This window comes from Mercenaria mercenaria, chromosome 4 (genome assembly GCF_021730395.1).
Source record: "Mercenaria mercenaria strain notata chromosome 4, MADL_Memer_1, whole genome shotgun sequence".
In the NCBI taxonomy this organism is placed as follows: domain Eukaryota; kingdom Metazoa; phylum Mollusca; class Bivalvia; order Venerida; family Veneridae; genus Mercenaria; species Mercenaria mercenaria.
In genome coordinates, this window is record NC_069364.1 from 75,646,882 (window position 1) to 75,718,970 (window position 72,089).

Below are 72,089 nucleotides of genomic sequence, written 5' to 3' on the forward strand. Positions count from 1 at the left end.
TGCATTTCTGGTGTCTCTTGAATTAACAGGAATGAGGTGGAAGTGATCAGAGCACCCATGTACCCGGGGTCGGTCTATTTCAAACAGTACCCGGTTTAAAAGTCGACACCCATTACTCCAAATATTATATGATTTTTTTAAGTAGAAACGCATTTCTTTCTAATAAGGGAATCTTATCATATGTTGTATGACAGGTGTGATGTAGAGTGTTTGCTAACATTGATGATCTTTCCTTTAATCACTGAAGTGCATATATTCAATAATAATAAATGATAATAATAATACTACTACTGATAATAATAATGATAATAAACAATAATAAACTCTCGAGTTTTGAAAGCAATGTCATCGTCTTTTTACAAGAAGAAGATAATCGCGGCAGGTAAATGGAGACAGAATCTCGACATCTACGAGCACCACATGCCACAAGTTGACAAAATTTACCCGGTCCATTACTCCAAATATTATATGATTTTTTAAGTAGAAAAGCATTTCTTGCTAATAAGGGAATCTTATCATATGTTGTATGACAGATGTGATGTAGAGTGTTTGCTAATATTGATGATCTTTCCTTTAATCACTGAAGTGCATATTTTCAATAATAATAAATGATAATAATAATACTAATACTACTACTGATAATAATAATGATAATAAACAATAATAAACTCTCTCGAGTTTTGAAAGCAATGTCATCGTCTTTTAACAAGAAGATAATCGCGGCAGGTAAATGGAGACGGAATCTGGACATATACGAGCACCACATGCCACAAGTTGACAAAATGCAAAGACAACACTGTATGGTGGTCTAGTGGTAACACGCTTGACTGTCAATCCAGAGGTCCGGGGTTCGAATCCCTGTCCAGGCACTGGAAATTTTTGAGATGCTCTTGAGTGTCTCCCACCTAACTAAGAGGTCTATATTGATAAGGAAAGACGGCTTCGCGTGTATCGGTGCTATACACGAGGCACGTTAATGAACCAGACTGTCTATTCGCAAAGAGCTAGGCTAAGTTAGCCGGACAAGCTTGTATCTAAAACGATTTCTCTCTATCTGTTCTGGGGGCTTTATCTCACTCTGTCCCTTTGGTCAGATCGCTTTGTGTCTGTACTAGTAAAGGATGAATTTGCGTTTGCTATATGTAAAGCGCCTTTGAACGTGTTTATCATGAAAAGGGCGCTATATAAATCTGGTATAATAATAATAATAACACAGCAGCATACACAATTCAAAATGTAATTGAAACTCGATATTTCGAACTCGCTTATTTCAAAATTCTGGTTATCTCAAAGACATTTTCAAGTTTTAAAAACACGTACACAAATGAGCCGTATCATGAGAAAACCAACATAGTGGGTTTGCGACCAGCATGGATCCAGACCAGACTGCGCATCCGCCGCGCAGTCTGGTCAGGATCCATGCTGTTCGCCAACAGTTTGTCTAATTGCAATAGGTTTTGAAAGCAAACAGCATGGATCCTGACCAGACTGCGCGGATGCGCAGGCTGGTCTGGATCCATGCTGGTCGCAAACCCACTATGTTGGTTTTCTCATGGCACGGCTCAAATATCCTTTTAAGTCGAATTTCGATTATCTCGAAGTAAAACACTCGATCCCTTTGAATTCGAGAAAACGAGTTTCAGCTCTTATCTGTTTTTAATCAGAGCATTCAGGTACAGAATATGCGTTCTTTTGCATTTTTTTTTTTGTTCTTTTTCAAAAAGAAAAAAGAAAACACAAGACATTATTTTACCATGATACCAGTTGTTAAAATCAAGCAACATGTACAAGAACATATCAAAATGTACATCGATTAATATATCTTAGCTGTTTAAAAATCTTTGTAACATTTAATTGTGTAAAATGAGACAGATTTAATACGATGTAAAATTAAATAAACAAAACATTTTACGATAAATCACGATATCAGAAAACAAAACAAAACATCGGAATATAACTGTTGTATTTAATGAAAGACACAATTACTTCCAACCAGACAGTTATATTGCGGCACAAAACAATTATGTTTTTGATATTACACCAGTTTTGGCTGATTATCAATCAGACGACGACTTATTCATCATAATAGTATATAACACTATTTATTCAAACTAGTGCATTTATAATCAAAATAACAATAAACTGCAAGACGAACATCATCTCTTTCTTGAACAATTTGTCCGCTAGATTTGTCTTCATCTGTAAGCCGCCGCGAATTTGATTTTAATTCTGAAATAGAAATGTTTAGAGGAACTCAGATACACGCATAGTTTTTTGACTGTTCTAATAGGAAGGTACTGATTTAGTAATTAGACACAAAAACATTAATGATTAATGTTATTACGTGAGACTGAAAAGCAACCGTAACTATTGTTTATTCTGCTTTGCTAAGTTAGTTACACAAAAAAAAATGGTGATAATTATGTAGGGTGGCACATTTCTGCCACAAGATAGCTGGGTAGCTATCGCGATACTTAAAAATGTTATGATAACACGAAATTTTCTGAAAAGATTATCTCAATAGTCGAAAGTTTCCTGGAAATATTACTGCGATAATTTACATTGGTATCTCGATATTGTTTGTGTAAGTGCTTTTTATTGCCATTTATTAGCAAGACAGCTATTTCAGTACTTTCAGCAAATATCTTGATATTTGGAACTTTTCTGAAAACTTTATTTTAATAGCCTAAAGTTTCGTGAAAATAAAAAAGAATCTCTTGAAAACAATGATTTATTGCGATAATGTTTTCAAAAACATGCACAACTTTTCTGGAAAGTTTAGAATATTATCGGGATAGCTACCAAGTATCTCGTGGCAGTTTCAAGCACTTACGCGAAAATTTGCGTTTAAATATTTTCAGGAAACAAATAAAATATCTAGAAAATATTATGTTTTGTTGAAATGTTTTCAGATGCATAAATTTCTTGGAAAGTTTACAATATTACTGCCATAGCTACCAAGCTATCTCGTGGCAGAAATATGCCACCATAATTATGCCACCAGTCATACAGTATCAGACTACGTCCAACATTAGATAATATAATTGTTAATACCATGGTTATGTATGGTAAGATCAAATGATAGCACTGGCAGATAATGTTATTATGTATGATATCAACATGATATTTTAAACGTTTGTTAACATTGGCCACTGACTAGTCGGTAGGTGTCACCTATCATACAAACAGGAAATTCTTTTAATCAAAAAAAAAGGGAAGTTACGCACATATTACAAGTAATAAACAACACCGAATTGCGGAAACATGTGTCAAATTAGACACTTGCCGTAGAATGAGATATTTCAAAATTATTTTATGGCATTATATGTCATTTAATATGCTTTAAACAAAATTTAAAAAATAACCATTTGTCAAACAAGAGTGTCGTTACTGCAGGCATGTGTCACATTAGACAGCCTTCGGAGTTATTAAGATCCATGCACTGAAATATCCTAATAATCCCATGAAACAAACATATAAATTATTCTATGTAATATCAAATCAAGTTTAAATATTTTGCTAAGACAGGGGTAAAACAATCAAACACTATATATTGAGCGGTTGAATTCAAGGCTTACAATGATTTTAATGGCAACACACTAACTTACATTTAGTTCTTAATGAGGAAAAAGAAATTAAAATTGTCAAATGACAGGGAACTACTGAATAAATAAAATTTTATAGATGATTAATTCAGTCATAAAAACAAAAGAATTAAAGTCATATGCAGTATGAATATGAAATAAAGGTCAAAATCCTATGAAATATTAAGTTTTAACTGTTAAGACAAACCCTTTTCATTAACAGTAATACCTAATCGACCTATTCCTGCGGATTGTCACATATTTTCGCGGTATAGCAAACTGTCGTATTACAGCTTTAAAGTGTAAGTATCTTTTTAGTGTTCCAGAATAAAACTGCCTTTTTCTCGTAGTTTTCAATGGGTGATTTAACAGGAGAGTAAACGTATGTAAACAGACAAGTTCTCGTGCTCACGCGCTGTTAACACTTTTTATATACGCGTTCCGTGACAAAGCGTAAACGTATTACTGCCTCGTAATAAATATTTCAAACGGAAATGACGCCAACGGGATCAACCAACGCTGACTTTACCGCACATTTCATGGAAATTTCATGACGTTATCAATTCATTCATTTTTTCCTTTTGTACACGTTTTATGCCTGAACAGCGTTAACGCATGTTTGGTTCGTATTATAACTTCTGTAGAATTCCTTGGGATTTGTAGGTACCGTCTCCCTACCATCTGCCAATCCCTCGGTATTCTGCAAATATTATAACTAATAACTAAAACACTTGCGTTATCACTACAACATACATGTTTTATTGTAAAGTACGCTTGTGACAGTCGGTTACTTGGTTAAAAGAGGGTTTTTTGATAACAGAAATTATGCATTACTGCAAGATTCATTTCATATTAATCTAGTTTAAAAAGGAACTTGGCAAAAATGAGAAGCTTAAGATGTCCTTTGGCTTCTTGAGCATGAATGTAAGGACTTTTGTCCAGGAGGGGGCTTATATTTGTCTGTAATTCTGACTGCACATTTTTTTCTAAAATATTACCCTGAAGGAAAAGTATTCCTTTTAATCAGTTTGGATAGGCAGTATGTTGTACACTTCCAATTTTAATTTAATTTGTATTCCTATAGGACCTCTGAAAACTTTGGAGTTAAAATTATTACTTTGCCACCCATTTCTTTGCTTGAAAGCATGAAGTGTAATGAGTGAAAAAAATCTACAAATGTAAAATATATAATTTTACTTTTTCAAAACAAATGGATTTTAATATCAATAACATTGAAGTAATTTAACTGGACTTATGTCTGAATAAAGTTATTGTGATGTGCCTCTAGAGAGATTTTAATTAAAACACATACAAAAAAATGAAGAGCGAAAATTAAGTTATTTCGTTATGTGAGGGGCGAAAAAAGAAAAGATTTTTCGCCTGACAGAATCATTTAAATTTAAGATGAATAAACAATGTATGAGAAGCTAACTAGTCGGCAGATCTGTTTTCTATCTCTTAAAAGTCACGAAACTTCAAACAACAATTTATCTTACTTGACAAAGTTGTGTTGGCATTATACTTCCTTTTATTATGCATGCAGCTTAAATTTGCTGACTTGCATTTGGGCAGAACAAAACCAACTAAAAACACAAAATTAAATGAAAACTTATTTAAATATTTCTAAAATAAAAATGTATATGTCACTTAAAGTCAGTTACATTTTCAAGAAACAGATTTAGCGCAAAGCCTTAAATTTTTGAGGAAAAAAAAATCAACGACATCAATTAAATCATAGAAAGAAAGGGTTGTTTCACACGAAAATTACGTAGCAAATAAGGTTATAACACACTAAATAGTTGTTGTTCTTTATTCTATATAAAATTGACCTATTTCCAATGACCGCAGCACACATCAGGACCCATTTTAAATTTCTGTAACTTACATTTTCTTGAAGAATATTGTCAGTGCTAACTAAAAATCAAAAGAAAAGTGGGGGTCATGTTTGATGCAAGAAAAATAATTTCAGTCAAACACACAAACTGCAAAATCAGCTAAAAAATGAGACCCCAAATTATACTGGTGGTGTATGATCTAAGTTTCCATGAAAAATTTTGTCATGGTGTTATTTCATGATCAAAATGCTATCTTCATGTCAAGCATAGATCTGTCATGTGATTCTACCAAAAAAAATGCAAAGAAAATAAGGAAAATAGCTCTACACAGCGAAAAAACTGAGGACTATTTGTATCCGCCATTATGCGACTACCATTTTTTTTTCGCGCCATTTTTCTATTTAGTGTCTGTATGCCTATAAGAAAAACTTTTTTCTCTGACAGTGTGCCAATTTCATTTGAAATGTACAAGAAACCCAAATGCATGAAGAAATCCAAGGTTTTAGCTTGATATCAACAGTTTCCAGGTTTTTATGGCATTTTCAGTACCATAAGACAAAGCGTCAGATTTTGTCAAAAATAGCTGTCGCGACATAATGTTGAAGCAGTTACCCTAAATTCAGCCTTGTTTTGCCCTGTTTTGACATTTTCTACTCTGATCTGCATGCAAATTACACATTTAAACTGTTATATATCTTCACTTTTACCTCTGATGGACAGAAAATAGCAATCAGTAGCCTATAAATACGCAGTTTATGAAAAAAATACACCCAAAACAGTGGAAATGTGATATTTTTGGGTTTTATCCTCATTTTCAACAAAATTGCCATTAATTTGTCATTTTCTATCAAATTCTAATCAAACTAGCCCCTTTCCACCATTATCTGGCCAGATTTCATTTTTTACCAATGTCATCTTATAGGTTATAACACACTAAATAGTTGTTGTTCTTTATTCTATATAAAATTGACCTATTTCCAATGACCGCAGCACACATCAGGACCCATTTTAAATTTCTGTAACTTACATTTTCTTGAAGAATATTGTCAGTGCTAACTAAAAATCAAAAGAAAAGTGGGTGTCATGTTTGATGCAAGAAAAATAATTTCAGTCAAACACACAAACTGCAAAATCAGCTAAAAAATGAGACCCCAAATTATACTGGTGGTGTATGATCTAAGTTTCCATGAAAAATTTTGTCATGGTGTTATTTCATGATCAAAATGCTATCTTCATGTCAAACATAGATCTGTCATGTGATTTTACCAAAAAAATTGCAAAGAAAATAAGGAAAATAGCTCTACACAGCGAAAAAACTGAGGACTATTTGTATCCGCCATTATGCGACTACCATTTTTTTTCGCGCCATTTTTCTATTTAGTGTCTGTATGCCATAAGACATGAATATTTATCTACGGAACAAGTATCAGTATACTGATTTATTATATACTTACATAAATTCTGTCAAGAATACGGCTTGTATTCCTCAAGTAAATATGAACAGGCCGAAAAAAATCCGTATTGTACCTTTTGTATTGTATGTTGCCGGCCTACTTTCATTTAATAGGCATGTCCTATCACAGTTCTATAAACAACGCACATAAAAACTCACCTTATCAATTTTACAATAGACAAACATTGATAACAAAAGAACAAACAAAAAGGCGGAGATATATAATAAAAGCGTACAACAATCACTGAAAACTACGTTCAACCTAGTTATGTGAAATTTCAGCACTGGGGCATTATTGCAAATGCATCGAAACGTAGATATGTAACAGTTCTTTGAAAATGGCGAGCTTTTAAAGGCGCTGAAATGTCCGAAAGTGTGGCCCCTTTATGCAGCCAATTTCCAGAATTCAATGTATATTTCAGTAAATTGACAGTTGTGTAGAGTAAAATACATGTTTTATATGTGTTCAATTATTATGTGAAACAACCTTTTCTTTCAATGATTTGGTGTTGTTGGATTTTTTTTTCTCAAAATGTAAGGCTAATTATTAAAGCTTTTTTAATTTATTTTAAACATTTCTTTACCTATTTCATTACCTAGCTTTTGTGCTTACTCAGAGTGTCCAGACATTTGATGAAGATCTGACAGGAGGTATAGCAAAAAAAAATAAAATAAAAAAAATAAAAATTAAACGCGTTCATATTACAATTAATATAGTTTGATGACTGATACAACTTTCATCGAAATCTTAGGATGGAGCATCATTATTATGTAATACGCCAATCAAGCATTTGGTTATAATCAATTAAACAGTTACATCGTTTAATTAAGAAATAATTTATAGCAAAACCGTGTTTTAACAATATTTATGCACGATGGGTGGTTATACATCGGGCGTAATAATTTATTATTTCGTACGACGTATAATCACCCGAGTTTTGCTATAAATGTTGTTGAGTCTAACATATCATATATTTTATTGTAAAATTTAGATAAGATATGATAGAACTGTTTATTAGCGCATGTATGGCGCCAAATGGTAGGTCGTCACTTTTTTTTTGTTTATACACGCCAGGACCGGAATAGTTCCATTAGGGCGCAAATGATGGCGAATTATTCTACACAGCTAATAACCAACTCCGTGTGTGAGTGTAGATAAACTATGTGACATTTCTTTTTAAACATGTTTAATTAAAATATTTGATCGAACCTGAAAGCGCTATTTCTCGATGCTTACATGGCGCCAAATATTACGTCGAAGTGACGTCATCATATTATCGTTGTGATGATGAAAGCATTGTTAGCCATGTTAGATTTTTTGTCAATTTTATAACGGTAAAACAGACATTCAAACTGTTTCTACAGTACGTATATAATATAAAATACTGCATATAAAACATTTACTTGATATTTATGGATCTTGAACACAACTCCGATCATTTTGTTATCTTACTTATTTCAGGGGAGGGCCGTCATTAATGTTGGTAAAACTTGTGCTCCAACCCATTTGCTTTTTTACAGTTTCATATTTAATATAATCACGGATGCTGTAAAGGTATCTTTTTTCGTTTATTTCCAAAATAAGACTAAATTTTGGCAGTACGGAAAATGTAATGTTGTTGTTGTCGCTCGTTCTAAATGTAAACAAACGACGTTTTCAATCATTTATGTACATAATAAACAGGACAATCTTTATTTTTTTGCATGGATATGTTTTTTATTTTCATGTCATGGTATGAAAAATAACACATATTTCGCTCGTAGCTAAGCCACACGTGAAATCTTTTATTTTCATGCCATTCGATGAAAGTCACCGGGCTAGACCATATTCACGCATAAATCTTGAATATCCTCATATATGTGCATATACATATATTCATTATATACCAATATAAATTCTATAAAGAAATCGGCTTGTATTTCACAATTAAATATGAATAGGCCGTATTGCATCTTTTAAATTCCGTATTGTACCTTTTGTATTTATGCTGCCGGACTACTTTCATAATTATGCATGACCTGACACAGTTCTATAAATAGCGCACATAAAAACTTCACTTAGTTCCATTTTACATTGAAGATTTCGTTCAATAACAAAACAAAAAACAAAAAGGTAGAGGTATTTGATAACAGAGTCATTATAACAGTAGCTTGATCTGGAATTTTGTATTCGACTCTTGTTGATTTTGCAAGGTCGGATCACACTCGGTGCTTGTGCGCCTCGTGAGATCCGATCTGGCAAAAATCCACTCGAGCCGGATACAGCATCCCAAATCGAGCTACTGTTATAATAACCCTATATATAGTGATTTATACTAGTGTATGATAAGATAATTTGATTGAGACAGTTATACTACAGTTAAAAAAGTACACAACCGCAATCTAAATTTATGAATCTTTTATCACTCTTCGTTCATTTGCAGTAGATGATCTTTCATATATCTGTGCACGTGTATGCTCAATCAGCATTAATTGATACTGTGCTTTCTGTTTGGTGTTTTCTGAGTTTTACTAAAAAAGCGTGCGTGTGAAGCAAAATAAACTCAGCAGTTAGGCAGTGCAATTTAAATGGACACTGAAGTGTAATTAAAAAGATCTATAATTCCAACAATATGATTTTTTATATCGCAATTTGCCTTTAACGTTTCATACAAGATTTTACACAAATTGTTGTCATTATCCTAAAATCCTAAAAAGTATGATACCTCAGCAATGTATCAGTAGATGTGTCCTGTGTTAACCCTTACCCTTTTAAATTTCTATAATGAACTTGTCCATCTTTCAAATTGGACAGTACCATTAACTGTTAAAAGGGGTGCTTAATAAAAAGATACTTGCTGAATGGTGAACAGTGCAGATCAAGATCTACACTGGTCGCAAAGGGAGAATAAATTTTAAGAGACAGCTGATCCTTCGCAGAGCGACAGTTTATAATAGCTTAAACCTATCGGGGGGTCAAATATCTAAACAGTTTTCAAGATATATGACTATATATTTTACACAAAAAAACATAACTAATATGACAAAATAGTCTTTCGGTTATTTAGAATTGAAATATTTTGAATCAACAAAGTGACGTCCCTCATTAATTCCGGGACGCTTAAATCACAAGTTTTTATGTTGCATATGTCACTATGAAAAATATCTTTGAAAAAAAAAATCATGCAAAAAGAGAGTGCAGTTCAAATAAAACAAAAGCATTATCAAATATTCTTGCAGTAACTATTATTTTAAAAGTTCTGATAATTTTAGATATAATCACTACCACAGGTGTTTATCCATTGGCGGAAAGGATAGTAGAAATACAGTTATATAACCCAGGACTGTCAAGTATTAAAAAGTGTCAATTTCGGTGCATTCAAGACGTGTTGACAGCAAAGCGCAGCAAGGAGGTGCTTTATATCTATCCGTATTTTGAACAAACAAACAAACACACAAAGAAACAGTTTTAAAAACATATTTTTGTACCCATTTTCGTCACGGATATAATCTCCGTAATTGCCTTAACTTCCTTAACTGAAATACATAATATATATAAAAACGTTTTAAAATGTCAAAAACATAATTATATCAAAGGTTTGCTAATGTTAGCAACAAGCCTATTCATGCAATAGTCAGAAAACGCTATAAGCTATATAGGAGTTGTACCTATATACCCTGAACCAAACTGCTCAATAATATTGTAACATTTCGTAAAAAAGTAAATACGGAAATTCGATTGAGAGTGTAACAATATTTAATCTTACTGAAAACTGAAATAAGAATTAATTTTCAATTTCCACCATTTTACCAAATACCCTAAGCGTAATGTAATTCGAGTCCTAGCAATTCTGTTCAGTGTATACATCAGGCAGTCGTACAATATAGTATCTTTGAATAAAGGAATCAAAGTTAAACAGAGTTCCCGTTTGATTTGAATTATATAGTGCATTAATTTGTGCACACTGGAAATAATCTTAGGAAATCCGGTCTCAAATTGTATTTGATGAATCTGAGTCAGTTTAAAGAATTTAAGTCATTTAAGTTCTTTGGAAATTATGTTTAAATGTTCATATAAGCATACTGAGTATCCCCTACATCTGTCCTTTATTTAATCTAAAACTAGTATTTGGTTATCAAAGGGGAACCACTGCTACAAGAGACTGAAAGAAGGTGTTAATGAATTAGTCGTAAATAAAATATGCAAGTTACCAGCGTATCAAACAAAATAAATAAAAACATTAGTAGGCGGGACGTTTTCTTTAAGCTTTGTATATACTTACTTAGAACATGAATAGTTTAGACAGCTGTAAGTAAAATGTCATTTGATTAATTTCTAGGTGATTAACATACCACATAATCCCTCTTGATAATGTTATAATAATGGATACGACTGTCGCTCCGTTAAAATGACCATCTTGTACACGAAAAAAAATTGTTTTAAAACGATGTTGAACAACAATTTACGCCGATACCGTTTTATTCGTTTTGGAACTTTGATTCAAATTATAAAATTATAACATTTAATCGGATCTACGTTCAATATAGAAATGTAAGATAGACGTTAGAAAGAAACATCACCACTGCTGCAAATACAACAATTGTTCTTGCTTTAAACGAGAAAGATCGATGACGATGAATAGTTACGTCACTACTGTCATATCATAATAGTCAGCGCTACGGTTGACCTTATTATTTATGATAAAGAAAGTTACAACAATCGTCTCTCGATCATGACATATGCGAAAAAATTCGACGATGATGTATAGTGACGTCACTACTGTTTTAATGACCAAAACCACTATCGACCATGTTATTTACGATGAAGATCAGTGATGACAGACGCCACTACTGTCGTTGAACTGCTGTCAATCATGATATATATGATACAGCCTGAAGACAAAAGTTAATTGGACATATATCTAGAAATATGCAAAGCTCAAGGATTTGACATACGCATCCTTGTTTAATATAATATAATTAAACATATATACTTGTGAACCAAAATGCCAAAATTCACAATATATACAAACAGTTAAGGTATTGACAATTTTTGTCAAGATGGTCTTTGTTAACGTTGCGACTTAAATTATTAAATAAGACCATGAATACGTACCATGTCCCCGCTATCATCTGGCGTGTTATCATCTCTTGATCGGCTTAAAACCGCCATTGAGGCTGCTGTGGCTATATCTGAACTGGCATCAGCACCGTTTCCACCTCCTCCTCCCATTCCATTGGCCGGTATTCCATCATCGATTTTGCAGGGGCATATTCCATTACATGCAAATTTTTCTCCTCTATTTAAGATTCAAAGCAAAGTTATAAGTTAATATGTAAATATTTACTGGTTGTTATTCGAGAAATAGCCATATATATATATATATATATATGACTTATCAAAACATTGTTTGTTCTGTTTCTATTACCATTACCAGAATAATGAAAATAAAACGTACTCGGCTGACTACCGGATACTTTTCTTATATTATTCGCTCTATATTCGTAAACACTTTAGTTTCGGAAGGCAGGCGATCGGCTATAGCCACTAGAGCACGTAATCAAGTCAGGAAAACTGGTAGCAAAACGTTTAATCAGAATCTACTGTCATAATTCAGTACTGTAAGTTTAAACCAATCGAACTTTGATACGTATGCAGTTTATAAAATTATACATTTTAACACTATAATGGAATTCGGGGGTATTTTATGGTATTTAAAGAAGAGTATGGAAAGCGCACTTTGTCAAAATATAAAGTACAAATGTCAGTTTGTGTAGTCAAATGACAGGCGCCGTATGAATGGTTTGAGAAGAAGCATGTGCGAAACCAAAATGTTTGTGTTCTTACCTGCACTTCTGGACACATTCGTTGTCATAGGTGTTTCCTTGTGTTGTGCAAACTGGGTTAAATGCTAAAGGTCTGCACTTTTTGGCACATAAAGCTTTTAATCCTGTTATTTTCTGTCCACCAGCACCACCGGCTCCACCTGCACCATTGGCTCCACCTGCACCACCGGCTCCACCAGCACCACCGGCGCCACCAGCACCACCGGCTCCACCAGCGCCATTGGCTCCACCTGCACCACCGGCTCCACCAGCGCCATTGGCTCCACCAGCTCCACCGGCTTCACTAGCACCACCGGCTTCACCAGCGCCACCAGCACCACCGGCTCCATCTGCACCACCGGCTCCACCAGCACCACCGGCTTCACCAGCACCACCGGCTCCACCAGCACCACTTACTCCACTGGCTCTACCAGCACCACTGGATCCACCAACACCACCAGCTGCACCAGCTCCTGCGTCAAATCCTTGCGATGAAACAATAGGCAGTGCTTTCAGAGGCGATGTTTTCGAAGCCGGAATTATTGGTGCCTGACCTGAATATTGTCTCAGTCCTGGACATGGACAGAATCCATCGCAAATCTTTTTCACCGATCTAAATAATAGATAACACAAACGTTTTGTAAGCTGTAGAAATAAAATATACCGGATCCATTTTATTCTAAATAAAATGTACATAGTAAAGATCTACGGGGACGCCTGATTCTTTCTACCTTTTTGCTCCAGAATAAACAACATATCAAAGTTTTTCATTTATGTGTTTGTCTTAATATAATATTACGAGTTTTGACATCAAGCGAGCCAGCTGATATACATTACAAAATCTTGCAGGTGTGAAATCCCAACATCTGAGTAAATTAATGGAATCACTCCACGTATATTCTAAACCTATGATTTGTATTCCATTCACCATTCTGCACCAATAGCTACATGTATTTCAAATCAACAGAAATTATGATATTTAGTACGTTTTATAAAGGTGTCTCGGCCAAAATTTAAAACATTCCGTACAATGTCTGAAATATATACTTGGAAATATTCTAGCCAAATTTACTTGTTAGATGTTCTTTAAGGATGACTTTGCCATATAATTCATAATCATACATCATTTTGTTTATTATGTTTATAATAAAAGAACGAAACTGTTTCACTGATCGGTAGGATGATAAAATGGCATATTGCGTAAGCACACACAGCTTTCATAAAGTCAAACAACTATGGTACGCTATGTTTTAAAGATATTTACCAAGCTTGTTAAAACTGTTCCCACTTATTACAAATTCATAACAGTAGTGAATATACTGAATGATATATGGTAAAAACAGTCTTTTAAATGTAAATTATTCTTGTAATAACTTCTTGTTACTGCATTCCTTGCAAATAAATCTTCTGTTATTAATACAGTATATGCATATCGCTTTGGTGAAAATTCTTTTCACAGTGACGATGCAGCAAGTTCCTCAAAGTTACAGCTGTTTACAGCTGTTTATGGTAACAAACATTTACCTCTATACGGGCTTCATAACTGATTTTGTTTGTTGCGTCATTCACAGTTTAAAACTGTGTTTTTCTGTGCGTTGTACTTTTCCACATTTATCAGGATAACAGGAGAATGATGGACAGATGTAATAGTAACGTGATAATTATATACTTACGAAGGCAAGAAACACTCTGAGAGATAAGTGAAATCATCATCGCCACAACAAGGTGCAAGAACACTGCAGTTGACCTTTGACCCATGCCCATGATTGCCTTGTGCTCGTCCTGTAGCGTGGGTATGCTTCTTTACGTGCGTTTCTGTTCCGGCATTTATTTTCACAAGTCGCCCAGTGTTAAAACTTGTCTCACTCTTCGATACAGTTCTCATATTAGATCCAGCAAATTTGCTGCCTTGATTTATTTGCTCAGACGATGCGATACTCACAATAGGTGAGGCAGATTTCGGCTTTTCTGGTATATATGATTCAGGCACTTTTGACTTTTTCTTTAATGTTATACTGGGTACTGGTTGTTTATTTTTCGTGTAAGTATTTGTATCTCCATATGGTTTTGTAAGTTTCTCTGGTCTGTAAAAGTCTGGCTTTTGTGCCACGGAATTAACAAGAAATTGATCTTGGCTTACTTTTGTATTTTGATTTGAACTACTGTAATCGGTTTGCGAAATACTTAATAGATTTGGTTGACTATTTCGCTCTTTCGTGACTATCGTGTCAGTTCTACCAGTGTCGGTATTATGTTGAATAAGATTTCCTTGTTGTTCTAGATACAATTTCCTCATTGTTTGTAAAACAAAGCTTGTTTTGTCTTGATTAGAGCTGGTAAAATCATATATATTTCCATCTCCAGCAAAATATTGTTTACCTTGCTGTCCACGTGTTGGAATGTTTGGATCTGGCTTACCTGCACTGCTGAAATCTAGTTTTGATGGATCAGATTTACTTGGTTTACGATACACTGAATTCGAAAAATCAGGTTGACCCGGCCTGCCAAAGTTTGGCTTAGGAGGAGCCGATTTTCCTAGTTGTCCATTAGGTAGATTGTTTTGGTCGGACTTATCTGGTCTGAAATAATACTGGTTTGGTGAAGCAGGTTTTTTTTCCGGTTGTCCATACGAAGGATCAGGTTTATGAGGCCTGCCAAAAACTGGTTTTGGCAAAGCAGATTTGGCTGGCTGTCCATACGTTAAATCGTAAGATTTGGTTTTTTTAGGTTTCCCAAAATCTGGTTTCGATGGTACGGGTTTCGGTTGTTGTCCATACTTTGGTCTGTAAGGTTCTTGTTTTGGGGGTCTTTTAAAGTCTGGTTTTGAGGGAGAGGATTTTCTCTGTTGTCCATATGCTTGATTGTTTGTTTCTGGCTTATTAGGCCTACTAAAGTCTGGTTTTAATGGAGCGTTTATTCCTGGTTGTCCATACATTGGATTGTTAGGTTCTTGTTTCACAGTTCCGTAAGTTTGTTTCTTAGTACCTGCCTTGTTTGAGATGATTTGTTTTAAACTTGATTTTATAACCTGCGAAGCCTCACCAATTCCAGCGTATCCCCCAGTTTTACGCATTGCCAGGTCTGGCTTTTCCGGTCTGCCAAAATTTGGTTTTGTTACAGTAGGTTTTTCTTGTTTTCTGTAAGTTTGCTTGTTTATGTAAAGATTATCCGGTTGTCCGTACGTTGGAATGTACGAATCAGATTTCACAGGCATGTCAAAGTTCTTATTTGACGGAGTAAGTTTACTTCCTTTACTTTGCATTTGATTTTTTCCATCTCGTTTATCAGGTCTGCCAAAATATTGTGAAGCAGATTCAGCCGACTTCCCTTTCTTAAGCAGATATAATTTCTTAAGCGTTTCTAACATGCTATTTGCATTTTTATAATTGAAACTATTCGTGGCCGATGATGAATATTCCTTTCCAACTGTCTTCTTTGTAATCAGGTTTATGGAATCATAATTGAACTGTTGGTCATACACTTGACCAGAAGGTTTTAGTTTTTTAGGTCTGCTAAAGTCAGGTTTCGGTGGAATAACTACCTTTCCGTAATTTGGATCGTAAGATTGTGGTTTATCAGCTCTCTTAAAGTCTGGTTTCGATGGAGCATTTGTTGCTAGTGGTCCATAATTTGGACCGTAACGTTTTGGTTTATCAGGTCTGTTAAAATCCGGTTTCAATGGAGCTTTTGTTGCTAATGGTCCGTAACTGGGACCGTAAGGTTTTGATTTATCAGGTCTGTTAAAATCCGGTTTTGGTGGAGCTTTTGTTGCTGGTGGTCCGTAATTTGGACCGTAAGGTTTTGGTTTATCAGGTCTGTTAAAGTCTGGTTTCAGTGGAGCTTTAGTTGCTGGTGGTCCGTAATTTGGACCGTAAGGTTTTGGTTTATCAGGTCTGTTAAAATCCGGTTTCAGTGGAGCTTTTGTTGCTGGTGGTCCGTAATTTGGACCGTAAGAGTTTGGTTTATCAGGTCTGTTAAAATCCGGTTTCAGTGGAGCTTTTGTTGCTGGTGGTCCGTAATTTGGACTGTAAGATTTTGGTTTATCAGGTCTGTTAAAGTCCGGTTTCGTTGGAGCTTTTGTTGCTGGTGGTCCGTAATTTGGACCGTAAGAGTTTGGTTTATCAGGTCTGTTAAAATCCGGTTTCAGTGGAGCTTTTGTGGCTGGTGGTCCGTAACTGGGACCGTAAGATTTTGGTTTATCAGGTCTGTTAAAATCCGGTCTCAATGGAGCTTTTGTTGCCGATGGTCCGTAATTGGGTACGTAAGAGTTTGGTTTATCAGGTCTGTTAAAGTCCGGTTTCGGTGGAACTTTTGTTGCTGGTGGTCCGTTATTTGGACCGTAAGGTTTCCGTTTATCAGGTCTGTTAAAGTCCGGTTTCAATGAAGCTTTTGTTGCTGGTGGTCCGTATTTTGGACCATTAGGTTTTGGTTTATCAGGTCTGTTAAAGTCCGGTTTCCGCGGAGCCTTTGTTGCTGGTGGTCCGTAATTTGGACCGTAAGGTTTTGGTTTATCAGGTCTGTTAAAGTCCGGTTTCGCTGGTACTTTTATTGCTTTTGGTTCATAATTTGGACCGTACGGCTTTGGTTTATCTGGTCTGTTAAAGTCGGGTTTCGATGGAGCATTTGTTGCTGATGGTCCGTAATTTGGACCGTAAGTATTTGGTTTATCAGGTCTGTTAAAGTCCGGTTTCGGTTGAGCATTTGTTGCTGGTGGTCCATAATTTGGAACGTAAGGTTTTGGTTTAGCAGGTCTGTTAAAATCCGGTTTCAGTGGAGCTTTTGTTTTTGGTTGTCCGTTATTTGGCTCGTAAGATTTTGGTTGATCAGGTCTGTTAAAATTTGGTTTAAATGGAGCTTTTGTTGCTGGTAGTCCATAATTTGGTTTTGGTTTATCAGGTCTGTTAAAGTCTGGTTTCGGCTTAGTTTTTGCTGCTGGTAGTCCGTATTTTGGACCATAAGGTTTTGGTTGATCGGGTCTATTAAAGTCCGGTTTCGATGGAGATTTTGTTGCTGGTAGTCCATAATTTGGACCATAAGGTTTTGGTTTATCAGGTCTGTTAAAATCCGGTTTCGATGTATTGCTTGTTTGTGGTGGTCCGTAAGGTTTCTGTTTTTTTAGGAAATATAACTTTTTAAGCGTTTCCAACACTGTGTTTACATTTTTAAAGTCGTATGAAGTCGATGATTGGCTATTTTTTACTACTGCTAGCTTTGAAACGGCATTCGTTGAATCTTGATAATTTATTGTTGATTTGGACTTTGGAATTTGTCCATTTATTTGATTGTAAGTCTGTGTTTTTTCAGGTCTATTGAAATCTGGTATCGGTTGTTCATATTGTTTTGAATTAGTACTTGGTTTATCTGGTCTTCCAAAATCTGGTTGTCTAGGAGCTGACGTTTCACTTTGTAGCAAATATACCTTTCTTAGCATTTTCAATACTATATTTGCATTTAGTTGTTCAAGGCTCTTAAAGTTGGAATTGTTCATTGTCTTTGTAAGATAATTCTTTATAAATGAATATTCAGAAGAAAGTCCTTTGGATGATGAGGTCGTGTTGTTTCGTGCAAAAGATTTTTTAGATTCCGATTTTCCAGGCCTATTAAAATCTGGCTTTGATGGAATATGTTTCACTGGTTTCTCATATTTTGGGCCATAAGGTTTTGGTTTATCAGGTCTGTTGAACTCCGGTTTCGATGCAGGTGTAGTTGCTGGTGGTCCGTAATTTGAACCCTGAGGTTTTGGTTTATCAGGTCTGTTAAAGTCCGGTTTCCAAGGATCTTTTGATGCTGATGGTCCATAATTTGGACCGTAAGGTTTTGGATTATCAGGTCTGTTAAAATCCGGTCTCAATGGAGCTTTTGTTGCCGATGGTCCGTAATTGGGTACGTAAGATTTTGGTTTATCAGGTCTGTTAAAGTCCGGTTTCGGTGGAACTTTTGTTGCTGGTGGTCCGTAATTTGGACCGTAAGATTTTGGTTTATCAGGTCTGTTAAAGTCTGGTTTCAATGGAGCTTTTGTTGCTGGTGGTCCGTATTTTGGACCATTAGGTTTTGGTTTATCAGGTCTGTTAAAATCCGGTTTCAGTGGAGCTTTTGTTGCTGGTGGTCCGTAATTTGGACCGTAAGAGTTTGGTTTATCAGGTCGGTTAAAATCCGGTTTCAGTGGAGCATTTGTTGCTGGCGGTCCGTAATTTGGACCATAAGGTTTTGGTTTATCAGGTCTGTTAAAGTCCGGTTTTAGTGGAGCTTCTGTTGCTGGTGGTCCGTAATTGGGACCATAAGGTTTTGGTTTATCAGGTATGTTAAAGTCCGGTTTCAATGGAGTTTTTGTTGCTGGTGGTCCGTATTTTGGATCATAAGGTTTTGGTTTATCAGGTCTGTTAAAATCCGGTTTCGATGGAGCTTTTGTTGCTGGTGGTCCGTAATTTGGACCGTAAGGTTTTGGTTTATCAGGTCTGTTAAAGTCCGGTTTTGATGGACCCTTTGTTGCTGGTGGTCCGTAATTTGGACCGTAAGAGTTTGGTTTATCAGGTCGGTTAAAATCCGGTTTCAGTGGAGCATTTGTTGCTGGCGGTCCGTAATTTGGACCATAAGGTTTTGGTTTATCAGGTCTGTTAAAGTCCGGTTTTAGTGGAGCTTCTGTTGCTGGTGGTCCGTAATTGGGACCATAAGGTTTTGGTTTATCAGGTATGTTAAAGTCCGGTTTCAATGGAGATTTTGTTGCTGGTGGTCCGTATTTTGGATCATAAGGTTTTGGTTTATCAGGTCTGTTAAAATCCGGTTTCGATGGAGCTTTTGTTGCTGGTGGTCCGTAATTTGGACCGTAAGGTTTTGGTTTATCAGGTCTGTTAAAGTCCGGTTTTGATGGACCCTTTGTTGCTGGCGGTCCATAATTTGGACCATAAGATTTTGGTTGATCAGGTCGGTTGAAGTCCGGTTTTGATGGAGCTTTTGTTGCTGGTGCACCGTATTTTGGATCATAAGGTTTTGGTTTATCAGGTCTGTTGAAATCCGGTTTCGGTTGAGCTTGTGTTGCTGGTGGTCCGTAATTTGGACCGTAAGGTTTTGGTTTATCAGGTCTGTTAAAGTCCGGTTTCGATGGACCCTTTGTTGCTGGCGGTCCATAATTTGGACCATAAGATTCTGGTTGATCAGGTCGGTTAAAGTCCGGTTTGGATGGAGCTTTTGTTGCTGGTAGTACATATTTTTGATCATAAGCATTTGGTTTATCAGGTCTGTTGAAGTCCGGTTTGAATGGAGCTTTTGTTGCTGGTTGTCCGTATTTTGGACCGTAAGGTTTCGGGTTATCAGGTCTGTTAAAGTCCGGTTTTAATGGAGCTTTTGTTGCTGGTGGTCCATATTTAGGATCGTAAGGTTTTGGCTTATCAGGTCTGTTAAAGTCAGGTTTCAATGGAGCTTTTGTTGCTGGTGGTCCGTAATTTGGACCGTAAGGTTTTGGTTTATCAGGTCTGTTAAAGTCCGGTTTCGTTGGAGCTTTTGTTGCTGGTTGTCCATAATTTTGACCATAAGATTTTTGTATGTCAGGTCTGTTAAAATCCGGTTTCGATGGACCTTTTGTTGGTGTTGGTCCATAATTTGTACCGTTAGGTTTTGGTTTATCTGGTCGGTTAAAGTCCGGTTTCGATGGAGCTTTTGTTGCTGGTGCTCCGTAAGGTTTTTGGTTTTTTAAGAAGTATAACTTTTTAAGCGTTTCAAAGACTGTGTTTACATTTCCAAACTTGTATGAAGTCGACGATGAACTATTTTCCACTACTGCTTCCTTTGAAAACACATTCTTTGAATCTTGATAAGATTGTTCATCCACCTGTTTTTGAGACTTTCTAAAGTTAGGTTGCCCATATAGTCCATCGTTTGCAGGTCTGTTAAAATCTGGTTTCGATGGAGCGTTTGTTGCTGGTGGTCCGTAATTTGGACCATAAGATTTTGGTTTATCAGGTCTGTTGAAGTCTGGTTTCGATGGAGCTTCTGTTGCTGGTGGTCCGTAATTTGGACCGTAAGGTTTTGCTTTATCAGGTCTGTTAAAATCAGGTTTCGGTAGAGCTTTTGTTGCTGGTGGTCCGTAAATTGGACCGTAAGGTTTTGGTTTATCAGGTCTGTTAAAATCCGATTTCAGTGGCGCTTTTGTTGCTGGTGGTCCGTAATTTGGACCGTAAGATTTTGGTTTATCAGGTCTGTTAAAGTCCGGTTTGAATGGAGCTTTTGTTGCTGGTGGTCCATAATTTGGACCGTAAGGTTTCGGTTTATCAGGTCTGTTAAAATCCGGTTTCGTTGGAGCTTTTGTTGCTGGTGGTCCGTAATTTGGACCGTAAGAGTTTGGTTTATCAGGCCTGTTGAAGTCCGGTTTCGATGGAGCTGTTGGTTCTGGCGGTCCATAATTTGGGCCGTAAGGTTTTGGTTTATCAGGTCGGTTAAAGTCCGGTTTTGATGGAGCTTTTGTTGTTTGTGGTCCATAATTTGGTCCGTAAGGTTTTGGTTTATCAGGTCTGTTAAAGTTCGGTTTAGATGGAGCTTTTGTTGCTGGTTGTCCGTAATTTGGACCGTAAGATTTTGGTTTATCAGGTCTGTTGAAGTCTGGTTTCGATGGAGCTTCTGTTGCTGGTGGTCCGTAATTTGGACCGTAAGGTTTTGGTTTATCAGGTCTGTTAAAGTCCGGTTTCGGTGGAGCTTTTGTTGCTGGTGGTCCGTAATTTGGACCGTAAGGTTTTGGGTTATCGTGTCTGTTAAAATCCGGTTTCGATGGAGCTTTTGTTGCTGGTAGTCCGTAATTTGGACCATAAGATTTTGGTTTATCAGGTCTATTAAAATCTGGTTTCGACGAAGCTTTTGTTGCTGGTGGGCCGTAATTTGGACCGTATGGTTTTGGTTTATTAGGTCTGGTAAAGTCTGGTTTTGGTATACCTGGCGTTTCTGGTTTTGCTGCTTTTTGTAGTTGTCCATATGTTTTATTGTAATTGTCTTGTTTGTCAGGTCTGCCGAAGTCCAGTTTCAACATATTTTGTTTGGTTTGTTTGTTAAGAGTAGATTTGCCTTGATTCATATCTTTCTTTACACTTATATTCGAGTTCGTTTTCATTCCGAAGTCATATTGTTTCTTACTAGACATACCTAGCTGCTCGTAATAGACTTTCCTGAGAGTTTTCAATACATTTCTTGTGTCGAACTTGCTTAGACTCTCAAAATCATTGCCTGTTGTTTCTACATAAGAATACTGATTTGATGACGACTTTGAAGAGAACTGTTTGTTTAATGAATTTGATGGTCCATAATTTGGACCGGAAGTTTTTGGTTTATCAGGTCTGTTAAAATCTGGTTTCGTTGGAGCTTTTGTTGCTGGTTGTCCATATTTGGATCGTAAGGTTTTGTTTATCAGGTCGGTTTAAAGTCCGGTTTATATGGAGCGTTTGTTGCTGGTGGTCCGTAATTTGGACCGTAAGGTTTTGGTTTATCAGGTCTGTTAAAATCTGGTTTCGTTTGAGCTTTTGTTGCTGGTGATCCGTAATTTGGACCGTAAGATTTTTGTTTATCAGGCCTGTTAAAGTCCGGTTTCGATATAGCTTTTGTTGCTGGTTGTCCATATTTTGGATCGTAAGGTTTTGGTTTATCAGGTCGGTTAAAGTCCGGTTTATATGGAGCGTTTGTTGCTGGTGGTCCGTAATTTGGACCGTAAGGTTTTGGTTTATCAGGTCTGTTAAAGTCCGGTTTCGTTGGAGCTTTTGTTGCTGCTGGTCTGTAATTTGGACCGTAAGATTTTGGTTTAGCAGGTCTGTTAATGTCCGGTTTCGATGGAGCTTTTGTTGCTGGTTGTCCATATTTTGGATCGTAAGGTTTTGGTTGATCAGGTCTGTTAAAATCCGGTTTTTGTGGAGCTTTTGTTGCTAGTGGTCCGTAACTTGGACCGTAAGGGTTCGGTTTATCAGGTCTGTTAATGTCCGGTTTCGATGGAGCTTTTGTTGCTGGTTGTCCATATTTTGGATCGTAAGGTTTTGGTTGATCAGGTCGGTTAAAGTCCGGTTTATATGGAGCTTTTGTTGCTGGTGGTCCGTAATTTGGACCATAAGGTTTTGGTTTATCAGGTCTGTTAAAGTCCGGTTTTGACGGAGCTTTTGTTGCTTGTGGTCCAAATCTCGGATCGTAAGGCTTTTGTTTATCAGGTCGGTTAAAGTCCGGTTTATATGGAGCTTTTGTTGCTAAGGGTCCGTAATTTGGACCGTAAGGTTTTGGTTTATCAGGTCGGTTAAAGTCCGGTTTCGTTGGAGCTTTTGTTGCTACTGATCCGTAATTTGGACCGTAAGATTTTGGTTTATCAGGCCTGTTAAAGTCCGGTTTCAATGGAGCTTTTGTTGCTGGTTGTCCATATTTTGGATCGTAAGGTTTTGGTTTATCAGGTCTGTTAAAATCCGGTTTCTGTGGAGCTTTTGTTGCTGGTGGTCCGTAATTTGGACCGTAAGGTTTTGGTTTATCAGGTCTGTTAAAGTCCGGTTTCGATGGAGCTTTTGTTGCTGGTTGTCCATATTTTGGATCGTAAGGTTTTGGTTTATCAGGTCGTTAAAGTCCGTTTATGGAGCTTTTGTTGCTGTGTCGTAATTTGGACCGTAAGGTTTGGTTTATCAGGTCTGTTAAAGTCCGGTTTTCGATGGAGCTTTTGTTGCTGGTTGTCCATATTTGGATCGTAAGGTTTTGGTTGATCAGGTCGGTTAAAGTCCGGTTTTATGGAGCTATTGTTGCTGGTGGTCCGTAATTTGGACCGTAAGGTTTTGCTTTATCAGGTCTGTTAAAGTCTGGTTTCGATGGAGCTTTTGTTGCTGGTTGTCCATATTTTGGATCGTAAGGTTTTGGTTGATCAGGTCGGTTAAAGTCCGGTTTATATGGAGCTTTTGTTGCTGGTGGTCCGTAATTTGGACCGTAAGGTTTTGATTTATCAGGTCGGTTAAAGTCCGGTTTATATGGAGCTTTTGTTGCTGGTGGTCCGTAATTTGGACCGTAAGGTTTTTGTTTATCAGGTCTGTTAAACTCCGGTTTCGATGGAGCTTTTGTTGCTGGTGGTCCGTAATTTGAACCGTAAGGTTTTGGTTTATCAGGTCTATTAAAATCTGGTTTCAGTGGAGCTTTTGTTGCTGGTTGTCCGTAATTTGGACCGTAAGGTTCCGGTTTTCCAGGTCCGTTAAAATCCAGTTTCGATGCAGTAGATTTGATTTGCTTTTTATATGTTGGACCGTAAGGTTTTGCATTATTTCCATATGTTGTTTTGATTAGATCTGGTTTGTCAGGCCTACCGAAGTCTATGTCCGATACTTTAGAATACTGTTGTGACGAGGATTTGAAAGTGAGCTTCTTTTTTGATAATCGCGATGTAGATGAACCGGAAGACAATCTTTCAACGTTTAGGGAAGTATAGTCTTGTTTGTTTGGTCTAGCGATATTTACTTTTGAATTTGATTCATCGGGTTTCCCGAAATCTGGTGTTGATATAAACTGTGAACCTTGTAGTCCGTACTCTTGTTGTGTAGGATCTTGTTTGTCTGGCCTACCAAAATCTGGTGTGCCTAAGTCCAGTTTCCATGGATCAAATGCTTTATTAACTTTATACTGATTTGAAAAATTGCGTTTTGATGAAGATTTCTTAGTTGGTTTTAAATATCCGTTGCCATTTTGAAGATTTGCATCTTTTGAAAATCCATAACTTTTCTTTATATCTTTTGTTTGGTAATTTGATGATTTTAATGATTTTGTGTTTCCATATGAACTCGTTGAGACGGAGTTGGAATTATCAGTTCCTGTATCCCCAATTACTAGAGTCTTTAGAAAATTTGCTAAGAAGTCTTTATTTGCACTATATGTGTTACCAGCGCTATAAGCTGATTGTATATTATATTGCTTTTGTTGTTCGGTATTAAAACTCGTTGAGTTACTAGCTGATGTTTTATACTTATTAACGATTGTTCCATATTTCTGAGTTTTCCTGTAACTGGAAGGAGCATTAGTTGCATTCTTATCATTTTTTTCTGCTGTGTTTGCCCCGCGGTTATTTGCTTCTGCAAGACCACGAAGACCAACGTCTGCGCCCACTGTTCTTATCAAATTTACATCTATATTGCCGATTCTGCTGGGTCGCTTTCCTTTCTTTGTTTTTGTAGGACCGAATCGTTTATTGTCATATTTACCGGTCGCTTGGAAGCCTCCTTTGACGCCTTTATATACGTTTTTCGGGTATGGATGTAGTGATCTGACAGACGTGACTGCAAACAGAAAAGATAGAATGTACATAAATAGATAATAGATAGGAACAGTGTTATATAAGTTTAATTAAACATTTATTACAAATAAAATGAAAATTACATGAAAACTGTGTTGCTTTAAAATGTAATTGATTTTAAATTTTCATCGAAAACGATTTTACTTTGACCACTAGCAAGAATATATGTACATTTGATTTAAAATTTCAACAATAGCAAGAAAATAGTATATCAGAATTAAATCGTTCTTATAATGTTTTAACTATCTATTCAAACTTAAAAATATAGCTATAGATAATATACGTCAAACATGTAAAATAATCTCGTTTTTCCCTTACTTGTATAAAATCTTTAAGCAACGTATATTGTAAAATATCAGCGCGTCAGACGTTATCAGATCATATGGAAAACTCTATAAAAAGTGTCTAAGCCTTCACAGAAATGTTACTGTTCTCACTGTAGTCCCAAAAACACTTTGTAGAGCAATTTGAAAATTATGTCGCAAAATTCTTGATATGATTGGAGCAATAGAAAGTACACAGTGCAGTAAGGGTAATATTCAGTTGACAGTAAAAACACCTACACCAATTAAACGCTGATTAATTAATCTTCAAAGTAAGCAAGATCTATTGTGTTTAAGATTTTTTGTAATACATATATTAATGAATTACATGTACATGATTTGCCAATTTGTCTTAATACACACCGACGTAGCCCCACCGCTCCCCCGTACCATTTCATTATGTATATTTTAAGTGAGAATTTTCTATTCAAAGCAAAAAAATGAATGATAGAAAAGTAATTGAATGCATTTAATTATGATAACAATAATTGTTAACACTCGTCGTTATCAAAGGTTTCGCCTTTTTATTATAATTGAGCCGTGCCATGGGAAAACCAACATAGTGGGTTTGCGACCAGCATGGATCCAGACCAGCCTGCGCATCCGCGCAGTCTGGTCAGGATCCATGCTGTTCGCTAACAGTTTCTCCAATTCCAATAGGCTTTAAAAGCGAACAGCATGGAGCCTGACCAGACTGCGCGGATGCGCAGGCTGGTCTGGATCCATGCTGGTCGCAAACCCACTATGTTGGTTTTCTCATGGCACGGCTCATATCATTTTCTATTCTTGTCGTGAAAACTTCGACAGCAGCATGTAATATTTTACTCGCCGTCAAACTGCTGTCATTATTCGCCTGTTTTCTATTTCGCCACAATCAAACACTTGTGCACGATGGAGAGTAAATGATCACTTGTTCAATATGCATTGTACCCATTCACCAAAATGTGCGTTTTAGTTGAGAAATGTGAAACTGAAATAGGTAAGTACATTTTTCCGTTCATGAACATGGTTCTTACTGTATACCTTGGGATGGGGTATATAATGTAAAATGTTTTTATTTCTTTCTGGTCTGGTACCGGTGTTTTCCTGTAGGTAACTTTGTTTTGCATGTCAATACTTCATTGACTTGTTTAGCATGGGTATTGTGCTAAACCGCAGCGTCCAACATTAACTTTATTCAATACGGAAATACATTTTACCCCTCTTCAAAGCACTTAAAGATATGGAAATTCACTCAAGACAAGAGCTCGTAAAACACGATATCCCCCCCCCCCCCCCCTCCCCACCCCACGCCCCAATTTGATGCATTTAGTAACTGCGCAAGGAACACCAATTACTTGGTCACTTGGCACTGGACGTTTGACATACTGAACTCAAATCAATAATTACGGGTCATTTACCAGTCAAAAGTGGCCTCGGTATCAAATGTGCTCTTAGGTCAAAGCATTCTTTAGTTATTTGGCAAAAAAATGTTAAACTATTCTTGGTCAATGTGACCTCGACTTTTGATTTACTGACCTCAAAAACAAGAGGTTATCTGTTTGTCATGATCAACCTCCCTATTATGTTTCGTGATCCCTCAAGTTATCGTCCAGGTCACTGTGACCTTGACCTTTGACCTACTGATCTCGAAATCAACAGATATTAACTGCTGGTCCTGATCAACCTCTCTATTATGTTTTATGATCCTAGGCCCAAGCGTTCTCAAGTAATCTTCCAGAAAAGGTTTAACTGTTCCGGGTCACTGTGACCTTGACCTTTGACCTTCTAATCTTAAAATCAAAAGGGGTCATCTGCTGGTCCTGATCAACCTTCCTATTAACTTTCATGATCCTAGGCCTAAGCGTGTGACATTTTTATGATGAAATCTGTCAACAAACAGACGGGATTTTGTTTTGAAAAAGTAAAATCCCACAGAATTGTACAAGGCAGTATATGAAGAGAAAGCTACTGCTGGAAAGACTACAATCCCTGTAACCCATATAAATGCGTCAAACTATGGTAAACAAGAGCTGTCACTATTAGTGACAAATTCCCCCAAAGCGTGCCCGGGGATGCTACAGTTGTCTGAGCAAAATATGTCAGAATAGTTTAGATATAAATAACTATTTGACCTTAACCTTACCCTAAGAGACCCGGGTCATAAGCGTAACACACCCTCTAAATATGGTTAACAGTTGTGTGAAATTACTTTCAAATGCCTTGATAAATGGCAGAATTATGGACCGGACAAGAAACAGACCATGTTAACCTTTGACTTCTAACTGTGACCTAAGGGTCTTGGTCTTGCGCATGCAAGTCATCACATTTTAGGGAAATTTTGTGCCAAGTAATTTTAAAATCCCTTCATCGATGGCAGTGTTACGGATCGGGCAAGAAACAAACCATATTAATATTTAACCTCTAAATATGACCTTGACCTCAAAGCTAGGGGTCTGGATCTTACGCACGACGTGTCGTCTTATTAAGGGGAACATTTATGCCAAGTAATTTCAAAATCCCTTGATGAATTGCAGATTAATGAAGCGGACACGAAACAGACCCTGTTAACGTTTGACTTCTAAGTGTGACCTTGACCTTGGAGCTAGGGGTGTGGTTCTTGCACATGAAATATTGTCTTATTATGGTAAACATTTATGCCAAGTTATTTTAAAATCCATTCATGAATGGCAGAGTTATCGGCTGAACACGAAACAAACCCTGTTAACTTTTGATATCTAAGTGTGACCTTGACCTTGAAGCTAGGGGTCTGGTTCTTGCGCAAGACACGTGAACATTCATGTCAAGTGATTTCAAAATCCCTTCATGGATGGCAAAGTTACAGCCCGGACAAGAATATACACGGACGGACGGACGGACGGACGGACAGTGCGATTTTAATATGCCCACCTTCGGGGCATAAAAGTATCTAGAAATATGAGAAAATAAAAACAAAACAGTTTCAGGACTGTTAGATGCATAACGGTCATGTATAGCAATTAATACAGTTCGGTAACTTTTCCATCGCATTGGTATAACATAGACATAATTAGGATTGACAAACGGTGTTCATTCAATAATTTCACTCTATAAACAAATGGGTAAGTCTCTATTTGATTTGCGTCTAAAGGCAAAACAAAAAAATAATAAAAATGATCACAGTATGGCTGTTTTGGTTGAAAACGGTCAAATATCAGATTTAAGCATGTTTGCTATGTTATGTCCCTCCATAAAAAATTATTACTTTTGCTGAGTGTTAAAGGCTTAAAGATTTAGGTTAGTTTTTCCCCATTATGTTTATCACCAAAATAGTTACAGAGATTACTCAGTTAAAGAACATTATAACTTTCCTATTACTTCATATATCCAAGCGCTTATTTACGTCACGATTGATGTTATACTGTTTATTCACTGGTCCGCGCGTTATAGATTGAGACCAAAGATATGAACAATTTACCACTATTCTTTTATCTTCTGTTAATATTTTACTTTGGCATAATTACATGATAAGTTTATTTTGTGACCATTTACTGTTTCCGTATGTTTCTAATTTTGTAAGTTCCTCATGGATTTTATAATTATTTATGACCCCTACTGCGAGAGAAAGCTCAACACATGGTTATTATTAAATGGTCATGGGATGACCTTGTTTATTTGTAAAATGTTACAGATAGAGTTTATGAAGTGAATTCTTCGTGAAAAAGAAACCGATAGGGAGTGACCGACAGAGGTTTCTTTTTTTTTTTTTTTTTAAGAATTCTCTTCATGGACTCTATCTGACGTAGTGTGAAATCTACTTTTGACCAATTAGAACTGCAGAGACAGTCGTGTTCATTTATTTGACGTTTACAAATCGTATTAGATTCTCTGCCTACTTGCTCTTCGGTGTGTAGAGCCGTCTTTCGAAAATTATTGCTTCAGTCACATTGGTCTTAGGAATAAGTAGCCACAATTTTCAAAAAATAACTCGCTCTGACTGGTCAAAAAAGTAGGTTGCACACTATATATCAGAGATAATCATTTAGGAGCAATTATTGTAATATGAATGTATAAACGTTGTACCTGCAATCATTTTTATTACAAAAAACAGTCAGTGGAAACAGATGTGTAAAATTAACGAATGGTAAAGAAATGTGAAAGGTTCGTTCGAAATGGAAATATGAATGGTTCGATATAAAAGGTACATGTCTGAAGTGACAGGAAAACAACATTTTTTTTTACATGGATACATACTTATATTGCCAACTACAGTGGTGTAGGGGATGACGGTGGGCAAAAACGAGTGTTTCTTTGTCTATATTCAACCAACGCTAAAGTGAACTGATAAATTTAAATCTGACCAGTCTTTGGCTGAACTAAAATTCCAGACATGCCGCCACATTTTTGACGTGTAGTCCCTCCCAGTACCTGTCATAAAATACGCTACACCGTATAGCGTAGCTTCCCTTAAATGCATACGTATTTATGATAATTGTACACAAAAAAAAGTTCATTGCCAGAATATTACCTAGATCCGACAATTAAAAGGATTATTTTGTCGTTTGTTGCTATTTTGATAATGCCACCATTCTTTGAAATTATCATTAGTGTGTATCACGAAATATTGTAACAATATGTAGTCCAGGCCATGATCTGTTCTGTTGATTTTTTTTTTCAACTTGTTGAAATGTTTTCTTTCCGTTTTCAAAGTGGTTATCAACTGTTCACTGAGATATATTGTTGCACGAAATTAAGGATAATTATCTACATCCTCGGCGCAACCACCAAATATTTACATTTTCTATGCAGAGCGTGTTTTTTGCAGTGCAAAGTTATTACGTTTGGCGCTGTGATGTAATATCTGTTACGTACAGCCTCAAATTTTGTTGTGTGATAAGACACAGTTTCAGTCTTCATTGTTTAACTTCAGGAGGTGGGTCGTGTTTAAATTATTGTTTTACAACAGATTACAAATCTGTGATACAGTCATCACAGTGACGCCTTAAAGGCATGTTGTATTCTTGTTGTACATGGGCATTTCATTCGTTCTTACGATCTATGTCATCGTACTGAATGTGCATTTGTGTAACGGTGAAATGTTGATTAAATGTTGTTTTACTGTTTTTGATAGATATGTAGAGGCTAAAGGAAAATACTAATTTTCCCATGAAAAGCGGACGGAAGGGCGATTTATTTAAGCTTCCGGCTTTCTTCATTTTCAATTCTTAGGTATTTCAGTATCTCGTTAAATTTAGGTCATATGACAACATATTAAGATTCGCTGATCGTGAAAAACTCTGCGTCGCCTGTCAACAAAGCAGTTTAGTTGTACAATGGTCAGTTTTAACATGAAGGCATGCGAATGTTTATTCGTGTTAAAAGGATTTGAACGGTCCCTGGCTATCCAGAAAGCTAAGTTTCATGGTTGGAAGTGACATATTGTCAAATATTTCGCATTTGAAACGTACAGCAAATGACCAGTGTAAGCTTCAGTCATCATTAACCCCGCTACACGCCAAAGATCGGGATTGCAGGTGTTTTAGCAGATCTCTGTATTCTTTTTAATTGGAATGTACTGAATTTTCCTCAACATGCTTGGCTTTACCTCCAGTGATGAGATTATTTATTTTCGTTTTTAGGCTGGCGATTTATTCGCCAGACTATTATATCAATAAATCGAGATTCCACAAAGTTCAACAAAAGTTCAAAGGTGCTGAGACTGACAACACAAAATATAATTCCATGTGCAATTCAAATAGTTTGCAGCGTTTATCAGTTTTGCCATAGATTGTTAAACTTGCCTGTTTCAATAAATCTATTTGCTTTAACATGTTATAATACTGTTTTATTTTTCTAACGGTAAATACTTGAAAGATAATTTTAGAAAATATTACACAATGATGGTAAATTAATTCGCCCCAATGAATGAAATGTCTGTATGAATGAAACTTTCGTAACTCAACACTGTTGACCGTTTCGTTATAGATTATGACCCCGGTCTGTAGATAGCTTATTAAACAAACGCTGGTTCCGAGAAACAATTGTCGATATGAGTTATACTGCGCATTATTCGACGACCTGACATAACATGGAAAATAAGAAATATGAAATATCAATCAAAATGAACTTATAGTGATATGAGTTATGTCAGGTCTTATATTTAGGGCTAAAGTTATAAGAATCTATTCTTTCAGATCATTTGCTATAGGTACTACGGGACGTAATCGCTGCGTGGAATTGCCACAGTAACATGAGAAGAAACAAATGACCACTTTCTACGAGTTGTATACCTAAAGAGCGTACATGCTATATATTCTTTTTTAGAAACATTCTGGCGAATGCTGAAATATATGAAAGATATATTGTAAAAAGTGCTTTGTCACCATTTTGTTTAAAGGGTGGGGGCGTAGATGTAAGCGATTTTTGTTTAAACACACGTTTTCAACTGTATTTCAGGCAATATAAGATAGTGGACCCGTAACGGTAATGTTTAACAAATGCATTAATTGATACAGTCCTGAAGTTAACATTGTTTCGCACTGTGTTGCATCTTTGAACGACTTTTACCGTGTCGTTGTTGTTTGATTGTTTTTTTCGGCGACGCCGTCTAAATTCGTTTTCGTTACCTATGCCACGTGACTTCAGTTTGCAAATCAAACTACTTGATAACGCATTATAGATAATTTATCAAAATGGAAGATTTATGCAACACTCTTCCTGATTGGACGAGAGTGTCAATTTCTTTCACTCTGTTGATTGTGCTACGCTGAAAGAAATGTAGACAAAGCATTTATCTTAAACGACGCTGTTCACAGTTTTAAAGCTAACTTTGGCTCAGTATATTTAGCAAGAATATTGATATATCTCAAAATGATAAGTAAGTTTAATAAATATGATAAAAACCTGTTCATATACCAACATATATCAAATTAAAGAAAGAGATGAATACGGTCTGCGTATCACATGAATAAGGGTGTGATAAGAGTCTTTTATGTAGAGAAGTGCTTTTTAAAAGATTATCCTTGTTACAATTGTCGTCTGTATATGAAAAGGTTTCTTGCTTTTGTGACTTATTCAGATTGCATATTAAAATGAGTACTTGTTTGCTTTGATATATTTGTTATAAATTATTTAACTGATTTATTATATATGAATATTTTTCTTTAGTATGGTATGAAAATATTGAACTCAGTTAAAATCAGTTTCATTATATATATGCTATATAATGACTGAATCTCATTACACTGAAATGAAGGTACGCTGCATACAGTTTATCTATGTGATATGACTACGGTCAAACTTTGTTTATGAAACAGAAATATTGAAATAATTACAATTGTATGTTTTGCTTGACCTTCACGTTTTTATAGGTGTGACGTCATTGTCCAAAGATTCATGAATAGCGAATATGCATTTGTTAAAGCGGGATCAGTTGGCCTATTTTAGAAATAAATAATAATAATAATAAATAAAAAAATCCTTTAAATGATTTTTTCTCATGTATTCTAATCAAACTTGATTTGTAGCATCTTTATTAGGCCCGCAACCAACTTTGTTCAGCTGGGACATTTGACCCCTTTTAGGGGCTACTAGAGCTAAAACTAGAAATGCCTTTATACAGCGTCTTATGAACAGCTTGGTGGATCTTTGTCATACTTGGTCTGGAGCATCATTATAAGGTCCTCTTCCAAATTTTATATAGGAATTTGGGCCCTATGAGGGAGCACTATAGCTAAAAGTAGATATGCCTTTCTTCGCATTAACCACTAAAATGTAATGGATTTTTATCAAACTCGATGTGTAACAATATCGTAAGGTCTCCTGCTATTTTGTTACAAATGGGGATAGGGACCAATTTAGCTAAAAATATAAACACGTTTAATGGCCTCTTCTCATGAACCGCTTCATGAATCTTCATCAAACTACTGCTGTAATTATTTGTCTAAGGATAAACAAAACAAAATTGCAACCCTACGAAACCTTTGCGAAAAATTAAAAGAGAACCATTTAAATTGTTAAAGTGCGGTGTTTAGTTTTGCAATTTGAAAAATGTTAGATGAAAGATGAATGTTAGATGAAAAATTCATAAACTTCTTTCCTTATTACAATTCGCCGACCATCATTTTTAAAGATATTTCTTGTTTATTTGTTAATCTTATATAAATTATGTTCTTTCCTCCAGCTGAAATAGAGACAAATTTCAAAGTGATAGCCATTGCGCAAAACGATCACAGAGAAGTCATTTTACCTCATAATTTTCTATGAAAATGAAACCTCAAAGTATTGCGTAATAATTATAAAACGCAAAATAAAATTGTCGGTAACAATTTTTCTTGGGAGCCTCGAGTAAGAGAATTTAATCGGACAGAAATAAAGCTCCAACTCTTAAGAATTATAGCCTTGCTCTCTGCATTCAAAAAGAACCATAGGGCAGAAGTAAAACCTACCTACATTTCTTCCAAACTTTGTAAACTAAAGAATAAATGCAAAATCAAGAACTTTTACAAAATGTAACAAAGTATTTTCAAAGACGTCAAAACATTCACCCTTCAGATTAAATTCATTTTAAACAGCAAGAAATGGCTAATCTACTGTGAACCTGGGTTCATGTAACTATTGGACGATTTAAATACATCTCACATCTGTAAGCTATGGTTCAAGATCATAGACCTAGGCTCACGTTCGTATACAGGGGTTCAAGATTCGTTCAGGTTCACATCCGAAATTCATGGTTGATATTTTAAGCCTAATATATCGACCGTAAACCATAGTTTACATTTGATAAACTACGTTTCTCGAATAAACTATGAATTTCGTTCATTATCCTATGTGGTTTGATTGGATTACGTTCTCGGAACCTGACTTTTTTGTAAGATATTAATTTTTGTGGTTTCAGACCCAACTGAGCATTATGTGCCGTTTGTCTCACTAATTATGTTATCCCAAATAAGGCAAACACAATGTATTTTTTTCACCATCCGTAGTCTGTAATATCCTTTCACTACCTTCACAAGTTAATCAAGATGGTTCATCACATCAATACCCTATGTTCGCCTTAGTTTGATATGGAAAACCCATAATATCTAAGATTTTGCAAACATCTTTCCCGCAGAGATTTCATCCAGTGTTTTGTGGTAGCCAGCCTTTCTGTACTTTCAGTACTTTGATTGATTTATTAGTCTGTTACATTGTACTTGTTCTTTCAAGGTGTGAAACTGTACTCGAGGATTATCACTCTGAAAATCATTTATGACCTCCCTTGCTTCCAAAACGCTCATAATTTCCTTATCTTGAGACACCCATTTGTCCATATCATTCTATACCTTATTTAACCCTTACCCTGCTAAATTTATATAATAAACGTGTCCATCTTTCAATTTGGACAGTACCATTAATTATTCGAAGGGATGTTCATTGAAAATTTACTAACTGAATAGCAAACAGGTCAGACCATGATCATCCGTACAGGCTGATCTTGGTCTGTACTGGTCGCAAAGGCATAACCACTTGCTAAAGGTTAACTTATCCTTAACATAATGGTGCACTTATTTGTCTAAACTAAGGATCAACGTTCATCGTTCTTACATTATACCCAAAATTTTGAAACATGTATATAGCATAAGTTTTCAGTCTTTTTGTACGTTTTTTTTTTTGTTTTTTTTTCATTTTATATTTTTACACATTTCATTTTTTTTGTTTTTTTGTAATGCTGAATCAAACTTTTAATAGAATGCTTTTGTTTTTGGCCTTTCGTATAAGATTCCAGTGACTTTTGTAATAATGCTTTTCAAATGCAGATGTTAGAGATGTTTTTCTCATTTATTCTGCATATTCATTTTCATATTTTGGAGATCAGCGAATAGTATATGAGACTGTAATTCATGTGAAACATTTGATTCCGCCATGGTCATAGTCGAACTCACTCCCCGAAAAATAAGTAAGATTTAAAGCTACCTTTGCTACATTCGTTTTATGTTTTCAGTGTTATGTTCGCTAACCAGACGTCTCTACTTCAGTGTTTGCTAAACAATTTGGCTTTTTTTTTTGTTAAACAAGAACATTTGTTCAACATGTGCGGCAAAATTGTGACGTTCGGGGTTTTGACACCTCAGATGCTTGTTAAAATAAAGAATAAACTCCTGCATGTGCGATGCACAAGCATGCAATGCTAAAAGACTTTCATTTAGAAAACGCAAGTATACCAGCATCAAAATATGCATAAATTTGTATCAGTTTTCGACTTCTGACTTTTTTTTAAGTATCATTGTGAGATACAAAACAGTGTTTCGTTAGGAAAGAAATATGATCATTTTGATAACGCTTAAATACACTTATCATACTTGGCTTTTGCCTCTTTTTTAAAAAAATACTGACAATACATTTTTTTAAACTGTATCATACTGTTATAAAATAAGATTGCAAATTACATATCAATATTTCGTTCTGCCACTTTTAAAAATTCACAAACAAGTTTTGATTTGACAAAACGAGTACATACCAATCAAAAGAAATAGAGCTGTCTGACTAACATTTAACATGTACATAGATAAATATAAGAAAAAATGTATTGCAAAACAGCGAGTTTATTTTAATGCTCCAGTCAGTATCTTTCTTTTTTATCGTTTTTGGCTCGTTTCTAAGTTCTAGACATGTTAATAATGTATTGTGTGACTTTTTAAAATATCTATATGTTTATGCAGTCTAACCATTTTTGCGCTGATTTGACGATGTACTTGGATGCGTGAACAAGAGGAGTGATGCTCGTGCAGTGTCAAAATACATTGCACGGACTTCGCGTACGCAAGGATTAACACACTGATCCTGATAGATAGAAGTTTGCGTCTACACGACTTAGACACTGATTACGTCATTTGAACAGTGTTGTTACGGGCAATAAACGACATTTTAGTCATAATTTTCGTTAACAGATAATAATAAATTTAATTATTAAATAATAAAATTAATAACATTTTGTGTAGAAATCACGTTATTGACCTACTGTAAATTGAAGCACAGTGGTAATAATTCTTAACCTGTTGATTATTGTTAAAATTTCTGTGTGAACAAAATTTAACCACAGAGTTTGACATTCGTTATAGAGGTGAGATTAGCATTTAATGAGAGCCGAATCAAGTTAAATCTTTACTTTCCTATTGATCGATTTAGAAAATAAAATGCAAGTCAGTGTGTTCAAGTAAAATTAAGGACGCATATTTGTTTGTCTTGTAAACAAAAATAAAAGTAATTCGGGATGCAACAAGTAAAAAACATAGTAAAAGCAATGTAGAAAATGACTCTAACCTGTCACTATCACCACGATCAACACTAACACTACTCTCATGTTAACACCCTGTTTAAGGCCTTATTCCGTCTGCATCTCCGCGAAATAGCGAAATAGTGCGGTGATTTTAATGCATTAAGTGATATAACAGTCGTTTTGGACACGCATGAATACATTTTAAGGAAATACATATTTATTGTGCATAAATAATTATTAGGTACCTAGTAACAAGCATTTAATTGGTGATAGGAGTGACAAGAATGTATTTTGAATGACACTTAAGTTTCTAATTAATTGCTCCAAACAGTTGATGCATTGTCACAGAACAGATTATTTACTGTATTTGCGTCTTTTAGGTGTAAGGAAATGGCTCTTGACGTTGCAGCTCAGCATAATTTAACACAACCACTTGTCATGACAAACTTTTTAAAGTATTCTACTTCATTCATATTTTAGACATTTGCCTGACATTTTGTAATTTGTTGCAATTTTTTTCTGATTTCTTTTTACCAGGAGTGCATAATATTCAGCACGCAACCTGTCGTATAAAGTTTGAAGATTAATCCAACATTGTCAAATTTGAAACAAGCAGTACATAAAGAAAGGCAACAGAGATTTAATATCTGCTTATTTTACAGCTCTTCTTCGCAAAATGTATGTAATTTGTTCTTTTGCTAGAAGATTATGAAATAAAGAATGAGGCTTTAATTTAGCAATCGTTCTTAAATTTTAAATCCAGATACATTAATCAACAACAAGAACAACAACAAAGTTTATTCAACATTAAGTAATATAGCATTACTTCTAGCCTACATACGAGTGTAGTGACAAAAACAATGAAAGTTTTACAACTCCAGTTTTAAGGGAAATGTGAACTTCAAATACATCTTTAAGCAGAAGCGTAAGTATTACGATAAGTTACTAAAAACAATAACATGTGACTATTTATTTGTCTAGTTCTTTTCTACGATTATTTGCGAAATATACATTTTTTGACAGATTAATAAGTCTCATGTATTCTTCTACTGAGGATGCGTATAGCTCTGCATGACTTTTCAATATGTTGTATGACACTAAAATGTTTTTGCTGGGACTAATGTAACCACTTCAGATTTATAGATCATGGTCACGTTCCAGATTCTCATTGTGGAGAATTACCCCAGGTGCCCCTCAGAGTCTTATTTCAGTTACGGACGGGCACCTGGTCAGAACCAATGACCTTCCGTGAGCCAGCTTCCTAAAATGAACGAATTTTGTTTCCCAACCAAGGTTTTCGAACCTATAGCAGGGGTAAGTGATGTTGTGTTATAAAAAGTAGAAGATTTCTTTAAAAATGGTTGGTGATGGATAATACACAATGTGATTACAGCTCTACTTCCAGTTTGTATATTTAGCTTAGTAAAAGCTATGTAGGTTAGAAACAAAACAAGAAACGTTCAAATCGTTAACTTCAATTAAGAATAAAAGCAATAAATCAATCAAGCATTATTACCGTCACGTTACATATCAACGACAAAGTGTACCAATGTACCTCATAATCAAAATGCTGGTTTTGACTACTTATATTTTGATTGCAATAATATAAAATGATCTGTCACATTTTTAACATGACCTTAAAAAAGGAGTATCATAACCACGCCAGGCATTTAAAATGTCTTAGTTTTATTTAATCTATTTACGTTCAGAAAGGTCATACATTTATTGCATAACCTTTACCTAAGAATATAAGTGAAATAGACACCAGTACATTTTCACAAGGAGTGTATGGTAGATAGATAGATAGATAGATAGATAGATAGATATCTTTTATTCCAACATAAGATGAGAAACAATTAATCAATTAATTAATTAATATTAAACGATATAAACCTAACAGATAATAATATTATATTAAACTCAAAGATCTCAAAAGAAGAAATCGAAAAATGCATTAGGCTACTGAAAAATAGAAAATCCACAGGAAGTGATGAGGTCTTAAATGAATACATTAAAAGCTCTAAAGAGAAAATGCTACCAGTCTATGTATCTCTATTTAATAAAATCCTAGAAACTGGAATTTTACCAACTAAATGGTCTGAAGGTATAATTATCCCTATCTATAAGAATAAAGAGGATCAATTCAGGGCAATCACACTATTGAGTTACATTACATAAGCAAACTCTTTATTTCGGTTTTAAATGAAAGATTAAACACATTTCTTCTAGCGAACCATACTGTGTCAGAAAATCAAGCAGGTTTCCGGAAAGACTATTCAACATCTGACCATATTTTTACATAAAGCTCAATAATAGAGATACTTAGACACTACAAAAAGAAAATTTTCTGCTTGTTTATTGATTTTAGCCAGGCTTTCGACTCAATATGGAGGGTAGGAATGTGGAGAAAAAAAAATAGCAGCAAATATAAATGGAAAATTCTTCAGAGTTATAAGGAATATGTACGCAAACATTAAATCATGTGTCTCTCAAAATAACAACAAATCTCCATTTTTCTTATGTAACTGTGGGGAGCGTCAAGGGGAAAATGTGTCCCCTGTACTATTTTCTTTGTTCTTAAATGACCTTGAAACCTATCTCGAATCCAAGGGACACAGTGGAATTAAATTCATCGGCATAGAAAATGAAATTGATACTTTTTTGAAAATTTTAATTTTACTCTATGCTGATGACACAATTTTATTGCCTGATGACCCCATAAAACTGCAAGAATGCATAAATGATTTTGTAGATTACTGCAGAATTTGGAAACTAAAACATTAACAAAACTAAAGCGATGGTCTTCGGTTCAAGAAATGATGCCAATTTTGTATTTACCATCAACAACAATCCAATAGAAATAGTAAAATCATACAAATACCTAGGAATCTTTTTTTCTAAGTCTGGCAGTTTTTTAACAGCTAAAAAGCATTTGGCCCAGCAGGCAAGAAATGCTATGTGCCTGCTATATAAAAGAGTAAATAATTTATCATTACCTCTAGACCTAGTGCTAAAACTTTTTGACCATACAATAGTGCCTATTCTACTCTATACATCTGAAATATGAAGATAGCAATATCATTGAAAGACTACATACAGACTTTTTAAGAAAAATAAGTAACATCAGGAAAACCACACCTCTTTGTTGTCCTGTCACGCTTCCTTGCAAAATTCAACTAAAGGATTAAATTATTCAAGTTTTAAAGAAGGAATAATGTTAGAGCCATATTTGCTCTCTCTCAAAGTCTGAATACAATTATCTCCTTAGATTTAGGACTAGAAATCACTTTTTCCCTTGTGAAACTGGTAGATGAGATAATATTCATTTTGAACAAAGAACTTGTTTTCTATGCAATATGTTGGATGTAGCAGACGAATTTCATTATCTTCTGAAGTGTCCCTTTTTTGCAGATGAAAGAAAAAATATTTTAAAAAGTATTACTATACTAGGCCAAATGTCCTTAAATACAAAAAGAGCTTCTTACAACAAATTCCAAACATCGACTATCACAACTCTGTAAATCTGTGAAAGTTTTACGGACTCTGGTTAGAAATAGGTAATATTTATTATGCATCATTCTAGTGTTTTATTGTTGCTATCTCCTACAATATTTTAATCAAGTTTGATTGTTAAGAAAAAAAATGCAGGAAGTTGCTGAGCACTTTCGATGCACTTTTCAAGACTTAATTACTTATACACATATTTCGAAATTGTCAGCAAAACACCTGTCTTATATGGTTTGTTTTAAATGTTTTCTTCATCTATATTATGTCTGTAAGAATGTAAGACACATTATAATCCAACAAGTCCTTGCTTATATACATAAGAGTAGACTCACCTAATCATAGGCTAATGAATAAAGTCCATTTGATTAAAATCCAAATAATTACTATTACACAACTGCACATTGTGACATCAAAACAAAAACAAATACACATGTTCTACAAAGCTATTTTAGTAGGTCATATACTTCCAATTATATAGTAGTCGCAACTTGACCGCGATGGTTGACCTTCGGCTGATTATTCATATCGATTATTTCATTGTAGAAATAAAGGGTGATTAGGGTAGTCATGTATATTTATATGGAATTAGTTTGTTTACAGAGCATTATTAAAGTATGCATACTTACATTTGATGAGTTAAAACTTTCCAATACACTAATTTCTAATTTCACAAATTTATATTTCCACTTTCTCATGCAGCTCGTGTTTTACGTACACTCCTGTTCAATAATAGGTTGTGCCTCATTATGTATTATAACACAAAGGTCAACCATCGGGATCAAGTTGCGTCTACTATACCTCAATCTGACTAAAGTACTTGATTTTCTAATTATAAACGAAGATCTGAGAACGACCCATTCACATTCGTCTTCTGTATATTTTGGATTTCCAGTATTGCTTTTTTTATTTTATCCAATCAGACGACTTGTTCGAATGTCAAAGAGTAAGAATAATGTGCAGTCATTCTAGGGCTCGAACCCGGGACCCCTCGCTTACAACGCAAGTGGCTTACCGACTGAGCTAGCCGGCTATCTGATACATTACGACATAAGAATTGTAAATATCGTAGCGTAATAGGAGATGTACTTCAGTCAGATTGACTTTACCTGTATTATAGTATATAAATAGAATATTTGTAGTCTATTTCAAAATTTATCTACAGTAAAGTGTATATTAAAAGTATTAATCGGTCAAGTCATAATGAGTTTCAGAGTAGGCTATATAATTGGTGATCACATTTTTACAACATTTCCCCCCTCTTCCTCTCTCTGTTCTTATTACATAGTTTCCTTCTGTAAGCATTAAAATTTTTCACTCAGTTACTTTGAGCAGTTAACTGTTACTTAATGTGTCTTATTTTCCTTCCTGAAATAGTACCATGCTATATGTAAATCTCTTTTTCCAATTTACACACAACAATCACCATGTCGTGTAAATATGTATAAATCTATTGCATTGTATACTCATATAACTGTCATGGTTTTGAGTTAATAAATGTATGTTCTGTTCTGTTCTGGTTGTTCCAGCACAGGCTAAACCGAAAAGATTCTGCAGTGCTGACTAAGGATGTTTGCCACCTCATTTTACTTTATTTTACCTTACTAAAATATATATACAAATCGCTGCCTTAGGACTGCTACCTTAAAAATAAAACAGCTACCTTAAAATAATGTTAAGGTAAAAATCTTCTGGTAAACGGACATAAAATTTTGTTTCAACCATGATACACCTATTAAATAATTGTTCAAGGATGTAAATACACTTTTAAAAACTATTTAAGAATACAATAAATACGGACTTAATGGAACTGCTAATTCTGAATGAAATTTTGTATGTACAATTGTCGGATTGTGGTAATGCTTGGTGCATGAGTGTGGTTGTGCTCAGCTTAAATAAAATTATCCATACTTCATTTGAACGTGCGGACACGGTGACTTGTGGTTACATTGAATTTGGAATATTTTAATAGCACTTTTCTGCATGCTAGTTCATTCATTTCATTATATACAGTTTGATGTTGTGTGGTACATGGATACAGTGGCAAAAGCGCTGCCAACCTACACATATACAAACTTTTACCTAAAAATAAAAAAGTAATTATTTGTATAAGTTGACGTTAACCTTTAGCCTGCTAGCGGCAAGTAATTCTGCCTTTGCGACCATTGCAGACCAAGATCAGCCTGCACATCCGTGCAGGCTGGGTAGCTATGATTTGTTTTATTTCATATTTCTGTTTGTGATTTGATTCTCTGTCAGTAAACACAGTTTAAAGAAGAAATTCTTTCCGTAAGAAAATTTTGAAAATATAGACACTGTGGCAAATGTCCTTAACTATGAACATGACAAAATGATACCGCAAAGTCTTGTTCTTTCCCACGAACCAAATTTCTTTGAACTTTGTATACTGACTGCAAATGAAGTCTGAAACAGAAATACAAAATAAAATAAACTGTTTCTTCGTCTTAAAATTGAATTATCTGCCCTTGAATATTGGATTTTTAAGTACTTTCTGATTTTCAAAAGCAGATAATTCAAGATCAAGTCCCGGTACCTATGATTTTTAAGACATATTTCCGTTTTAAACTTGAATCTTAGTCAGTACACAAAGTTTAAAGAAATTTTGTCCGTAGAAAAATTTTAAGTTAATCTGTAGACAGATATACAACATCTTTTAGTTTAAACAATATTTATTTTGAAACAACATACACATTACATGTACAACAAATTTTTACAGGTCAAATACATGGATTGGAAAACAAGCTGGTAGCTTACTGTAAAATCATTTAATTTCGTGGGCATGAAATTTCGTGGTTTTGGTGAAAACAGCAATTTCGTGGGGATAAGAATTCGTGAATTTCAACTTTTGAACATAAAATGAATGGGAATTTTACTTGTTCGTTGGGATTAAATTTCGTGGATTGATTTATCCCCCACGAATATTAATGATTTCACAGTATATCATTCCTTTCCAAAAATCTGAAATATTTTAATGAATTCCCTGAAGCAGGGGATACTATCATTGAGTCAGCAGGGGATACTGTCATTGAGTCAGCAGGGGATACTGTCATTGAGTCAGCAGGGGATACTGTCATTGAGTCAGCTGGGGATACTGTCATTGAGTCAGCAGGGGATACTGTCATTGAGTCGCAGGGATACTATTAATTGTCGAGGGATACTGTCATGAGTCGCGGTGTTATATCATTGAGTCAGCAGGGAACTGTCATTGGTTAGCAGGGATTCTGTCATTGTCACAGGGAACTCATTGAATCAGCAATGGGATACTATCATTGAGTCAGTCGTGGGATATATCATGAGTCAGAGGATTTCTGTCATTGATTACCAGCAGGATACTATCATTTCAGCAGGAATACTGTCATTGAGTCAGCAGGATACTATCAGAGTCAGCAGGGGATACTATCATTGTCAGCAGAGGATACTGTCATTGAGTCAGCAGGGGATACTGTCATTGAGTCAGCTGGGGATACTGTCATTGAGTCAGCAGGGGATACTGTCATTGAGTCAGCTGGGGATACTGTCATTGAGTCAGCAGGGGATAGTATCATTGAGTCAGCAGGGGATCCTGTCATTGAGTCAGCAGGGGATACTATCATTGAGTCAGCAGGGGATACTGTCATTTAGTCAGCAGGGGATACTGTCATTGAGTCAGATGTAACTGACTGCATTGTTAAAAATTGATACATTCAGCCTGGACTATAATATATATAACACTTGAAAATTAATAAAAAGAAAAAAGTATTATTCACATTAAAAGCAAAATGCTCAGCTGAAAATTTTGGCATATGATTTGCTTATTATTAAAATTCACTGGGGTAATACATCATCTTCTTACAGGAAATAGTATTCACGTATTGTAAAAAAAATATTTGTTTGCAAGCATATTTGTGTACCAGCCTTACATCATCTTAGATTTGATCTACATTTATAAGATTGACATGCGATGGAACAACAGTTGACATTAACAATGATACAACGGTTATCTAAATTGATGATTGGCAGTTAGTGGTTGTAAGGACATTTTTCAAATGTAGTTACTTTAGAATAAATGAATACTTTTATTTCTTAATTGCATTTCAATCAGTTATTATTTAATTCATTTAAATTATAAGGCGACGAAGTCACCTTAATTCAAGTATTTTGATCTTTCTGTGCCAACTTGTCAGATCTGTATTTCACATTCCGAAAAATGTTACTTGTCTCGAAATTAAATGTCACTTTAAATTGACAAGGGTTCTTAACAAATCAACTTTCCATTTAAATCAATGAATTAGCGTATCTTAAGCATACGATGAGTGTAAAAGTAAAATGGTGTATGACAAACGTTGTGTAAGCAGTGTATAAGAGTGTTGTTTTGAGTTTCGTTATTATTATCTTAATAGCAATATTTTTGCGGAAGAAAATCTAGACGGAATTTGAATATATAATGAAGACACACGCCCTTCGTTCAGATTGTTTTCGCATTGCCTGGAAATTGGGAGCGGTAGATTTACAATTGTAGCTAGAGATGATCTGTATGAAAAATGTCGAATTGGAGTACCATTTTATGTTATGTTGTCTTTTGTATCGTGATCTACTCCAAAGTATTGTATTGATCCTTCATTTCCTTCAGTTAATAAGTTTGAGCTATTAGAAATGTAGCCCGCTATGTGAATACGAAAAGAAAACTTGATACTGCTGCTTTTTAATTTAATTTATTTACTGTATTATGAATGCATTTAGTTTAGACACTCATGTGGCGTAACTACTCAGTATATTTAATCGTCTGATTTACAACGGTTCAGAGTTCAGATGCATTGGAATTGAACCACGAGGGCGTTAAATACTGAAGCATCTGAACGATGAACCGTGGTAAATTAGACGATAAATCACAAGAAGGCCTTGATTGCTTTCCTTCTGACATGCTCATTGACATATTTTAACAAATATTATGCTAGACTTCATTTACTCGAGGAGTAATGTATCGGACGTCATGCGGCAATTTAATGTCATAATTGACGTCATAATGCTCTCTTACCGGTCCGCGCGTCAACCGTTGTTTACAGAGCTTGAATTCCTTCTTTGTTTGACTGGAAATCAAATCAAGTCATGTTAGAATGTACTATATACTATATTGCATTATATAGTGCTAATGTCATGAATATGTATTTTATGTATGTATGTCTTGGCCATCTGAGATATTGTTTTGTAAATGGCCAAAGGCATGTTTATGCCGATATGCCAAATAAAACTATTAAAACTCATAAGAATAAGCTTAACAAAATCAAAACAAAAAAACAAAACAAAAACACAAACGACGCGAATATAAACAATGACATTTGTCAGATGTGATTATATGCTTGGCTGATTAAACTAACAATATCACTGTTATCTAAACCATCTTGTTTTTTTTTTTTTTTGTTTTTTTGTTTTTGTTTTTTTTTTTGTATTTTTGTTTATGAGGAGACAAATTAGAAAATGAAATCATTAAGAAAACCTACATCAACAAGAGCTGTCTCCATAGGATGACACATTCCCCCGATGGCACTTTGAATGAATAGTTATGGCCGATGTTAGAGTTTAGGACCTTTGACCTACGGACCTGGGTCTTGCACGCGACACGTCGTCTTACTGTGCCACACATTAATGCGTAGTTATTTTAAAAACCATGCATGAATGACAAAGATATGGATCGGACACGCCCATCATTGCACTATCATGAAATATGACCTTTAACGTCTAAGTGTGACCTTGACTTTTGAGCTACGGACCTGGGTCTTGCGCGCGACACGTCGTCTTACTGTGGTACACATTCATGCCCAATAATTTTAAAATCCATGCATGAATGACAAAGATATGGACCGGACACGCCCATCAATGCACTATCATGAAATATGACCTTTAACGTCTAAGTGTGACCTTGACCTTTGAGCTACAGACCTGGGTCTTGCGCGTGACACGTCGTCTTACTGTGCCACACATTTTTGCGTAGTTACTTGAAAATCCATCCATGGATGACAAAGATATGGACCGGACACGCCCATCAATGCACTATCATGAAAAATGATCTTTAACGTCTAAGTGTGACCTTGACCTTTGAGCTACGGACCTGGGTCTTGCGCGCGACACGTCGTCTTACTGTGGTACACATTCATGCCAAGTTATTTGAAAATCCATCCATGGATGACAAAGATATGGACCGGACACGAAAATTGCGGACAGACGGACAGACGGTTCAAAAAACTATATGCCTCCCTTCGGGGGCATAAAAACCCCAATAGAATGAGTCCGACCATGACAGGTAATAGAATGCACAACAACACTCACACCTCCTTACAACTCCAGTATGGTAAAACTGAATTAAATTTGACAACACTGGGTCTAAATACGGGGAGACTTTTTACGGTCATCAAACATCGCTTACATACTGCTGTTAGAACAGTTAATATACACTTTCAGAAGGTTGCACATACGATTTGTCATTCTCTTGCATGGTCTGGTTGTTCGAAGAAACAATTCTGAAAGTACAAACTTTATGCATATCATCGTTATAATCCTAACTCAAATAACAATCATCACACTTGTTCTAAATTGCAGTTTGAGAAGTTGTTACCATTTGGCACGCATTCTGACAATTTTTGTCCAGTCCCTATATTTCCAAAAGCTAAACGTTTATAATTTTAATGTCTATATTACCTTAACAATTCTTAAATTCTCTTTTATTCTATTGTTATTGCTTGTTACTATTCAGTTGTCCGAGGAGAAATGATAACCACAAAATACATGTACATTAGCTTGTTGTTGAATCCTTGTTTTTCTGGCTTCACGTTTTTTGAATAAAGTTTGTTGTATCAAAATTATATAATACATAAAACGTAGTATAAATTCTTTAACAGTACTATGCATTAACAGTCTACATTCTTTATAACAAGCTATATAGAGCAATGATAAAACTTAGCATTTAGATATATGAAAGGAAAAAAGGAAACTTAAATATCTGCTGTTGTATCGAAGCGATTTGCAACATTTATTTTGTTCAAAATAATGTATTTGACGTTTGTATTTTGCTCTGTATTATTGTGAAGTTTAAAAACAATGCTTTTAAAAATAGTGACTTACTAAGTCTTTGAAAGATGAACAAAGTCAAAATAATCTTTACAATGTTTTGGGTGTTTACATTATTTCAAATGTTAAGGATGACTTTTGTCAAATGATTGACAACATCATTATTTCACGTGAGTCATAACAAAATTTTAGAACCACTTCGAGGCCATGTGATTTTCTTATCGTCTGGTGAAAGTATAAACATTGTAATAGTTTTACAGTTTACACCATTTTCATTAAATTTGGTTATATCTCAGCACGGATGTGCACCTTTTCTCCCTTGAATGAACAGTCAGAAATATTTAGAATAAATACTGTCCGTTTATCTGGCGACATGAAACTTACGGCCTTGACTTGTACCATTTTAACGTGGATCGCATAAATTTGTAAAACATAAAATGTGATGAATTAGCTTTTATTAATAGATTAAATGATAATGATGTTTTATATAGAATATGACATTCATAGTTACTGAATGTCAAGAAAACACTTCTAAAATATAAATATGATATAAAATACAGGAAGTTATTAATTATCTTATTCATGAGAAAAACGATAATTGGAAAACTCTAATTCCTTTACTTTAATCATATTTAGAAGCTCATAAAAAAGCTCTTACGAATCAACTTTGATTAGACTGCACCAATAACTTTATGAATTAAAAACCGAACTAAGATAGGAACTAAATAACATTATAAATAAAGTCAAGCAAAAACTTTATTTCAACATAAATTATGGCACACAACAAGAATTTAAAGTATTTCATTAATGCCTATATAAGTTCTGTCAAAATACGACTTGTGTTTCACAAGGAAATACGAACAGGCAGAAAAAAAATCCATATTTTACCTTTTTTATTGTATGTTGCCTGACTACTTTCATTTATATGCATGACCTTGGACAGGTCATGCATATAAATGAAAGTAGTCAGGTACATAATTATTATACACGTAAGTGTTAGTGTGAGAAATAGAGTTACCTCTTTTCTCTATGATATTGTAACAGGTCTTAGCAGTAAAATTTAAAATTGCTTCCTGATGTAGTAAGATCTATAATTTATCAGTACATGACATAGTCTCAAATCCATTAAACAGCTGTTCTGCTTTATCAAGAAGTGGATTTCTTAGCTCTTTTATACAACGGACACTCAAAAATTACATGCTTTTCATTCTCAACAATATTAAAAATCACAATGTTTTGGCAGTAAATACAATGCCTTTGTTCAAATGAGACATTGTTAAAACGACCTATTTCAACATTAATCGGAGTTGTACCACTTCTAAACTTGGTGGTTGCACCCCTATGGGCTCTATTTAAAACAGTTTTACAATATGGTTTAGTTTCAAAATTTTCTTTAAAACATCTATAAAATCTAAGTTTGTCTACGAGCATTCATTCTATCAACTTCTGATCTCAATGTTGCAATATATTCTTCTAGCAATTTAGGCAAAAGAGCTTGACAAATAAGATGTTTGCTTGCGTACAAATCAGTATTAAAGTAATGTGTCAAATCATACTTTGTGAACAAAATTTCTACTCTATAATTCCAGTTCTTACAATTTCTACCTCTATACTACTATATGACAGTTATATGCCAATGTTCTTTCAGTCGGTCTAACAGTTTTATTTTGTTAGATTCTACACAAAATCATTTCTATCCGTGCTGAATACATTAACACTACCTCCCATTATCCAATCAAATTTGAATTTGTCATGAAATATTAGAAACAAACGGAATAATTGATTTGATGTATGCCAATAAAGTTGACTAACTGAATGCTTATGCCAATCAAAACTATCAAGCAGAGGCCATATCAAAGTGATATATTACATCATAGTGTAGTTCGTTGTTTTTATAACGATTAACATGGGTAAGCATATGAGCCGTGCCATGGGAAAACCAACATAGTGGGTGTGCGACCAGCATGGATCCAGACCAGCCTGCGCATCCGCACAGTCTGGTCAGGATCCATGCTGTTCGCTAACAGTTTCTCTAATTGTAATAGGCTTTGAAAGCGAACAGCATGGATCCTGACCAGACTGCGCGGATGCGCAGGCTGGTCTGGATCCTTGCTGGTCGCATACCCACTATGTTGGTTTTCTCATGACACGGCTCATATTAAGAATACCATGTCAAGGTTTAAAAATGATTGAGTATAAGTCAGTATTTTTAAACAGTTGACAAGCTTGGTTCAAAGTTTTCGACTTAAATGTCAATACATCATTCATAAATAACATCAATATTTGCAAAATATCAATATGTTTAATGCAAAGTATCATGTAATTGATTGAAAAGGGAATTGTTATAGGAGGCGTTAACAAAAATAAAGACAAGGATAGATTTTCCGGAAGCACAGAACACCTCAAACACAGCCATAGAGTCATACAGCAACAAAAAGAAACTGTAACGAAAAATACAGCAGATGGGTTGCTTCAAAACAACCCAAAACAAGTAAATTTTGATTTTATGCAATTTACAAAAACTGGTAAGGAGTAGAAAAAAGAGGTGTGGGTGCTGGAGAAAGTGAAAAAGAAACAAGAATAAATATTCAACAAGGAAAGCCACGCTCCAAAACCGCAGTCTCCCTATACCGCAAACCACAGAAGCGTAAACACGCACACACACACGCACACACGCACGCACGCACGCACACGGAGCACCTACCCTCACTCGTGGTTAAAGGAGCGGGGTCGTAAATGCAAAGAGAACGGACTGAAAATAGAGGCACCGCCTTGGAACGGTTAGTAACCTGTATAAAGGAAACTCAGGTTTAAAATGCGTTTAGGGCATGCGATCCTCGCACATACCCTATTTTCGAAAAGTCAGACAAAATAGTGTAAATAAAGTGTCTCCCCGCTGAGAAACTTACATTAGTGACAAAATACTAGATTATATAAAGTAAATATTTAAATATGTTCAATCAAAGGTATAATTAAACGAACTGACTCAACGACTGGTCCGAAATCAGAGCACCGAGAGCCTAACAAAATTCCACTTCCTCCGTCCGTTTTTTTATAGGATTTAGGAAAAAAGTATTTGAAAGCTCAGAAACTCATATCACACGAGTGTAAAAACTTAAGAAGCAATGACCATGTTTAGAATATATCATCAACAATGGCTAACATGACACCAGCATATAAGTGAAACTAAATATTTCAAATAAATGCACTAAGATAGTTCTGCACGTTTGATAAACCGGAAGTAACGGCGTAACGTTAGTTATCCGGATTCCAAATTATGTCTAAAAATCAACATGTAATTTGCGGGTCTCTAATCATGAGCAAATATCTCAATGGATTGGCACTAAGGTAATAGTTCCTCTGGCATTTCAGTTTTAATTATAATGCAATGTTACACGTTCGTCGTACTGAAATTTTTTCTTTCTAAAAAATCTACAAATACCATTACATTATGTTTGGCTTACTCTCTGATTCAGACTTCCACCCCCAACCCCCATTTCTAACCACTGTGTATGTTTTACTTATTATTGCTTCTTTTAGTTTTGTTTCAGAAGGGACAGTTTTTCATTCTTGTTCGTACTAATTAGCACTTTGTCTCTGGTCATGGAGCACTATATTCATAGCATCATTCGGTATTTTACCATAATATAACAACAGAGCGCGCTTCTATACACAACTCGTATGGCACGAAAACAACTAAAATTTATTACAACTGTGTATTCACGAGTGTAAATGGAAATTTATGAACAAAAAACTATGCATCCTTTTACTTGTTTTAACTGTACAAAAGAAATGCACATGCTGTCATGATAAATCTAACTTTTACAAAAGATTGATGAGATTTCAAAACACTGTCAAGCAAGCTTAGCGCTTTTTACTTATATATGGTCTGGCCTTAGCCATTCATATGAAATTTGAATGACATTATACTATTAGTTCGTGTGTGTTTTTTCTTAAACTGACAACAATAATTTTAGTCTACAGTCTCGCCGACATGTTTCATTAAGAACAGAATTAATATGCTGTCACCTTTTAGAAATTTAGTTATTATCTGTAATTTTTCAGCAAAATCTCTTCATAAAATTTAAACGTCAGTCTGAATACAACAGTACCAAAACACAGTGCAACATCATACAATACAAAATGTTTAAAAAAATGTAGGAGTAAAAGAAATGAAAAACAAATGGCTTTTGGTGTAATTTTGTCATCCACTTAATCAAACGAGAACTTGAACTGGCGAATTTCACAAATATAATGTTAAAATCTCTGACTACGTGATGGTTCGCAAGTGACTTCCTTAGTGGTGGCTTTCTACTTACCAGTCCAAGGTGGTGGTCTGCTGTGTTCCTTCTGACTGTTAGTAAAGAAAACTTTCCGATTGGAAGGGCAAGCTGCTTCCGGAACTGGAAAGTTATTGCTATTCCCCGTTCGGTAAGTAATGGAAAGTTATTGCTATTCCCCGTTCGGTAAGTAACATCCCCGAATTTTTGTAGACACGCGATTGAGAAGTTTAGTTTCCTAATACCCCAGTCACACATACGGCGCGGATAGCTACGTCTAGCTACGGATAAAAACGTAGTAATCAGTATCGATCCGTACCTGAAAATAGTAATCCGTATCAATCCGTACCAACACTTGGTCAATACGTATTCAAAACTTGTCCCAAACGTGCAAGTTTCTCCAACTTTTGAACATGCACAAAAGTTTGAGCGATCCGTAGCCATTTGAGCGTGAATTTAGTCCAACTTGGCTGAAACTTATTCATCCGTAGTTAACCGTACTAAACGTAGTTATCCGTACTGAAGCGAAACTTGCCGTAGTTTGACATGATGCGAACGTAGCCATGCAAATTGATCCGTAGCTGAACGTAGTTATCCGAGGCTGCCCGTACTTAAGCGTAGTTCAACGTAGTTCACCGCAGACGCGTCCACGCGCTGGGCAAGTTGCCAGGCGCATTAAAACGTAGTTCGACGTAGTACGCCGTACCTATTCGTACTTATTCGCGTGCTGTATCTTTTTGTTCCCCGTTTCTCACCATTCTTCCCGAACTAAGACGTACTGCTCCGTACTTATCCGTGTACGCACCCCCACATACCAATCCCATTCACACCGTACCTCAACGCACGGACATATCCGTATGTGTGACTGTAGCTTAACTGAAAAACATATAAAGTTGAAAACAATTAATTTGACATTAAAATCAATTTTGAATCGGGGGAAATTTAGTAAAAATGTCCAAGTTAACCTAGCATATTATATTGAATAAAACCATGTATATCTTCTAATAAAGCAAGTCAAAAATGGTCATTATGGTGAGTTTGTTTCCTTGACGGTGATTAAGTTACTATTTCTACTAACAAATTTCCCATTCATGCTGTCTGTTTGCTAATTCCATAGTTAATTATTGTATACATTTGTGTTTAAGCATACATGTGCTCAGTCTTATGCATATACATATTTCCATTTGGAGTGCTATATTGACGGCTTTTTCCTGTAGGACTTTTTTCCTTGATCTCGTTTTATTTGAATATTTTTGTGTGCGGATCCTATGGGGCTGTTTTGTGGTGGATCTACTGATATGCTATATGTTAACAGATTATCTTCACAGTTGTATAACTTTTTCAATCTCTTCAAGCTATTTTCTTCTTTTCTTATAGGTCTTAAAACAACCAAAACATAAATGTTGCTCACTTACATTGTATTTAGCTACTTTAGGTTATTTGTCAACCGATCAGTTTTTCATATATTTTTTCTTTTTGGTTAGTGAATGGCATTCATTAATGTTGGAAGAACTTGTTGCCCAGCCCTTTTTGCTCTGTTTATCTCTTTATGCGGTGTATATGTTCTGTTGTATCATAGCTCAGTGTTTTTTCTTAACAAATTTGGTGCAGGTAATTCGTATACTCTGAGTACAGGGTGCGGTAACTAAAAGTGTGCAGGTATTTAATACCCGCACGCTAGTTACCGCACTGTTGGATAGGAAAGTATGCCAGCGTGTCTGGAACAGTAGATAGCGAGGTGTATTTTATTGATTTTCTGCTCTAGCATTGGTTTATTTTACCTGGGCTTTACATATTTGTAAAGCAAGGATTTTAAGTACTCACTGAACTGCTGTATATGGCAGTGTGGAACGCCTACAACTACCATATATGGATGGCTATGATACAAAACAGAAAGAACATTAAAACTCTCGGGTAAACGATTTATACTCGGGGGCTACGCCCCCTCGTACAAATCGTTTACCCTCGAGTTTCAATGCTCTTTCTATTACTTATTGTAAATATGTAAAGAGCAAATAAAATATGACTAAACTGAACAGTTGTAAATTCTCTATACTAATCGTTTATTTTGTGAATTCAATTCAATATTTCTTTTTGTTCTTTCTGTCTACTGTTACTCACTGGTACTTGCGTTGAGGTTTTAATATCATATACGATGAAACACTTAAATAATGTTTTTCTTTAACTTTAGTTACAGACATAGTTATTTTCAAAATGTAGCGGTATGAACAAAAATATTTGTAAAGGAGAAGATGTTAAAGTTTTAGACAAATCCGTTTTTTACCAGAATCTAATTAGCCACCTATCAAACATGGGTATTTGAGTGATACGAACATCTAGGCGGTGTCATTGTAAGAATAACATATAAAAAGAAGTGCAAAACAGGAAATATGTTTATTGACGACTAAGTTTATTTATTCATATTTTATAAGATCATTATTGACCAATTCAAACGTAATTTATACAGTAAGGTTTTGAGATACTATTTGACGAAATCAAACTTCTTCTATTTCCCATAGCAGAAACAACTACTGTATGAAATTGTACTATTTTGGCTTGGATTTTATATGAACAACACGAAGCAAAATGTATTTCATTCCTGTTATTTTATAAATTTAATGGTATTGATGTATTGCGTAAAATTTGAGAAGATAGTGATTGCTGAATATCACCAAATCGCCATTTTCCACACAGACCTTATAACAAACAGGTAGGATATCATTTAATTGCATGGTGATGAAAACGTGGTTCATTTCTCTGACTGTCCTCACCAAGCTTTGCTCTCTCAATTTTCATATAGATTTGCTACTTCCGTCTTACTGGTTTTTTTATATGAATAAGACAGCTATTTCAACCACATTTCCATATTATGACTATCATGACTATATTTTAAACTGAAAAAAAAAACAACAGATTTCTGTTATGGCGTCTGGAAAGCTTTAAAACATTCAGCCAAGTAGCGGTGCATTTGTTTGTGTTTGTGGCGACTGTAAATAGTCTCCCCTGTCCTTGGACTCTGTGTTTTACATGCCTATAGACCAAAGGGCGTCCTTCCTCAAACTCAGAATGGTGGTATTATAATAAAGATGATATCTATCACTGTATGATAAAAGATGCTGTTTTTGCCCGCTGTTATTAGGGGTGAACTTTTGACAAGTACAGGGTCAGCGTTGATACATTATTATAAAGTAGGCGCCGGCGGAAATAAAAATGATTTGTGTTTTCAAATTATATTACAGCCGACAAGGTCGATTTAACTTTTTCAAGCGCGAAATATCATCAGGTCATAAATGAATTATTATTTTGCAAGGAATGTTAAAATGTACGGTGGTATGTTTAGGACATGCATTTATTTTTTTTTAAGATTAAATTATCTCGAGCGCACGACATCTTATCTCGAGCGCTCGAAATCTTACCTCGAGTGCACGACATCTTATCTAGTGCACATGACATCTTATCTCGAGCGTTCGACATCTTATTTCGAGCTTTCGACATCTTATCTCGAACGCACGACATCTTATCACGAGCGCACGACATCTGATCTCGTGCGCACGACATCTTGTCTCGAGCGCTCGACATTTCATCTCGAGCGCACGACATTATCTCGAACGATTGACATCTTATCTCGTGCGCACGACATCTTGTTTCGAGCGCACGACATCTTATCACAGGTCATCAGTACGACTGCCGCCTTTTTTTTGCTTTCGTTTCGTTTATACTTATAACCGTTTTAATTCAGTGTTGACGCAAAGGAAAGTAACTGCCAACTTCCCCACATGAATCAGAGGTGGAGGACTAATGATTTCAGACACGATGTCGTATATCAAATAGTCTAGGAGAACATGCTGATGACCTGAATACACACAAATGGCTCTAATATATATAGATAAGATGTGGTGCGCTCGAAATAAGATGTGGTGCGTTCGAGATAAGATGTCATGCGCTCGAGATAAGATGTCGAGCGCACGAGACAGGTGTCGAGCGCTCGAGATAAGATGTCGTGCGCTTGAGATAAGATGACGTGCGCACGAGGTAAGATTTCGTGCGCACGAGATACAATGTCGTGCGCTCAAGATAAGATGTCGTGCGCAAAAGATAAACTGTTGTGCGCTGGAGACAAGATGTCGTGCTCACGAGATAATTTAATCCTAAAAATATAAATGCATGTCCTAAACCGTAAAAATGCAACATTAGAACAAAATATTGTTTAATCTCTTTTCCAGAACTTGTCTGAAAAGACGTTTCCACAATAAACACATTTTTAAACATTATTGTTCTAAATAAGACTCAGGATGCCATATCAGACAAATATAAAAAGAAGCAATGATGAACCAACGTTCTTCCAGAAAACATCTTTACTTTAGATAAATGTTTCTTCATCTCTTTTTTTTTCATGGTTATTTTAATAAAATTAAAAAATGATTTCAATATTGCGTGAAATTATGGATATCATTATAAATCCACTTCACATGCGTAGTTAGATGCACTAATAAAGTTGTAGGGTTGTAGGGGAGACTAAGGCTGTGCTTATTGCATTTTTGTCTTTGTTTCGATGTTCTTTTTTACCTTTCTCTCTCTGTTGTTTTACCTTAATTAACAACGTAGATTAGGCATTCAGTCTTTCAGAAATGCATCAAACATTCAACTCTATGCTACTGTGTTCAAACATTAGTAAGAGTTGGTAATTGTGCCCCTTTCAATACCGCTAACTTTGCGTCATTTGTAGTATCTGTTCATTTGGAAATCGAGCTATTTCCGAAAAAAACATCAGTAACCGGCACATTCCAAACAGGAAACCGAGGACAACTATGATTTGCCTGCAACGTTTTGGCTTTACTGAATCATGAACATAAACGCCTCTGTCATATTGAGATTTTACCTTTTAAGTAAAAGGTTTATCTTTTCCACCTGCACTAACAATTACTTGAAGAAACTGGCACTTTCAGTGAAGAAGCAGGTATAAAAGTTCACCGTCCATGCAGCACAACCCCACTAAATTGCATTCACGTGACAGTTTTGAACCATTCTAAATCTAGGATTTTCTCCATTAAAACTCTTGCGGAATGAACAAAATCTGTAAAAAGATCCTTTGGAAGCAAAGAATGCAACAAAGAAGAATAATAGCAGACTCGGTTTGATTGAGTCTGTTCACGAGAGGTAATGAAATATGCAACACCTCTCACGCCCCCTAGCACCGGCTTAAGGGGAACTCTTTTACAACTATGTTGAATTGACTTCTTGATCCCAAAGGACCAGAAAATATAACAGCTCTGGAAACTAATTTCGTCTATTATGTTTACGACACGATAACCTTTATGATAAATACATGCACAATTTCGTAGACAGTGAAGGTGAACCTAATCAATATTCATGAAAAAGCAACAGTATCTGCAAAGAATTTTAATTTATTACTGAATCTTCTTTGTGTATTTTTTTCGGTGTAACGTCATTGCTGACTGTATTTAAATGTCAGCTAAATGCCACGGTCATTAACTTATATTTTTGTTCCTTTTATGTTTAATTACATTAATTAAGGTATGAATTATTGCAGTTTTATTTTTATCAGTTTGCAAACAATGATTTTTATGTAATGGACGCTAGAACAGTGATACTTTTGAGACAATTCATATCACAGTCCAACTTTTACAGCGATGATTTTAAATTTCAAATTTTTCAAACTTTCAAATTGTATGTGGTAGAGTCCATATATTAACCTCCATTGCGTTTTAATGCTTAAACATGAATCTCCTGTCCGCTTAGCTGGTATCGTGAGTGCGATTTCGGGGCTAGGCGTATGTTTCCTTTGAGGATTTATAAAGGCATCGTGTCTGAAATCATCTGTCCTCCACCTCTGATTCATGTCGGGAAGTAAGCAGTTACCTTGGAGAGCAGGTTAGTATTGGCACAGAATCCAGGATCACTGTCATGTTAACTGCCAGCCGTAACATTAAAATACTGTTGCAAAACAGCGTTAAACCAAAAATAAGTACATGAAAGAAAACTTTTATTGAGTCCGTCTTAATTATTCTGAATATGGGTAAAAAGGGATAAATATTCCATAGGAAAATCTAAGTTAAAAAAAACGTAGACTCTCAAGACTGCCATGCAAGCAAGGATGTAAACACGATCAACACACACGTACGTATACATTCATTGAATGAACTCCATGGTGCCAATGGAACAGAATTTGTACTAAGTACGAGGAAACCCTATTCAGCGAAGAAAGTTATGTCCAAGCGTAATTATTTTTGTTGAGTTTAGAGTCAGACCGATACATTTCTGGTCACATGCGTCATTTATATTTGGTATGAATTCAGTTTTCAAATTTTTATTTTTTTTTAAATTTCCTTGACAACTAACTATGCCACGCGCATGTCGCAGATGCTCTTTTATACTGAGCCTTTCTCAAAATGCAGTGAAACGTCATTATTATTTTGAAAACAATTCATGCAATTTAGGTGTATTTTAAAAATGGTTTATTAGTTTCTTTTTGCTTCAATTAAGAAATAATTTATAGCAAAATAGAGAAAAGTGGAAACTTCACAGGTCGCTCAACACGACAAAAACGAAAATGTTGCAGGCTCGGTTTGATTGAGCCTGTTCATGGACGGTAGTGGAAACGCATGCTGCCGTCCACGCCCAAAACTGCTTTATCACTATTTATACACGATGGGCGGTTATACTTCGGACGTAATAATTTCAAGAGGGCGCAGCCCGAGTGAAATTATTTCGGACGACGTATAACCGCCGGCGTGTATTAATAGTGATAAAGCACTGTTTTGCTATAAATTATTTCGATTCTAATATGTTCTTTACTGTTAAATTTATATCAAATATGATGGAACTGTTTCTTCACGCAAGCATGACGCCAATAGTAGGTCCTTGTTTATACACGCCAGGGCCGGAAATGGTAATACGTCTTGCGGCAAAGTTCAGTTCGGGCGCAAATTATTGCGAATTATTCAGCAAAGCGGATACCTAACTCAGTATGTGTGTTAATTAATCAACACATTTGTGCAATGTGACATTTCGTTTAAAACATGTTATTAAGTAAAATAGTTCATGAAATTTGAAAGCGCTATTTCTTGATGCGTACTTGGCGCTAAATATCACGTTGACGTGACGTCAACATAATATCGTTGTGGTGATTAAAGCATTGTTATAGTCAATCTTAATTGACCTGGCGGGGCGTGGTTTCGCGACAGTCCACTGCATTATTGTGCAGGATAGGATATGTAGTAAATTCGGCAACCTGATTTCTTATTCACTTGTCATCTACCTTACACTCTAACCATCGTAGTTTTACCTATTTTGCCCATTTTTTGAGATTACCTTTATTAGCATAAGCCGGAGATTAACTCCGTCCCGCCAGGTCAAATAAAACGCACTATAGTCATATTAGAATAGTCGATACTTTTTATCCCATATAACAACAATTCGGATGCCACTGCCAAGCTGTGCATTTACATTCTGTTATTTTGTTTGGTAAAGCTATACGCACAAAATATATGGTATTAGAATAAAGAAATCAAATTCATACATGGATGTAACCCGAAAATTCTAATTTTCATTATGTAAGATTTTCAAAAGTATGCGGTCATGAAGACTGCAATGAATGTGTCGGGATTGACATCAATACTAAAAGCAGGTTCGGTTTCGATGACTGTATTACATCAACTCAATTCAAATACAAACAAGTATACAGGAAGTACGTCAAGAAGTGACGTCGCAGTAAAAGGCGCCAAACGATAAACGCCAATAACGTTAAATAGATGCGCGCTAAATATAACACTCCGGGCCACGAAAGTTATATGTTTGCACTGACTTTACTCAAACTGTCATTGTCTCTGAATTTAATCACAACATTAATTTTAAATAATCACTTTTTTAAGTCGTATGTGCTTTTTCAAGTCATTATGAAAATATAAATATGACGTCAGTATTTTCAAAGTTCATTCGCTGGTCTCTAATGGATAAAGTTTTTTTACCGGACGTATGGTAACACCTCTGTTGGTTCTGACTCGGGCTGCTCGCACGAAACCGTCTTGACCAGTGATCAGCTCATCGATAACTGCAAGTGGCCATCTCGTCCTATGGATATTATCGTCATGTACGAGAAGACATCGCCGACCCTAGGAGTATCTGGTATTCGTTTGTGTACTTTGTGGTATTCTCGCAGTGATGCGAGATATTCGTTTTTCCATCTGATCCAAAAATGATGTATCGTATTAGCTGTAAAGTTTGCTAACTTCTTCACGGAATCTCGCGAGATTGACGTTGGTGTGAGAGCGCACCTGTCGTCTGGAAATACAGGCGAAGAAATCCGGCGTCCGTATAGAAGGTGGGATGGTGTGAGTGGATCTTCATCTAAGTGATCAGACGACACATATGTTAGCGGTCTGTCGTTGATGATGCATTCAACTTCTGTTACAAGCGTCTGGAGAACCTCGAGACTGATAAGCGCTTTCCCTAGTACTTTCTTAATGCAGGTTTTTGTCAAACCGATCAGCCTCTCCCACCAGCCTCCGTACCAAGGCGCATGTTGAGGTATAAATTTCCAAGTAATTCCATGCTCTGACAGTGGGTCCTTCAAAATCTTCGCAGCAGCATTATACGTTAGAGCGTTGTCTGACATCATAACTGTTGGTGTTGATTTTCGGCTGATAAAACGACGGAAAGGTAACATGAAGGATTCTATGGTCATATCGGAAACAATTTCAAGATGCACTGCTCGCGTCTTCGCACAAGTGAATAAACAAATGTATGCTTTTCCCATTGACCCGTCTTTATTTTTGATGTTCATGGCTCCAGTAAAGTCTACTCCTGTAATGCTAAATGGTGGTCCGTCCTGTACTCTGTATTTCGGTAATGGTGGTGGGTCTGGTACTCTGTAAGCTTCCCCTTCGACATGCTATACACCTGTGTATGATGAATTTTACTCTTTGTCGTATTCTCGGAATCCAGAACTTCTGTCTCAGGTAAGTAACTAAACTTTCTGTACCGCAATCCAGTTGTCTTTTGTGTGTTGAAGTAATGATGAGGTCTGTTAGTGCGTGCTTTGTAGGTAGCAAAAATGGAAATTTTCTATTCTCATGTACATAAGCATTTGACATACGACCACCACAGCGAACCATATTCTGATCATCCAGGTAGAGGTCAAGTTGTCGAACCAGATTGGACTTTGTGTATAGTATCTTCTTTTCTCTTGTGAAAATTTCTGGGTAAATTGTATGTTGCACATCTTTAATCCACGTACATAATGCGCTGTTTATTTCCTCTGCAGTATTCGGGCCTTGTATTTTCTTTGTATTTCTACAGTTATATATAAACCGTAGTACATATGCTGTGACGTTAAGGAGTCTATGGTAAGAACTGAAATTCTCTATTTTCGTCACATTTGAGATGGTTGATAGTCTGTCGACGTCTGTGGCGGTTAACTGTGTTGTAGATGGCAACGTCTCTCGTGTAGTTGTCTTTGAACTAAACTGCGAAGACTGTAACTTATCTTGTGTAGACAGGTACACGTCTCTCATACTCAGGGAATTGTTTTTTGCACTGTAAGACGTATCTCTGGTATTCTGTGACGTATCTCTGGTATTCTGTGACGTATCACTGGTATTCTGGGACGTATCTCTAGTATTCGTGGACGTATCGTTTTCTTCTATCAATGATGGTAACAGTAGTGTTTTGGGGTAATCGCCTTTGATCAACCGTGCAGGTCCGTGAAACCATAGCTGGTTATTTTGGAATTTGTCGAAGGGAATGCCTCTTGATAGCAAATCTGATGGATTAGAATCAGTAGGGCAGTATCTCCACTTACTATCACCAGACAGTTCTTTGATTTTCTTTATCCTGTTATTTACGAATATGTTCTGTTGTTTTGATGATGTAAGCCATTTAAGTACTACTTGGCTGTCACTCCAAAATAATATCTTTGTGCAGTGAACACTTTTCTGGATATGATCTGCCAATTTTGCGCCAACAACAGCAGCCATTAATTCTAGTTTTGGTATAGTTAAAGTCTTTATCGGAGCAACTCTGTTTTTTGCCATCACTAATGAGCTCTCGTTTCCGGAAATTATATATGCGCATGCGCCGTATGCTTTCATACTGGAATCTGTAAATACGTGCAGTGTGGGTAAATCTTTGAATTCTTTCGAGAAATAACATCTAGGAAGCTCCGTCTTGATTCCCTCATCAATATCTGCTTTCACACTTTGCCATTTGAGGACTATTTCGGCAGGTAATGGTTCATCCCATTCCAGTTTCTGTTGCCATAGCGACTGCATCAGTATTTTGCTTCTAACTGTTAGTGGACTCAGTATCCCTAATGGATCGTATATGGATGAAGATTCTTTAAGTAACTCTCTTTTCGTCATAGGGACCAGACTGCTTGTACAACTTTTACTTTTCGCAAATGTGATGATGTCGCTTTCAGGGTTCCATACCATTCCAAGGACTTTGGTAGCTCTGCAGTCGTCTGCAACATTTTCTGATCTCGCCGTTTCACGTAGAATCTCGTAATTCGAAGCCCAAGACCTCAGATTGAATCCCGCTCTCTTGAAAATATCTCTGCTTGAATGGTAAAATTCCATTAGAGTGTCGTGATCAGGTAAGCTTGAAAGTATGTTGTCAACATAAAGATCCCTTGAAAGTCGCTCTCTAATGGCACACTGATTTGATGACAGATGTTTCTGTATTACGGCGCTCAGAATAAAGGGTGAACACGTGGCACCAAACAGCACGGATTTGAAACGGTAGATCTGTAAGTCACTGCTCGGGTCGTCGGGATCACTCAACCAAAAGAATCTTGTGACGTCACGATCATCTTCGCTGAGTCCAACGTTCAGAAACGCTTTTTCTATGTCAGTCGTGACAGCATACTGGTGAAACCTAAAACGCATCAGAATAGACGAAAGGTCGTTCAGTATAGGCGGAGTACTTTGGAGACAATCATTCAAGCTTGCTGATTCTTGTGAAGTTCTGCAGCTACAGTCATATACAATCCTTATAGGAGTTGTCGTTGAATCTTTCTTAATCGGGAGGTGGGGAATATAATGTAGCTTTTTGGGCGAGGTGATATCGTCTGGTACTTTTTCAATAAATCCGAGTCGTTCTTGTTCTGCTATGATTTCTCCGTATTTCTTTAGAAGACTTGGTTCTCTCTGTAGTCTGTTAATGACAGTTCGTGTTCGTCGTCTGGATATGATTTCATTCGTCGGTAATGGCTTGTGATTTTCTTTCCAGGGTAATTTTGCGTAGTATTTTCTATCTTCTTCACTGTATGTAACGCTTGATTTCTTGTAGTTTGTCATATAATCATCATAGGACTGATTACATTCTTCTGTTTCTATTCCGAGCGATTCTATCTTCCAAAATTTCTCTAGATCTATTTCTTCGCTGACGTGTGATGTCAATAAATTCATCGTGGATGTGTGATGCGGGTTATCTTCAAATGTATTCAATGGCCCAGACAACAGATATCCAAGTTTTGATTTTACGGCAGTAGGACCATTTCCTCTTACAACTTTATCTTGTACTATGCGCCAATAATAATCTGCTCCAATCAATAAGGTTATCTCAAATATGTCATCTTTGTTCAACGGGTGAGCTAATTTGAGATCTTGTAAGTAAGGAAGCTTGTTAACGGCACCTTGATATGTCTTCAACGGGACTGCTATTTCTGGTACTATCAGTACTTTGATTTCAATGTCTTCATTTTCAGTCCGTAGTGTTATCATCGCAGTTTCTAGATGTCTGACTTGTCTGTTCTTTTCGCCAAACCCTGACAAGTAATGTGTTTCTCTTCCGGTTACTCTAAGATTTAATTTCTTTGAAAGCTTATCTGTGATAAAAGATCTCTGAGCTCCTTCATCGAAAAGTATGTTGGCTTCACAATATGTAGAGTCTGCCTGTACCTCGGCAACGGCGGTTTTCAGAAGTACAGGTCCATCTGTATGTATATGTGAGGAATGCAGCATTGCTGTATCTTTCTTTTCAGTGTTTATGTTTTCTTCTTGTCTTGACTTTTCCTCTGGCAGTGGCTGACCTTTAAGCTTGTCCTTACATAGGCTGGTATGATGTCTTCGAACACAGTTCTTACAGTTAGACTTAGAGTTGCAATTTGAGACCCTGTGGTTTCCAAGGCAGTTAAAACACAGTCTGTCATGTTTAACTATATCAATTCTTGATTCATAATCTTTCACAGTATTACAATCTGCGCTGTAATGAGGTCTTTGCAGAAAACGCACCCTTTTGCATTTTTCGACTGAAGACTAGATCTATGTGGAAGCTTTTTTCATGCCTTTTGCCCGATTTACCTGATTTATATTTGTTACTATTGGTCACAAACGCTGCTGTAACTGGATAGGTCGAAGGCTTAGGTTCATTACCGGCTTCCATAATGGTTAACTCCTTCAGAAACATTCGTCTAATGTCATTTAAGTTCCAATTTGTTGAACCATGTTCACGGGTCATGTTCTTTTTCATTTCCGCCGGAAGTTTCTGCAGTATGACGGGAACTAGCAATGAACCGTATGTATTTTCACTTTGTCCTAAGGAATCTAAACCTCTGATATGTGTCTCTGTTTCGTCGTAGAAATGGCGAAGGCTTGCAAAATTGTTTACTGGCGCCGGTAAATCTAGTAATGCTGTCATGTATGTCTGAATTATCTTCTCCCTCTGCCCATAACGTTCGTGTAAAATCTCGACTGCTTTCTGGTAATTTACATTTGTAAGCGCGAAGCCTGCGATTGTTTCAAGAGCCTCTCCCCTAAGGAGCGATTTCAAATAGTTTAATTTCTGTACGTCCGTAAGTGACGAGTTTGCATGTATTGCAGATTCATATGAATCCCAGAAGGCTTGCCAGTCAATTACATTTCCGGTGAATATGGGAAGGTCTAATTTCGGCAATCTATGATAGCTGTTTCCAGAATTTACACATTGAACATTATCATAACTGTTAATCAGCCTTGACTGCTCTCGTGTTGTACTGCCTGAATTAATTGCGTCCCTGTTGGATCGATTTATGTTTTCACTTCCGGTACTGTATTGCGTTTCTGTGGAACTATTACTAAATACATCTGCGGCGGCGTTAAGATTTGAATTTCTTACCTTTAACGTTTTCTTGATTTTGTTTAATGTGCACTGTAGAGAATAGCTGTAGTCGTGCTGTGCGATCACCTCCTCTTCTATTTCCTCTTCATTTTCCGGTGGTAGAATTTCAAGAACCTGTGAGTGTAGACTTTCAATTGTCGTCTGCTTCTCTTCTAAAGAATGGAGAATATTCTCTATTTCTTCTGCATTGATCTCAGAATCGTCTGCATTGAACTTTGACGTTAGCTTTGTAACTGCGGCTTTATTTCCCTTAATAAGAGCTCGTAATTTCGTCAAATTCATCTTTGCGGCTGTAGCGGTAAATCTACTCTTGAACTGTTAAAAGTTTCTCTTTGTAGGCTGTGTATCCAGTTCGCGGGACCAAAATGTCGGGATTGACATCAATACTAAACGCAGTTTCGGTTTCGATGACTGTATTACATCAACTCAATTCTAATACAAACAAGTAACAGGAAGTACGTCAAGAAGTGACGTCGCAGTAAAAGGCGCCAAACGATAAACGCCAATAACGTTAAATAGATGCGCGCTAAATATAACAGAATGTAATCAATATGATACTCTTTTAGGACTACCATTACAAATGTATCATTGTACTAAATGTTTCTATCGTATTCAGATTTTCTTAATTAGATAGCGATTTAAGGACACTCCCGTGACCAAGTTATATATATCAAAATTTGGCATATGCAGAGCAAGATTCTGGGTATTTTGCAATTTTCTAGTTTTATGATATAACGAACTGTTTCAAGGCACACCCAACGCGTCTCTAAAAAAACGACAAACGTACATATCTGATAGCCTACAATTCAGACCTGAAATTATTTTAGAAGACATTTTCTCCTCAATACGCTCGTAAATAATCAATATTATTTGTAATGAGTTATACTCAAGGATAAAGCTAGTGTATACGTATTACTTAGGTATACAAAATAATTTGCTTCTCCTCCCATTCCCTACCCAATTTACTTCCCTTTAACAATTTTTCTCGAATTTACGTCAGGTAAGTCATTCAGTTGTATACAAGGTAGCCATTAGTATAGTTTCAAATTGAACCTTAAGGCCCTAACCGTTGCATGACTTTAACAGGCAGTTTTTTTCAGGAATGAAGGAGATTATATCTCTAAAATTAATATTCATCAAAATGCACAAGAGCTGTTCTACAGTTTACAATTTTTTACCAGGAGCGAATGCTCCCGAATCTATTAATCTCTCTCATTTCATCAATTAGTGGCTGTGTACGCCCTTGGTGTCTCATTTTAGGTATCAATAATACGATATGTATATTTGAATCATTTTGCTTTTTGTACAAGCCAGTAATCAAAATGAGAATAATTTGGGTAAAACCACTTCTTATTTGAAAAATTAAGACTGAAAACTTCCATTTATTTTATGCTAACTTATGAAATACTGTATTCTATCAGTTAAATATTTTCATATTTCATCATTTACACTGTGAAAATATGAAATCTACATTTTCACACTGTGAGAGATATAGCTCACCCGCTCATCACATTGTGCATGAATTTTAAATTATTTGCTTAAAACATGATGAAAATTGTAGTCGCACTTTGTTCCTTATAGTTTTTTTCTCGATTTAAATTCTTTTACTTAAAGAGAATTCCATAATGTTATGCAGCAAAAAATAAAATAAAATGGAACTTTATGCTGTATGCGTCTTTATAACGTCACAGCACGTCTGACGTCATGTCTGTTTACGCGCGTCTGTTTCCCTCGCTTATATCAAAAATAATTGCAAAATGCAAATCTCAACGTAATTGAGCATAAAATAAAGAGAAAATTTGTTTGTTTTCGTGAATGTGGAATATATCTCACCTCGAAGTGAGAAAATTTTCACATTTTCACTCACGCTATGCGTTCGTGAAAATATTTAAAATTTTCTCACTTCTCAGTGAGATATATTCCATATTCACTCAAAACCAACAAATATCCTCTATTTAGCTGTTTCCTGCACTGATAAAAAGTAGACTTCTCATTATAAATTTATATTTTTTCTTTGTTAATTAGTTTTTTAATAAGAAATATAACAAAAAGTAATTTTGAAAAAAAAAACATCTTTGGTGCATTGGTTTACTTTACTCTGAAACCAAAAATTTAGCTTTCATGTTTTTTTAATATTCTGACTTTCATATAAAGCAAATACGCCCCACCTCTTCAAAACTCTTAGGAATGCTAAATATGTTATTTGATCATGCATTATGCTGATTAAATAAACATTAAATATATCTATTTATAATTATTTATCAGACCGCAAATGACTACTATGAAAGTATTTATGTATTAAGGTTAATTGTGATCGTTTGGCGACATCAAGTTCTACTAGAAAATCAACTATATTACTTTGTACTGTTTTTGCGGAGGTTGGATGTAATAAAGTGTAAACTTGATGTATGGTTTTGTATAATAGGTTAAATAATAAAATTATTCAAATCTTCGATGTTTTACTGAATAATACCATGGGCGTTTCTTTTACCTCTTGATAGATTTTGTTACTTCTTTCAAGTCCGGATATACCTTCTACCTTACCTTAGGCTTCAAATCGCCCTCACGAGTCTGATGAAGTTTGAACGAAATAGGAGTAACTCTATAGACCTCCGTACGTCTACGTTCCCGCAAGGGGTTTGACGTCAACAGCAGATAGATAGATAGATAGATAGATAGATAGAGAGAATATTAGGTTACTGTCTTTCTTAACTTAAGTTTATCCACCTCGTCTCCGAAAGATTTACCCCCTCAGCTTTATCCTGCAGTCAATAAAATCTGTGTATAACATATATTTACTTTCAAAATGTTTTTCTCTACAAAAATAATCCAGAATTGCACTCACTTATGAATTCCTACGCCCTTCAACCTTGTCTGCTTGATCCAGTTACACACGATTCCTTACAATAAAATATTATTTCATGCCTCATACTTTGCCTTCTGAAGTTCTGTGTATTATAAATCATCGGTGCTAACAGGGCATTCGCGTACAAAACAGGCAGAATGGTTTTGACTCGGATACAATACAGCCGAAAACCACACTTGAGATGAATTCAAATGCCCGCAGTCTTAAATTTACTCCATTTCCGTACAAGACGATGTGAGATAATGAAATTCCTTCCACCATGAATAGTTTAGATCCAATAATTACAATAAACGACTGCTTAAATCTGGTTATTTGTGTACCTAAAAATGAGTGAACGCCAGATAAACAAAGTCAAGGTCGATTCACACAGACTTTAAAAACCGTCACCGTACCATTCCGTATGGAGGTTTTACAAGGACAGAGTGAACCAATTATCTATTTTTTTACCGTGGCTGTCCTCATAAAATGATGAAATGTTCGAGCTTCGAACTCTTGGCCCAGTTTACATTGCCTATAGCACATATACTTGAAAAAGTAGTCCGTCAGTTGTATTGACGGTATAAACCTGCATTGACTGAATAAACCTTAAGTTTACACGGCAGGCAGATATCGGCCTGATAAATGCATAGTGGTAGGATAAAGATCATTTCATAAACTCTGGAAACAACGCTTTCACACACAAGAGTTTTTCGGGTTTTGGTGCGCGGATTACAAATAACATTTATTCTTTCACCACTTGTTCATAATTTTATCTTATTTTAATCTCTGTTCATTGTACTACATACTGTTTATGCCACTAACATTAATTTGTTCATAATACATTATTTGAATTCATGTCTTCCACTTCACTGTCTATGTAAGGATGGGTTTTTACATTATTATGTTAGAGGACCATATAGACAAATATGTTATCCTCTTTAAATAAAGTTATTATTATTATTATTATTATTTCAATTTATGGGTCATAGCTTATCTTGTTTCGCACTTCTAATCGTCAAAATCCTCCAGTAGACATTTACTAGTCTGCTTGTAGATTTTGAAATTAAAAGTGTCATTTCTAAGAATTATGACAAATTTGGACACAATTTTTGAAAGTACTACAAGCACAAGAAAGGATTTTAGATTTTAAAGCTTGTTTTTAAAGAAGATCAAAACACGTAGAAATTCTGTTGTTTTGGGATTTTATAAAATCAAGGCAAATTGATATTTTGTAATAACGCCATCTTTTTAAGTCCAACAAAGGAGAATTTTGGTCTGTAGGGCTACTTTATACAATATTCATCCGGTTCACGGGCGGCAGGGTAAAATAATAGTACGTGCGGATTTGAAACAAGAAACAAAATCTGAAAACTGACTATCCCAGGCGAAGAGAAAAGTCGCTAACTTTGGAAATCATTCGATCAAACACCCAACCCCACTCATGAAGTTCTATATAAATGCCAAAACAAATTTCAAAAGGATTTGTTAAAACGGTATTTTTTTCGGGTATACATTGACACCAACATTAACTAAAAAAACATTAACTAAAAAAACTTTGTCAGTCTCATGTATCACAAACGAAACTCCTCATATTTCTAAGATAAGAAGTTGTCTTAATGTAGACAGAAAGTCTAGGGTCGTACTGAAAAGCGTGACATGGAATTAGGTTTATTTTGCTATCTAACCGGAAACCATTATTTTCATGTGATTGACATCCCTAAGTGTGATATTTATACACCTTCAAGGCGTTTGACGATACTGAGTTGCATTATTTAAATAAACATACTGTGAAATTGGTGTCTGTACTGATCGTGTTGACAGGCGTAAAATACAAACGGAATGATGTGTCCGCTTTCTAAGGATATTGTATAATTAAAATGGCTATAATCTTTTCCAGATCAAAGTTCTTAAGTTACAGTGATGTATCTGTTGCAAAGCATTGAACACAAAATTTGCACGTGACTTTCCTTAAATAACTGTCATTTAAGTAAAATGTAAAATACAAACACGATAGGTCATGAATTTTTATTTCAATACGCGCTGAATGCATTTACGTAACTACCATACATCAGTTAGATCTGATTCATGGTGTCGAAATGAAAGCAAAAGGGGTAAGTATATATCATTTTGTCTAGTTTCTAATAGATTTATTGTCTAAATGTCATTTTTAGAATATATAACTAGCTTTATATTAAAGGACAGACATCTATATTCAACTATTAACAAAAGGGCGTCTGCATTACAATACAAATAATACACATTACGGTATGGTATAAGACGAAGTTGGTGTACTTGAACATTTGATGAATGCCGGGTCAACGTTTAACAATTAGAATTAAGAGGCGTTGGTCATGAGTAAAAGTGGAAACAAAAATGATATGTGTTTTTAAGTTATATCAAAGTTCAACTTTTACAAGCACGAAATGTCATCATATCATTAATAATTAGCATTATTATTTTACGAAGGCTATGAAATGCACAATTATGTCCCAATTTATTTCCATTGTTTTATAATACATGTATTCTAACAATTTCTATATAAAATAACAATAATTTCACAACTGAAAATGATTTTCACAATTACTGCGCAGAATCATGCCATTTCACATTCTTGAGTCATGGTCACTAATATTGACTGAAAATAACACTGTTGTAGAGTTGTATTTATTGCGTGCGCGTGTAATGTGTTGTGTTGTGCGTGCGTGCGTGCGTTCGTGCGTGCGTGTGTCGCGGTGAAGGAGATAAGAGACTGCGTTCTTCGAATGGATTGTGTATGTTTCTCTTTATTTATTTCTTATTTAGATGCCTTTTTATGCCTCATTCATTCTTTATCGTCTTAGTTAACAACGTAGATCTAGGACTAAGGTTCTTTAATAGTGTTGTATAAAAATACAAGTCGTATGCTTCAACCACTTTACCAATCGGAAAATTTGCTTCATCCTTTAAAGTACCAATTCTAAGCACAATAGGAATAGTGCATATCTACGGATCACAAAGTTGTGAGATCGATCCCAAGACGAGACGTATGTTCTCCGTGACGATTTCATACAATGTATCTTGTCAGAAGTAATTCCATCCTCCACCTCAGATTATTTTGGAGAAATCGGCAATAAGTAGCAGAGACCAGGTTAGTACTCGTAGATAACCCAGGGTTACATATCTGAAATTCTGTTGGAAACCGGCGCTTAACCAAAACCAAACAAAGTTCCATGAGGAATCATCCTCCACCAGTACAGGCACAGAGCGATCTAACCAGAGGGACAGAGTGAGACAAAGCCCCAAGAACAGAGACAGAAATCCTTTTACATACAGGCCTGTCCTGCTAACTTAGATTAGCTCATTGTGTGTATTTGGTGTATTAATGTTTCCGGTGTACAGCACCGATACACGCGAGGCCGTTTTTTTTTTCAGGTAAGAATCAGTACTGGTCTCTTAGTTAGGTGGGAGACACTCTTGGATATTTCAAGTGCCTGGACCAGCATACTTCCAAAGGATCATCGCAGACATTTTATATATCTCGTACACGACTAAATATTACAACCTTGATTCCAGTTGAATGATAAATTAGATTAAAAGTGAACGAAAACTTAGATAAGATATTCAACAACCTGTTCTTTTATGGAAATGTTATTTATGAAGGTCGTAATATTCTTGACCAATTTCGTCCATTATTTTTTTTAACTAAACAAACATTTTATTAAAGAATCTATGGCCGTGTCGTTCTGCGACGTATTTAAGTTAAAAGAGAAAACCTGGAACTCCATAGGTCGCCCACCACAAAATATGTTGCTGAATCGTTTTGGTTGAGCCCGATTTTGCACAAGTTACACATGTTAATGTCATTCAATCCGTAAGATTTTATCTGGCTATTTTTCTTTTACGTGGCTAAAAGAATAATAGTGAGAACAAAAGAGTGGCCACATAAATACCCATATGTAGGAACTTCCGTCCGTCTGTCTGTCTGTCCGTCACGTTTCTTGTCCGGAGGATAACTCAAAAAGTAATGAAGATATCAACTTGTAATGTTATACAATGATAGAGCTTATTGAGAGAAAACGCAGTGACAAGGAGCCATAACACTAGGTGGTCACAGTTTTTAATTATCCCCCAATACTGAAAATAGCCTGATGCTACAGTCATGTCAAGGAAATATCCATCGGTGTTTCTACATTTGCGTTTTAGATGTTTTATCACCGTTTGTGATATGTACAGTGTTCAACCAGTAATGCCAATTTATGAAAGTGGTGCCTGGTGTGAGGAATGTATTGCCTAATAGCGGTATATGGAATGTCGGAATCCGCTCTGAATGGTAGTCTGGTAAAAATTCCTTCCAATATCGGAGCAACTAAAAACCTATGTGCTTACGGTGGAGAAAGGAGAATACCAATGTCCATACCGTGTAGAAATTTGTTCCTGCAAACATTCGTGTTAATCGGCATTAAAAAGTGTTCCCATTGCGTGTTTTTGTGTTTCTGTGTTTACTTTATTATTATTTTTTTATTATTATTATAATATACCACATTTATATAGCACTCTTCATATATAAAGTACGTTCAAAAGTGCTTTACACAAACGCATCTATATGATATTCAATAAAAATGGTAATTGAACTATTATAAAATGAATTTAAAATCACGTTACGGTAATAAGATACATAGCGTTTAAAATTAAAGGTAAGCAGATCAAAACATGAAACAAAATACAAAAGCGTAAAATAAATATCTGACCCATCAAAGACACCCAGGTTAGAGCAGAACAGAACAGAAGATATCTTACAGAATTAACCAGTATGA

General features: G+C 35.6%; 3 protein-coding genes across 3 annotated transcripts; all 3 read right to left on the minus strand.

Moving 5' to 3' along the window:
- Positions 1-1,744: 1,744 nt before the first annotated feature.
- Positions 1,745-22,054, minus strand: LOC123552997 (uncharacterized). Its single transcript, XM_053541706.1, has 5 exons — positions 14,351-22,054; positions 12,700-13,290; positions 11,968-12,151; positions 10,341-10,388; positions 1,745-2,229 (listed from the first exon to the last, which is right to left on the minus strand). The coding sequence occupies exons 1-4, from the start codon at positions 21,799-21,801 to the stop codon at positions 10,350-10,352; spliced, it is 8,265 nt and encodes a 2,754-aa protein (XP_053397681.1). The 5' UTR covers positions 21,802-22,054; the 3' UTR covers positions 1,745-2,229; positions 10,341-10,349.
- Positions 22,055-22,064: 10 nt separating this feature from the next.
- On the minus strand, positions 22,065-23,358 carry LOC128556670 (uncharacterized). Its single transcript, XM_053542283.1, has 2 exons — positions 23,348-23,358; positions 22,065-23,163 (listed from the first exon to the last, which is right to left on the minus strand). The coding sequence occupies exons 1-2, from the start codon at positions 23,356-23,358 to the stop codon at positions 22,065-22,067; spliced, it is 1,110 nt and encodes a 369-aa protein (XP_053398258.1).
- A 10-nt stretch (positions 23,359-23,368) lies between these two features.
- LOC123552168 (proteoglycan 4-like) lies at positions 23,369-36,669 on the minus strand. The gene is made up of 2 exons (XM_053541707.1): positions 36,534-36,669; positions 23,369-24,934 (listed from the first exon to the last, which is right to left on the minus strand). Exons 1-2 carry the CDS (start codon positions 36,571-36,573, stop codon positions 23,406-23,408), a joined length of 1,569 nt encoding a protein of 522 aa, XP_053397682.1. The 5' UTR covers positions 36,574-36,669; the 3' UTR covers positions 23,369-23,405.
- Positions 36,670-72,089: the final 35,420 nt, after the last annotated feature.

Coding starts and splice junctions, on each gene's coding strand:
- LOC123552997 (XM_053541706.1), bottom strand. CDS start 21,801: ATGTCTAGTAAGAAACAATATGACTTCGGAATGAAAACGAACTCGAAT. Junction 13,291..14,350: donor TCAGAGTGTTTCTTGCCTTC/GTAAGTATATAA, acceptor TCTATTATTTAG/ATCGGTGAAAAAGATTTGCG. Junction 10,389..11,967: donor CAGATGATAGCGGGGACATG/GTACGTATTCAT, acceptor TATGTATTTCAG/TTAAGGAAGTTAAGGCAATT.
- LOC123552168 (XM_053541707.1), bottom strand. CDS start 36,573: ATGAGAGTAGTGTTAGTGTTGATCGTGGTGATAGTGACAG. Junction 24,935..36,533: donor GATCGTGGTGATAGTGACAG/GTTAGAGTCATT, acceptor TTCTGTTTGCAG/TCACGTCTGTCAGATCACTA.